The 72,089-nt window shown below is 37.4% G+C and overlaps 2 protein-coding genes across 2 annotated transcripts in view; one reads left to right on the top strand and one right to left on the bottom strand.

The window, feature by feature from the left end:
* The window catches only part of LOC103042609 (putative interleukin-17 receptor E-like), a 24,056-nt gene extending 10,827 nt beyond the window's left edge, over nt 1–13,229 (bottom strand). The window contains exons 1-12 of the mRNA XM_022671324.2: nt 12,939–13,229; nt 11,229–11,256; nt 10,728–10,871; nt 9,968–10,074; nt 8,004–8,118; nt 7,225–7,269; nt 5,700–5,839; nt 4,284–4,355; nt 2,309–2,363; nt 2,047–2,210; nt 1,505–1,549; nt 1,296–1,353 (exon numbers count right to left, since the gene is read on the bottom strand). Coding sequence (XP_022527045.1) covers nt 1,296–1,353; nt 1,505–1,549; nt 2,047–2,210; nt 2,309–2,363; nt 4,284–4,355; nt 5,700–5,839; nt 7,225–7,269; nt 8,004–8,118; nt 9,968–10,074; nt 10,728–10,871; nt 11,229–11,256; nt 12,939–13,040 — 1,075 coding nt within the window. The 5' untranslated portion in view covers nt 13,041–13,229. The remainder of the gene's footprint in view (nt 1–1,295; nt 1,354–1,504; nt 1,550–2,046; nt 2,211–2,308; nt 2,364–4,283; nt 4,356–5,699; nt 5,840–7,224; nt 7,270–8,003; nt 8,119–9,967; nt 10,075–10,727; nt 10,872–11,228; nt 11,257–12,938) is intronic.
* Nucleotides 13,230–26,024: 12,795 nt separating this feature from the next.
* On the top strand, nt 26,025–70,519 carry LOC103042295 (protein phosphatase 1H). The gene is made up of 10 exons (XM_007232390.4): nt 26,025–26,591; nt 40,609–40,774; nt 47,217–47,567; nt 53,997–54,109; nt 56,649–56,733; nt 57,546–57,664; nt 60,328–60,391; nt 61,283–61,390; nt 64,814–64,965; nt 69,660–70,519. Exons 1-10 carry the CDS (start codon nt 26,359–26,361, stop codon nt 69,805–69,807), a joined length of 1,539 nt encoding a protein of 512 aa, XP_007232452.3. The 5' UTR covers nt 26,025–26,358; the 3' UTR covers nt 69,808–70,519.
* The last annotated feature ends 1,570 nt before the right edge of the window (nt 70,520–72,089 follow it).

Genomic DNA, 72,089 nt, shown 5'->3' with positions numbered 1-72,089 from the left:
AACCACAGACGTCAGGAGATCAAAGCAAGAGACCTCACAGACAAAACACAGCGTTTAGCTTTGACATTTAATGCCTCCCTCCATAACCAAATAAGCAGAAGAGATAAGGATGACCCCAGGTGGAACCAACTGACAGCAGGGGAAATCTGTGATCTGGAGCTTCAAGATAAATTATGAGGGTTGGATTGCAGTCAGTAAGTAAATAGCATGGACTTTCATGCAGTAAAATTATCATTACATTTTCTTCTGATCAGACCCAGTAACTGCCAACATTTCAGCAACCACTTAAATGAGCAACATATGAGTGACCAACAGCTATACCACTGCAACACTTTAACAACTAACGAGCAACATCTTAGCAACCAACAGCTATACTATAGCAACACTTTAGGAACCACCTAGCACCTTAATAGCCACCTAGGAACACCATAGCACCCACCTAGCAACACCATAGCAACCACATAGCCACACCTTAGCAAGCACCTGGGATACCTCAGTGACCAATCCTCCAGGAAATGCACTATTCTTTTTATTAATCAATTAATTATATATTATTTTATGATCTTACATTTTAATCTTCCTCTTTTTACTTGTTTCAGTTTTATTTATTTACTCTTTATATTATTATTATATTACTCTTAATATTATATAGTTAGTTTTATATCAATTAAGTTTTATTTTATTTATCTGCCTTACAGACTCAAAGTTTTAAATGTATTTATGTGTATTATATTTTCTATTAATTGTATGCTCTTCTTTTTTTATTTTCCTGCAATTTGTCTGAATGTTACATTGTAAATAAGGGCCCCCTCAAGGTATTTCAAGTTTAAATAAAGGTTGATTGATTGATTGATTAATTGATTGGTTGATTGATTGATTTGATTATTTGATTCATAACCCATATAACATCATATAGCATACATGTCGGGCCTGTATGTGTAGCCCAGTTGAGTTCCAAAAATGTTTTCTATATTTTGACATACATATACTGTATATCTGATTCTGTGGGACCAGGAGGGGATAAACATGGGCTCTAACGTGGGCTGTAATGATCCAGTAATTATCCATCACATGTACAACACACTTATAGCTCATGCCCACCTGGAACCCACCTAGAACACGTTTTATCTATGTAAGCCCCACATAAGCAGGGCATAAACTGGTTAGGTGGAAATCTGTCAAAATTAACAAGAGTGTCTATGTTTAGTAGTAGCTCTAGTAGTTTAATCAACAATGTCAGAAGGACCACCCAATCACTGCGGTTTGGACAAGTTAATACATTCAGACACAATTACCTGGGAAATTCCCTTCGGAAAACGGGCACTTAACCCACGCTCCTGCCTTTGTGATGAACTGCAAAATCAACGAATCAAAGCAAACACTGTCAGAATAATGAGTGGGTGGATCATTTTCCAACAGAGCGATTCAATTAAAGATGACATTAACATTGTCTTTAGTGGTACGGAAAAGATCAAACCCATCAAGATGTACAGATAATATTTACCTTCATGCAAAGCCGGTGATGAGGATCCACTGACGAATAGGTCACCTGTGGAGAGTTGTGTGGTTAAATTTTGGGTGGAGTTCTTTATTAATATAATTTATCACTGTCACTCAAAAACTTTTTGACATTGACACTACATATCACACAACTGCACACATACACACACAGTGAGTCTAGTATCTGTATAAGGAGTAATATTTCCAAGAGAAGAGAACTCTCTGAAGCAGATTAACATGAACCCATTGACATTGTGCTTATTAATGCCATGCCTGGACTAGTAGAGAGGTATAAAAAAGCTCCCCAGCATTCAGCTGTAGAGCAAATTAACTTTGTCCTCTGATTGGTTTGTTTGTCTTGTTGCAATGGGCCCTCTGCAAGATTTAAACATCCTATTTCAGTCCCTAGTTGGCTCACTTTTATTCACTAGTTCTCAGTAATGCTCACAAATTGCTTGGAATTTAAAAATGATTAAGTTTGTCCCTTCTCCTGTATATTTCTCTGTATAATTCGTAAATATACTTATACCAACAAATGTGTCTTACTTTTCTTTTGACGATCGTCTGAGAGGAACTGGCCAGTTCTTGGCATACGCCCCCCTCCTGCAGCTCACACAGGTTAACAGTGGCATCAACCTGGCACGCTGCTTCCCATGATAGCGTCTCCTCCACTGGATCAAAGGTTATCCCAGACCACAGCTCCTCCACACCTAAAGGCAGGGGGATGAGAGGGGGTGGTCTATTAGCCCACAGATATTCAGCCAAGCTGAACCTTATTCATCAGGTGCAGTCATGCACAGATACTTACGGTCTTTAAAGGGGCAGACTTGAACTCGTGGAGCATCCATCATTACTGACCAGCCCTATGATAAGACAGCACAACATCATCACAGTGCTAATGATTTTACTACATAGAATTAGCAATGCTGAAGTTACTAATGCTAATAAACAGGATGTTGATGGTGCTGCTAAGTTGATGTTTGATGTACAGTACCAGTCAAAATGATTTTTATGATGTTATTTTATAAACATTTATTTTAAAAACGTTTGGTTAACACGTTAAAATAAGGCTACCTTTATAAAGGCTTTATGAATGGTCATAAATGAGTTTATTAATGGTTATTATTTAAGTTGCAAATACTTTAAAACCCATTAATAAGCAGGTAAACATATATCTATAACAACACATACATATAGAAATGACAACAGTGAGATACAAATTTTAAAATGTGGTTTCACGCTTATTTATACTGTCAAATTTCAGATCTTTCTAAATACTTAAATTAAATTACTTAGTTGATTTAGATGAATAAGCAAACAATGAATCACTGTTGCCTTTTCAATTGATGTGTTGTAACTGCTTATCAATGGTTTTTACAATCATTTACAAGCATTTTTTTTACAAGCATTTACAATCTAACCAATGATAATTAACTCAATAAACTAATTTATAAACCCTGTATAAGGGTCACCTGGAACAGTTTTCTCAGCATCTTGAAGGAGTTCCTGGAGGTGCTGAACAATTATTGCTGCTCTCTTTTCTCTTTATTCTCTTTATGCTGAAAAGTCAGCTTACATTGGCTAGTTTGCAGCACATTTAGCACAAATTTAACACTGTAATAAAAAGATTGCAATTAATGTGATAACATTAGTTGGTCACATTATTGTTCATCTTAAGTTTTATTCTTTTTTATTATTCCACTCGTTTTTTTGTTTAGTTAACTCATAATCATATAGATATCAATACCTTGGTACTGTGTCCTATTCGTGTGTCTTATTGAGGACACATGGGCTTGTATATAGCTTTGGGATAAGTGCATTGGGATAGTACTCATACAATAAATATTCAAACAAAATTATTATGGCCAAAACAATCCACTTAGAATGCATGTGTAAAATAAGAACTAAAAATGTTAACATTTCTTAAGCTACAAAAAAAATGCTTTATGCTGTGTGGACTAAACGTATAAAAGGAATGAATTCTGGAACATTTGGGCAAAAGTTTTGGCATCCCACAATTTTATCAGACGTTTGTAGACACATTTGAATTAGACTGCTAACAAGCTCTTAGAAACCCCCTGTCAACACCTTAGCAACTGCCTCAGAACAGCTTAGCAACCCTCCTAACAACAGTAGCTCTACCATAGCAACATCTTTGCAACATCCTAGCAACCAACAGCTATACCATAGCAACACCATAGCAACCCCCTAGCAACACCTAAGAAACCAACACCTATATTATAATAACACCTTTTCAACAACCATGGCAGTACTGTTTCAGTGTTTAGAGAGATGGATAATCAATTCAAAGGCTGTAAGTTCAATGCCCATGTTTGCTAAGTTACCACATTGTTAGTTACCACCTATATAATGCAGCTGATTTTCAGATGGGATATGCAAAACATATAAATAGGGGAAGTGATGCCTCAGTGGTTGGAGTTCCAGGTTACTGATTAGACTGTTGTTTGTTCCTTGTATCATAAAACAAACTATCAACCACAGTGGACAGGTGGTAATGATGGTGTCCAGCAGTGTTTGGCTAGAATTGTCCGTGCAAACAGACAAACAACTCTTGCAGAAATCAGTCACATCCACATTCAGTGCAAAAGCCCTCAGTGCAGTGACCTTTAGCTTTCTATGGGTCATGGCAAAAGTCATGGGACAGAAACTAGTAGCATTTAGACATATCAGTGCACAGTCTATCCTTCTAGGGCACCTTTGAAAGCAATAAATCTGTGAAATATATAAGATTATTTCCCTGTCGCTGGATATTCTTTGCCTACCTCAATGCACAGACAGGGCACGGGTTTGGAATACTTCAGGGTGACTTTCTTCTTTGGATTCTCCTTTTCCACCTGCAACAGGAAACAGAAATGATGGGCTGATTTTATTGGAAGTCATGTGACGTGATGTGAGTTTCTGTCCTACTTTAGCTTCCCGACAGAAATCATAAAATCAAATGAATTTGATTGCCTGCATTTGCAGCATGTTTACAAGACACAGCTCATAACTACCCAATTAACTCCACGTCTTCAGGTTGGCATGGTGCAGCAGAACTCAGGTCAAGACAAGTGTGTCAGAAGGAAATTAGTTTTTATATACTGTATTTTATAGCGTTCCCTGCAGGCTTGGGAACATTCAGAAATGCAGCACAATGCCAACATTTAATCACTGTTTAAATGGACTGATAGCAGCAGGCTTTAAAGTCTTCTATAGTCTAGATATCAAATTCAGGTTACATGAGTACATTCATATGTTCCTACATTATTTTTATTTAGGCTGTTCACACTATATTTTTAATCTGACAAATATCCGCCATTCGTATAAAAAGTTCACACTTCTAAACTGACACACATCCACAAAAGTGTAGCGCTTCACGTAAAGTTTTGGTTTCATCTTTTCCACCATCATATGATCTATCAAAAAGTTCCAGTGACTGACAGCTGAGAATGACCTTGATCTCACTGTAAAAAGGGCATATTATTCGATGCGAATAGCGCTGAAGTTTAGAAATATATCTGCATCACCAATGGCAATGGTACACACCCATAATTAATCAAGAAAATGAATACATGCCTTTTGCAAATGAGTGCTGGATGTTAATCTACACAGATCTCTCTCCTAAAAATTGTTTATGTGGGTGAGTAAGTCGCTCCAGTTTATATACAGTAAGCTTAGATTTCCACTAAGGCTGGGTGCAGCAGCATTAACATTAGCATTAGCGGTTAATGGCTAGCGCTAGTAAATGCCACCTGACAGCACTACACTGAGGAACCCTGAGTGTCCCGGGCCCAGGTAGCTTGTCTGATATACTCACCACTGACTAGCTAGAGCTAGCTCTTAGCGGCTAATGCTAATGCTGCTTCAGCAGTGCTAGTCGGGGTTACCAGCAGTCTACAGGCCGATAATACTCACCTCTGAACTGCGAAAGAGCTAGCTCTTAACACCGTGTATGCTAATACATACATAAGTGCACCAGATGATAAGTAATGAATTTTGGGAAAATTCAAGTAAGCCTTATAGTGCAACTAAAATTTAATGAAAAAATTGTTTACAAAACATAAAATACAGAATTAAATCTGTAAATCAGTGTTTCTCTGCTCCAGCATCTGTCTGAAACCCAGTTAAACCTGATGATTAGGGTTATATATTCACTATCATGCCCCGGTGTTTCTGTGTGAGCCTGAAGAATGACTCACCACTGCCTGAGCTCCCGTACCCGTGCAGATGTAGCCCTTGTGGCAGAGTCTCAGCTGGTAATCTTTATCCTCCAGCATGTCTGAAACACTCACAGAGAGCTCCTTCTTCTCCACGTCCACGTCATACTGAATCCTCCCCGCTGAGATCATGAGGAGAAACAGTAACAGTGATGCATTCTTTACAGTAATCATCAACTTTTGGTAGACATGTGCTCCACACATTAAGCTTTATCTGTTTTTGAGTTTGAGTCTGAATTTTAAAAGTGTAAATTATTTTATGTCCTTCACAGAAGACACACTTCTGCGCATTCTATTGTTTATTTGCTTCAAAATAAAATGTAGTGTATGCAAATGTTATAGTGAATTAAATACATGTAAAATTAAAATAGTTCTAAATCACATATTATAGGGCTGTCACATTAACACGTTCATTTTGATTAATAAGTGTGAGATTAAGTAATGCATAAAAAAAAGTACGCTGATTAATCAAGACTAATTTAACCAGACCAGAGCCATTGTTCGGTTATCAAAAATAAATTAATGTATTAATTCAGCTCAAAATAAAGCTAGCATTGCCAGTTTTTCGCCATTATTGCTGATCCACCTTCTTTGGTTTCATAATAAAAGCCCCAGGGCAAATAATATAAATCAAAAGATGTATACTAAAATCACTGACTGTATTGAATAATATAATGCAGTTTTTTATTGTTTATTTTATTTGAAATGTACTAAGTAAATTTTTCAGAATATGGTAAAATATATAAATTCTCTTAATATACACATCTCATTTTTAAGCATTTTAAGCAGGATTTACAGAGAGCTTTTTAGTCTATGCCAGCTATTCATTCATTCATTTGGTCCTCAGCAAATATTGTAAAGATTAAAATACTCTGATGATGAGTTTGATTGAATATGATTCATGTAGATTAATTAATCACAGAGCATATACTTAATTTGATTTTTTAATCTATAAAAGTAGGATTAAAATTAAATTAAAATTAAAAAAAAACTTCCTGAGACCTGAATTTGTGTGCATTTTAATTTTTTCCTATATATTTGTGATTAATAGGACTAAACCTAAACCTAATAAAAACTAAACCTTGTTATTGTAAACCGTTCTTTGTAAAATCTCCTTATATGAGGACAGTAGTTTATTTTTATATTTAATAATTACCCTCGCCATTTGGGATCAGAAGGTTCCAATTAGTCCAAAAACTAAATGTTAGTTTTCTACAGTCAGTAAATTAACAAGTGTTAAACATAAAATTGGAACATGTTTCTGTCTGGACTGGCTGTAAAAAAAACTGTTGACTGGGATTCCCACCATGTTGTTTTTAATCAGTACTGCTGTGTGTAATGTTGTCATGAGACCATAAGATGATACAGGCATTGTCTTTATATTATGCCAAAGGGTCAACATAAAAAAAAAGGATAATGTCTCAATACTTTAAAGATTAGCAATATTGTCCTCGCCCACCCATCTTTTTACCAACACGATTATTTTAAGAACCACTGATCGACTCACTGATGCATCCAGGAACACTCCTCTGTATGTCAGAGTTTCTGCAGCCTGACAGAGGAAATAAAGAACAGACACAGAACAGCATTAGTGTCAAATATCTCTTAGCCTTACCTAAGAAGAGGCTCAATGTACAGGGAAAACTTCCACACTAACTCTAAGGTGTGGGAAAGTGGAAAACAGTTCTCTAGCACTATTACTACTGCTATTAAAACAATATTAATATTGTAACCACCGGTCTACCTTAGGCAATATATCAAACCAATATTTTTTACACTGCTTGGCCAAAGAAAAAAAGTCACCATCTGGATTTAACTAAATAAATGATGTGGGGTTAAAGCTGCAGTTGGTCAGGTTTAGGTTCAGCAACAGTATGTGCTGAAACAATGAGGTCAGCTGACTACCTGAATATACTGAATATAGACCAGGTTATTCTATCAATGGGGCTGGAATTGTGAAAGATTGCTTCAGGGAGCATGAGATTTTCACACATGGATTGTTCACCACAGAGTCCAGACCCTAACCCCATTGAGAATCTTTGGGATGTGCTGGAGAAGGCTTTGAGCAGTGGTCAGACTCTACCATCATCAATGCTGCTGCAAGATCTTAATAAAAAATTTACGCAACACTGGATTAAAAACATCTTGTGACGTTGCAGAAGCTTATCGAAACAATGCCACAGTGAATGTGTGCTGCAATCATCTTTTTATCAGAGTGAATTTTTAATAGTAATATATAATACTAAATCATTATTAATACTGTTAAAACTTCCTTCCTCCTCCTACCTGGAACTTTGTAGGATCTGTAAACAGCCACATTACAGATGTGCGGCCAGGTTTTGAGAGTTACATGCACATCCTCTCCTGAGCGCACCTCCAGGCAGTCATCCTTAACGTTTACCTTCCACGGAAAACACAGAAACAAATACAATCTCTATTTGGATCCAGTTTCAAGTTCCAAGAACAACATCCTTAGATATTTCAAATGATTACAGGGAGTTGCCTGCTGCCAATTCTGTCTTTCCCTCCAGGCACACAATGAGCAGAGTGAAAAGACGTGTATTAGCAGGTGAGTTTGTTTTAAATTCACCACTAGTCACATGTGATGAAAGAAAGCTTCCCATGAAGAGATTTGTTAACCACAGCAAACGTGAACAGATCAGAACTCACAGCAAAGCTTAAATAACAATAGAATTTCAGAGAAATTCAAAAGATAATGGGCCCTATTTTAGCTATCTATAAGTGAGCCGTCAACCGCGCATTGCACAGCTGAATTTAGGGCGTGTCGATGTGCCTTTGCTATAAAAGCAATGTACTAAATCTCTTAATTAATCATGTGTGTTTTGGGCGTACCAGGAAATAAACCAATCTGCTTGTCACTTGTCATTCCCTTTAAGAGCCAGCCTGCGTGTTCACACTGTAAAGGTATGCTAGCAGGTAATTTAAGGGAACAGTGTTGTTAATTCATACATTATTCTTTTTATTGTTCATGTAAAAGCTGGATTTGCACACTGCAGCGCTTCCATGTGTGTGGGTGTGTAAGGAATGGAGGTTTTAAGGTGCACCTGTGTAGCTAAGACAGGTATGGGAGAGTGATTACTGACTATTGTCAGGGTTTAAATCGGACAGTGTCACACCTGTGTTTTCCGCCGCCAAGATAGCAATATGCCAGAAATTTACCTCACTACAACACACCTCACTTCCAGACCACCCCACCCATCAGTGTAGATTTATTACTAAACTCTGACACTATTTTAACGGCACAGGAGCAAGGCGTGAAAATAGACTGTTAAAGGAGTGTAAGATATCAAGGAGAAATGACACATGCCCACTGTGTTCCGTTTTTGAGTAATGGGGTAGATATGTATCTTCCCATCCAGCCTGCGCCTGCCATTAGGCATGGTGCCAATAGGTTCATCAGGTTTATTTGTACAAGACAGACCTATTTTTTGGCAGTACTTCTTCACCAGGACTAGACAAGCTGTGTATGTGCATTTACATATCTGTATCTGTGTCAACAATGGGTAGAACTTTTAGTAGAATATTTAGTAAGTATTTGACACACAAAATCTGTGTCTACCACCTTGTATCTCAATGTTGTATCTTTTTGTGTCAGATTTGTTCACATTTTATCAGAATTTAATGAATAAGATGAATAAACCAATAGAATTGTTCTTTTTGCTTCTCCTGGTCAGTCCAAGGAAGTCATGAGAATAGAGCTGGGCAATATGGTCTATATGAAATATACGATTTTAATCATTTTTCCTCTACTAAAAATAAAACTACAGATGACAAAGAACTAGATTTAGAAACAACAGCAAACACTTGTTTGGTCTGCATCATATCACTACTAAGGGGAACCCGACTGTTGCATGGAATCGCTCCCTTGATAATCACACCAGCAGATAATCACAAGTGTGTAGCAGTTCAGGTTTCTTGTTCACACACAACTTCAACCTAAGGCAACAGTGTCTGGCTAATGGATGGCCTAGATGGCAGGCAATTTGTCAAAATGACTATTCTGCTTCTTTCTAAAAGTCTGTCCCAATCTAAAAGTCTGTCAACTGGGCTAAACCACACAGATCAGAGAGCACAGATTATTATTTTTTTTACATATTTGCCTGTGACACATCACCATACTAAGATTAGCAGCAATTTGGGTGCATTGTTTTGGATCAGTGAGTGTATCAAATGTATATCTACATGCTGTACTTGTGTGGGTGTTTGCAAATAAAACCATTGAGCAATACCTGTTCATTTAATAGTCTCCCTCTGGATGCACGTGAAAAGTTCACAATTCTGCAGCGCTCCATCATCCCTGTGGTGACCATGCACACGTAGATGCCGCGGATGTGCCCTGAAAGAGAGAGATATTCATATACAGTCACCCAGTGAAACACACTTCCAGTTGATCTACCACCATCTGACCCACATGAAGAGAATCAGGGTTTATACGGGCTGGGAAACGATTATAGGGGCTTCTGAGAAATTTCTCTGGTCTAGAAAGAACATGAAGGAAATCCCATTCAGAATCGGTATCAGTACTAATATCTTCTATTAAAGTTCACTACAAATTTGAATCAAAAGGCTTAGTGATAAAATAAAACTGTGAGTGTCAAATTAGAATATTCAGTGTTTATTTGATGCTGTTGGTGTTTATGTAAGGTAGCAAATTTGCTGCATGAGATCAACAAACACATAGCATGTGGTTGTCTTTACTATCTTTAAAGGGTGATGAAAGAGCGTTGTGTCGTAAGCCTTCCAAGAAAACATAACCCGTTTCTTATTAACTCATGGGGCCCTATTTTAGCAATCTATAGACGAGCCGTTAACTGATTTAAGGTGTGTTAGTGGATGTGTAGCATTGTATAAATAAACCAATCTGCAACACTCTCGCAATCTGCCAGAAAGCTCCAGATCCCCAGATCTGATACACCAGCTAATAAGGGCATTGCAGTAAATGCAATGCCCTTGCAAACAGGTGTAATTACTGCATGAAAAGCTACTTACTATTGATCTGCAGATCAGTGCTGACTCTGAGATGAAGGGAGCACCGCTGTTTTCCAGAGCACTTCATCACTGTGGAAATGCTGGTGTTGCTAAACACATCTGAGGTCACACCACCTGACAGGTTCTTGCACTGCTGAAGAGATACTGCAAAGCACAATGTGACAAAGTCCATCAGACACTGCTGCATGGTGTTTTTTAAGCAATGTTTTTCAGAGAAAGCAAATACACACATTTTCAGCTTGAGTCCAACAGCAATCAATTAGCTGAGCAATGTTTGGTCTTTAGGTAACTAGCATCTTGATTGTATCCTAAATAAATTGGTTCAATACCCATGGATACTAAGATACCACTCTTGGGACTTTGTGCAAAGCTTTTACCACTATTTCCTGCATGCATGCAATGTTTAATTCTTTAACACTTTAAACACTATGTATTTTATTCTTCACTTAGACCACCCAGCCCTGAAGCAACATAACAAAAAAAATACATAACATTACTCACTTTGATAGCTGCCGTCGCAAGGAAGTCCCTGCAAAAGAAAGATGCCAGAAAGTCCAGTTTAGCATCATACTTGTTGATCTGTTCTTTTGTGAAACATGCAGTAAAATCACATGACACATGCATGACTCCAGAAAACCAGTGATGCCATTCTGATGTCCCAATAAGGGTTGCATGGCTAACAACCTTGGCACAAGGAAGCTGACACAAGTAGGGGTTTGCCCAGCACGCTTTGCACAGGGCAACATCCTGGTTCCATTCACACATAAACTGCAATTGTGGCTCGTTCATGCATTCTTATCAATAAAGCCCTCAGCTGGACCTTTGTTCATCTAACGTGGCAGCAGTTCTGCTCAGAAAGCGAGGCTGGGTGTCTGGGTGTTTATGAAGAATAGCTGTAGCATTCCTCACACACTCCACCTGCTGCTGTCAATCATAATATGATCGTAATCTGGAGCATGTTCAATAAAATCTGAACGCTGCTGAGAAACTAGGAACGGACAACAGAAACAGGAAAAGGAAACATGCAAAGCCCCACTTTCTCTTTACTGTTTTCTTTCCTAGTGCCTGGATCCTGTCAGGGAATTTATACATCAAAGTGGAGGCACTCTGTTTACAGGCTAACCCTGCCCGGAACATGCCCCCCTCCCTCCACCTGTCAAACCTGAGGCAACGCTTCATTCATCCACTGACTGACAGCTGATAAGTTATTGTTGTAGCTTTTCTGTGGAAAGACAGTACTTACCACATTCAATTTAATGTGTATTTACTGAAAATAGACTCATAAGGAAAGGGATTCCAGGCTGACAGTCTCAACTACTTGTCAATGTCAACAGGGGGGAGTGAGGAATAGGAATGCAGGACAATGCCAGGTGGTGTATGACGTAGGTATATGTATGTGTTTGTGTGTGTTTGTGTGTGTTTGTGTCATTTTCCATGAAAGTCATAATATCAAGGTCTTTACTATTTTGATTTGAAACCTATCAGAGTTAATTATCTAAGGTGAAGCTCAAATTAGAAATGTGTGCACAAAGTGAGCAGATCATTACAACAGCAATTACATCACTTCTTATAAATCAGTGATTACACACCTACACACACACACACACATAAAACACTGTACAATAGTTACACATTAATTAACATACTAACAACAGAATGTCTCAATTTATTCTAAATCAACATTAATTAAGACATTATTAATCATTATTATTTACATTTTAATATTATGAATATGAATACAATTTTGTAATGTTAGCACACATTTATATATATATATATATAGATATAGATATATATATATATATATATATATATATAGATAGATAGATAGATAGATAGATAGATAGATAGATAGATAGATAGATAGATAGATAGATAGATAGATAGATAGATAGATACTACAGATCATGTATATATCTATATGCATTACTAATAATGTACTGATAATGTATAATATGTGTTTTTTATATAGTGATATGTGTGTTAGATGTGTGTGTAATAATATATACATCATACATCAAACAGATGATAATCTATACCCTAAGGTTACAGTTAATTATCAGTACATTACAGCAGAATATGCACATGATCAATATAGTGCTCCACACTGTCTCACACTTGTCCATAACTCTCTGCCACAAACAGCAGAAGTGACTACACATTTGCACATGATAAATAGCAGAAGTAGTAAAAGCTCTTCCAGGGAAATACCTGAGAACAGCGGACCCCACATTCCTCAATCCTCTCTATCTGCTCCCCTCGAGCTCTGTAGCTGGAGAACACCAGCAGCAACAGGACCACACTCCTCATCATCACCAGTCACTGGATCCCAGTCTGTCCCAGTCTGAGAGCTGAAGTCTTGAGTTATAGTGAAGGATTGAGACTTGATGAATATTTATACTGTCTAATATAATCTGTAATTGAATGTAATTTTGTAATATTGCAATGTATGTAATATTGTTATAGAATATATCAGAAGTTACTACACAATCTTTGTAGCTTAAATCTAAAGTGAAGAGCTTAATATATCTGTTGTGAGGGAGAAGGGGCGGTCCTCTCTCTCTCTCTCTCTCTCTCTCTTTACTCTCTCTCTCTTGCTCTGTAGTCTCTTTCTCTCACACTCTATATTCTCCCTCACACTCTATACTCTCTATCTCAGTCTGTACTCTTTCTCTCTCTATCTTTCTCTGGATACATGGAGACTCCAATCTGAAGATTTAGAGCCAATAACAATACATTTTTATAGATAAACTGACACTTATTTGCAAATACATAAAAAAACATACAATATGAGAAACATGGTCCATAGATGGACACACTGTGGTGAACTGTGGTTGCTACTTTATTATCCTCCTTTTTTCTTGTTCTTCAATGGTCAGGACCCACAACACCATCACAGAGCAGATATTGTTTGGGTTGTGGGTCATTCTCAGCATGGTAGTGACTGTACTGGCATAGTGGTGGTGTATGAGGTGTTAGCATGTGTTGTGCTGGTACGAGTGGTGGATCACTCTAAAAAACAGAGGTACGATATGAGTACTTTTTTGTACTCAAAGGTAGACTCTTCATAATTGTACCCTCAAAGGTACAATATTGGTCTTTACAGGGTCAGATTTGTTCCCTCTGAAGTACAAAGTAATTTCTAACAGCAATAAGTACAAATTTGTACCATTTAACCAGCCAAAGGGTACATTCAGTATTCTGTATCACTGTACTAATAAACAATATCTATTTAAATTGGACATTTTTTATTTGAAAGCCACACAATTTTGGATCATCAAGTTTTTGAGCCATATTTAGTCGATGATAATGTTTATAATCTTTATAATCTTTACTGGCACAAAAACCCTGGGTACAAAAAAGGACTTTCACTGAAAGGTACTTTTTTGTACCTCAATATAAGGTACAGCCCCAGCGACAAGCTTTGTACTCTTTTAAGTACAAATCTGTACTTACTTTTCTTAGTGTGGGTACAGCAGTGCTGTTGGAGTTTTTAAACATTGTGTCAACTCCCTGTCCTCCAGGTTTTCCTACAATTTTTAAATTATCTAGTTTTTTGTTTCGGCCTTTCACAAACTGCATTTTAAGAAAAAAAATGAAAAGGTAAATCTTCTCTCGATTTTCAGATTTGTCTATTTGTATAAAGAAAAGATTCATTTTTTTATTTTTCTGATTGTGGGTGGAGATATTAAAAAAATAAAATTGGAAAAAATGGATGAAAATGTATTTCTTGTACACTGCACTATATTTGAAAAAAAAAAAGAAATAATGAGTTTTTACATCTAATTTATTTTTACATCCAATTTATAGCCTATTTCAGATTTTTTATAATTTTTTTTATAAATGTTACACTGAATATAAGATACATGTTAGAGGCTCTATAAAGCCTACATAAATACACTGGAGACTCCTATAAAAAAATACATGATTTGTAAACGTCAGAAACAGACACACCATGGTGATCGTGCAGAAAATCAGCCATGAGTGCCGCCAATTAAGCTTAGCTGAGCAGAGTGATGCTGACTCAACAGATTTTTAATACAGAATAAAGTTACCATGTTGCCACATCAGTTTCTAGTGTTTGGAATGTCAGAATGAGGTGATCTGTGACAATTCACACGTCAATACTTGTGGTTTTAGATTGTCTAAGCTGGTCTTTGATAGTAAAGCAGTTCATCCAGGGAAAACATGCTTGTGAAGAGCTTGAGCTGACCAGGTTGTTTTTTATAGGTTAATTTTCGTAAAATTAACACACCCAGCCTTACAAAATATTTTAAAGTCTAAGCTACAGTGCTGCTGAAATAACACACTGGTTTATCTGATCAACAACTATGTTCAACCATGTTCGACCAAGCTAAAAAAGTATTGTGAGAAGCTGGACTAAGCTAATTGACTGGTGTGAAGGCCAATTTGGACCCGAATTTAAACCATAGAAAATCTAATAGCACACTTTGTAACACAATTTTAACATTGTCTAAATTTCAAAATGTCTATATGGCACCCCCTACTGTGCTATTTTAGCACTTTTTAAATCAATCAATTAACCTTTATTTTCACTTCATAACACATTGAGGGTAAACCTCATGCCGCCAAGCATTTTCAACTTAAAAAGACTAAAAAATACAATAAAATTAAAATCTAAAAAAACTTAAAATGAGGGACTTCATAAACAAAAAAATAAAAATCAAATGTCAAAAGCATTAAAAAAACAACAAAAAAAACAATTTAAGATTTAGTTAGAAAGAAATGTTATAATTCAGAATAAAAGGATAAATGAACAGGCTAAAATGTAAAGCATTCAAATAAAGAGGTAAATAATTAGAATAATAAAAAATGAATAACAAACACCAATACAATTAATAGAGGACTAAAACATTATGTAGCTAAAACAGCAAGATTATAAAGAAAGAAAATGTTAAAAAAATAAATAAAAAGGTGAAACAGAGGAACAGAATGAATAAAAGGACAGAATAAATTTAATAAAAAACGTAAAAGACCAAATGGTAAAGCAGAAAAAAAAAATTATGAAATAAAATGAATAAAAAGGTAAAAGAAAAAACTTAAAACAGTTACAGGCTCAAATAAAGCCTTTAAATGAAGTACATTAAAATACCTATTAAAGGGCAACCAATATATATTAATTTATTAGCAATAATTCATTAGCAAATCGGTTCAGTTGGCTATGAACAATAACAGCTAGCTAGCTAACTAAATAACCTGCTAAAATTAGCTATGCTAGGTTAACTAACTATTCAACTTTACAGTATCTTTATCTTTAATGTTTAATGTCTACTTCAAAGAACTAAGAAACAAAAAAAGAAGATATATACATACATATATATTGCCTTTTTGGTTCCTTAGCAGTTTAGTAGAGTGTTAGCTAGCAGCTAACCTCGATAGTTTATATTAAATGGTTTTTGGGCATATAGTATAGTATATGCAGTAGTATAGTATAGTTATAGTAAATGCAGTCTGAAGTAGTCACTGTACTGGATACTAATCTTAAAGTAGCTAACTATGCTAACCCAACAGGTTATTTAACCTTATTTACAGCTATTAACTGTACAGCATTGCTAACAAATAAGTTAACAACCAGTTAACTTATTTTCCTTTTTTTCTAGAGAGAAGGAGCTGCATGTTTTTGAAGGAGCTGAATTTGAAACATCCACCTAAACGTACATTTGTCTGCTCCTACCATTCTGTTGAGGAAAACTTGGTTCCAAATCTTCGTTGAAGCCGAGGGGATAGGTGCTGAAAGTCTGTGGGAGAAGCGTCAGCTTTAGAACCGGGCCATTTTTCTGGGTTAGGATGTTCTGATGTTGTTTTTTTTCCTCTATAAAAAAGGAAAAGTATGGGTGTTTGGCTGAAGGTGTAAAATTTAGCCTCTTCTGTGGAAGGTGGTGTATATAAGTTAACTGGAGCTCCTCAAGACTCCCAGCACCTCATGTACCACATGTGATGCGAATGACAATAAAATCTCCTTGAATCCTTGAATCCTTGAAAATTCTCCTCTTCTTTTAATTACTGTGACACAATATAACTGAGTATATTATATTACTTTTTTTTTAGTTTATTATCACAGTACAGTCTCCAGTACAGTTAAACATTGCTTAAATGAGTAGATGAAGACTGATTTTGCTGTTCTATATCTCCATGTTTGCAGTAGCTCTTGCATCAGAAACATTAGCAGCACTGTGTTGCTTAGGTTACAAGTAAACGCTGTTATAGTCAGAAAAGGTCCCAGGATCTACCAGACACCTCTGTTTTTAAAATAAATATATTTGGCTTGCAGGAATGGTAGCAGAAGCACAACAAGGCAATTTATTGTAACATAAAGGCAGAAAACAGGTCGGAAACAAAGGCTATAAACAAAGCAAATGCGTTGTAGACAAGCTAGTTAACTACATTTAATACTCGGTGACAGACACAGAAAACAGGGAGGGATATTTATACAAAACAGACCAGGTGCAAACAATCAGTAATTGGGAGAGCATGAACACCATAGCATTCAGAGAAGGCAGATTGACGTTGCTGCTTGGTGATTTAATTTCTAGTTGCGGATACAATTATTTTTCTTATAATGTTAGTATTTGTATTTGTTGTGATGCAAACCATTTTTATGTCACACATTTTCCGAACATTCCTGGAACGGTATTTCTTTGGTAATAAATGTATTCTCTTAATAAAACCACAGACCTGCTTTAAACTTCATCTGTAAACTGATTTTCAATAAAACAATGTGACAATGTGACAACTTCTATTTTGTAAAATAATAGAGAGATGGGGATGTGATCATGAAGCACCTGCAGGTCAGAGATTCATTCAGGGTAAAATAGTGTGCTGAGTGGCCCATGGTTTACACCTGTGGTTTTAACCTATTTAAATACTATATGTCCAAATGTTTTGGGCACCCATTGTAATAAATGCCACATTCAGCTACTTTAAGCTGCACCCATAGCTGACAGAGATGTGTAACTGTACCACAAAGAGGGTTTGAAGCACTCGAAGGAACAGTGCTAGTTCTTTTTTCAGTACGTTTGGAATGGATAAGGTGGGTTGGTGATCATTAAAAACCCTGACCTCACTAACCTTATCCTCACAGCAATTTTCCAACACATAGTAGAAAGACATTTCGGTATATTAGAGACAGTTAATCCAACAAAAGCAAGATAAACTCTTTTTAAAAGCCTTAATTTGGTAAGTGTCCCAATACATTTGCCCTTATAGGGTAAAGTAAAGTCTGGAGACTGGACAGTCACCATGAAATGAGTCATATGTTACTAAACAGCTAAAAAAATATTATTAAAAATATTAAACAGTGTTTTTTCACAGCGGTACAGAAAGCTGGGAGTGCAAGTCCCTTTCATCACTATAGATTCTTCCATGGAAGCACTCAGCCATCCCACACTGACCTACTCCTCCACACACAGCTATGTGAGGTTGTAAGGTTCCCCCACAGCGGTTTCAACCAGTGTTTTGATTCACTTGTTCCAAGTAATCTTCTTCCTCTTTTTTTTCTGTCTGTCTGTTGTAAATTTATCCTAAAGTCACAGTGCTAGACTTTGTTAACTCTGTAGTAACTATGATAGTAGCAACAATATAACTAGAATCATACTAACTCAGTGATACTGAATAATTTTTTGAGCTTTCCCTAGTACATTTTACAGTATCTTCCCTGTGAACATTTAAGCAATGACACAAATAAATCAGTTCTGTTTTCATGAAGAATCACTTTTGTAGAAGAGACATTTAACACACACATATATTGAAATTGTTTCAATAACTTACTAAAAATTCCATAATAATAATAATAATAATAATAATAATAATAATAATAATAATGAGTATATTTTATATTTTGATGATAATATAAAAGAAAAACACTGGATTCCAGCATAAAAACCCTGATCCTATTTGTGAAACATGGTGGTGGTAGTATCATGGTTGAGGCCTGTTTTGCTGTGGGCCAGGAAGGCTTATTTTCTAAATTATACCAGCAAATTTAGAAAGAAAATATCAGGATGTCATGGTGTGCACAGAATTGCAGACACGTGCAGATACTGATAAAAATATATGTTTATTATAAAATAAACAGATGTAAACGTAGTCGATACAGAAACAGTGGGTAATCACCAGTAAACAGAGCAATGAAGGCAAAACCATACCATAAACGTGAAACAGTCCAGAGTTCATACACGAGAGATCGAATGTCAGAGGTAATCCAAGAGGCAGTAGTGAAAACACAGTCCAGGTAATACACAAACAATCCAGTATCAGAGGCAAAGGCAATAATCGGCGTCGAGAAAACAAAAGCAAGGTCATACACAAGATAAACTGAAGACAAGAGATAAAGAACGCTTTGTAATGAGGAGAACCTACAATACGCGGCGTGGGTGTTTGTGTGGCGTGCACCTATATAGTGCCAGTAATCAGTATTCGGGACTTCCTGGAGGAAGCAGGTGAGGTGTCACGTGATCAGGTGAGTGCGTGATGTCAGCGGGTGGTGCATTCTGGGTAGTGTAGTTGTTGGCCTGAGAACCTCCGTTAGAGCTTGGTGTGGAAGGGACAGAGGAGCTAACAGCACCAGACGTGACACAGGACCTCTGTCCGTGAGGTGATAATAGAACATGGGTCATGCAGCAAGACAATGACCCTAATCACGCTAGCCATCATCAGTTTAGATGAAAATACTTTTAAATTGAAGCATAAAGTTTGCATTTTAAGGTTTTAAACAAAACACAATTTCAACAATATAGTTTTGTAGATATTCCTTTTATCTGTGTAACGTCTTTTCTGTTTATTCCACATCAGGTTTATGGTGGGTTCAGATTGTAACTGCAATTACAGGGCTTAAGGCAGGAATATCCTCTTTGTAGCAGGGTGGTATAGCAAAACAATAACTTTGATCATATTAAAATACTTGAATGTAATACGCAATATCTAAATCTTGGTTTTCACCAGAGACAGTAAAGTAATTCAGGTCAGTCTTGCTCCGTAATGTTTAGATTCTATATTTAATACCAGTAGTGCATCACATTGCCGCCCCCGCATTCTGACGTGTACAGTATCAGCAGTGAGTCAGCAGTGATGTAAACCAGACTGAAACCTATCAGTGAAAGCGTGTGTTTCATGGTAATTTGAGGCTTAATATGGGAAGAAATAACTAAACAAAGGCTCTGCAGTAAGTGAGTTCACATAAAGTACAAAGGTTGGTGCCAAACTGGGAACTGTTAGAATGGAAACAGGAAATACGGAGCTGTTCGTTTCTTTTGATCGTTGTTTTTTTCTTTTTTAATCAAAGGTCACAGTGACTCAGGCTTATGATCAGCACTCAAAGCAACATAATCTGATTACCTGTAACATTATTATTAGTCATTAAATTACAAGTAGAAGCACGCAAAATATAACGCTAGATTTTTTTAAGGTTTGCTTCCGAAGGCAAGAATAAATTATAGATTTTTTAACAGCTTGAATTTCTATAAGAAATTCTTATATATACATATTTCAAATATATGGAATCTATTAAAATATATATATGTAATATATATATATATATATATATATATATATGAGAATATATTATATTATATTATTGTCAATATATGTATATGTCACAAAATAAAATGAATGCGAAATAAATGCGAAAATACAAAATTCTCCTATATCCAACATATATTTGCCACATACTGAAATATATCTAACATATATGCTAACTTATTTAAAATTGTCCATTTTCAAATATTGGACATATATTTCAGTCATCTTTTAACATATGTAAAAATCATTATTAATATTTCACAACATATGTGTCTCTAGACGTCAAAGAAGTGTATAAATATTAGGTGTCTATCATACACATATTACATACATATGTGTACTACATATCTGTTCAATAACATATGTACTTACCAATCAAAGATATACAGCTCTGGAAAAGAAATAAAGAGAACCCTTAAAATCATAAGTGGAAGAGAAAACTGGATGATCACAAGCCATCAAACCAAGCTGAACTGCTTGAATTTTTGCACCAGGAGTGGCGTAAAGTTATCCAAAAGCAATGTGTAAGATTGGTGGAGGCGAACATGCCAAGCAAGATGCATGAAAACCAGAGTTATTCCACCAAATATTGATTTCTGAACTCTTAAAACTTTGTGAATATGAACTTGTTTTCTTTGCATTATTTAAGGTCTGAAAGCTCTGCATCTTTTTCTGTTTTCAGTTATTTCTAATTTTCTGCAAATAAATGCTCTAAATTACAATATTTTGTTTGGCATTTGGGAGAAATGTTATCCCTAGTTTATAGAATAAAACAACAATGTTCATCTTAATCAAACATGTACCTAGAAATAGCAAAATCAGAGAAAGTGATTCAGAAACTGAAGGGGTCTCTATTTTTTCCAGAGCTGTATGTGTGCTCCATATATTATGAGTGTGTCCAGTTCACACCTTATCATTGTGCCTTTCAGACAAAAACCTTTATTGTTTACTTTTTGTCATAACATGAATCTGACAGTTGTCATTTTTGTTGTTTAATAATGAATGGGCCGATAGAAATACTCTAACTGTGAATCTGGTACATATTCTTCCAAAATTCTTAAACTTTCATGAATAATAGAACAATAATAAAGCTTTGAAATGATCTGAAATAAAATATTTTACATTGACTTCCAATAAAAATATTTTTGTTTTCTTTTCCAGTAAAGTAACCATTATATTATTTTTTTGGGGATGTCAAGATTGTACGATTTTTATCCAACAGTGACAATACAGTACATCCAGACAATACACTGTATACATTTGTAACATATACTACACATAATCCGGGAGTACAAAACTGTACAGGAATTCATCCCTTCAGAACGGGAATTGCCCGTCCCCATCCAAATAATTTCTGATGAATGTGCACATAGAGCCAACTATCATATTTGTGTATGGGTGAGGCCTTATATATGTTCTGTAGTAACTTCCAGATAAGACGGATATAAATTCCTCCACACTTACTTTGTCATCTTGAGTAAGCTGAATGATTCATTTACCTGTGACTGTGAGGAAGGGTATTCCCCCCTGTTAATGTAATGTACTGTACCTGCTGGTTCCACATGCATGGTTCGATTCACATTGATGAGGCGTGCTGCCAGGCCTGGAGTCTGATTAACTCTGTGACTCAGTTTAACTCACTAAAGGTCGACTCTTAAACATTTACTACCTGTAACCAGGAAAAGGCAGCAGATATGTAACAGTTTTGGACTGGTTTGTGTAAGAAAATGAGGTGGAGCTGCTTACTCAACCAGTGGGTCTGGTGATCAATGATGCCAGTGTGCTGAGAGAACTGCATTCATGCATGTCCTTTATTTACTTTATGCTTGTTATCTGTGTTATCTGCTCTGACACATTTCATTACTGCTATTTACAGAATATAAAAATAATTTAACCCTTTTTTGTTGCACAACAATTTTTACAGTTTAAAGTTGATTTATTATTTTATGTTATTTTATTTATTTATTTATTTATTTATTTATTTATTTATGCTGTTTATGGATAAATGCCTCCACCTACTGGAGGTTGCTTGCAATGTAACTCACTTTTTTTCCAAAATGTTTTGTTGGTACATCATAAGCTCTGGAAGTCTAGAACCATCACTGATATGGGTTTAAGTGCTGCTCTGTTTAGTAAAACCTGCACAAGATATTCAAAAGTATTAATTTTTAAGCATTCCTTCTTATTGTTAAATTCCCATGTGGGGCCTGTATGTATAACTGTGAAGCACCATTTCCATGTTGGCCCCACATAGATAATGTTGCTTGACATGATTGGTTTTTATATATGTATATTTCTGAATAAAAAAACACTTCAGCAGATATTCACAAAAAGTGGAGTTATGAATATAACTTAATTTGGGGAAATTGATCCACGCCCTTACTCCTCCCCCCTCTCCACCGTATATATAAACCCTCACTTCCTCTCTACCTGCATGTTGAACAACCTTGCACCCACCTCCTCACCACATTCCTCCTTCTTTCGTTCTCCCTCTTCTCTTCCCATATCTCTTCTTGTGGGGGGGAGGGGGGGGGGGGGTTCAGTCTCACGCTTTCCAGCGAAGCTCCCTCGAACACCTGACCAAATCCTCTGAGTTCGCTCCACCTCCCTTTTTCATTCCAGTCCAAGGGCATGGGAAATACTAGCAAAGTCATAAGTAGATAAGAAGAACCAAATACAATGAACGATAATACATCTTTTTGCTTTACACGAAAAGCCTTACATTTAGAAAAAAAACTTGCATTCCAGAATTTAAAAAAAAAAACATGTCACACGACATTGCATTCAGTAGCTCCTCCATTTCCACTCGCTGTAGAAATATGCGCACGGAAAGTGTAATTATAGTCCATGGCAGTGAAAAAATAGTTACAAAAAATAGAGACAAAACTCAGACATGATACAGTTTAGCGAAAAACAGTGGGTACTTCTGCCTGTAACTTTCTCAAAGGACATCTGAAAAAAACACGCACATAGGACCCCCCATAAAAGAGAAAATTACCCCAGGGCCCCCTGAGAAACTAATCCTGTCCAGGGCTATAGTGTATGCAGCAAATAGGTTCTTATTGTGTGTAATTCTCATATATCTCAGTAGATGGCATCATCCACACACTCCAGTTACTGTCTGAACTTTGTCCTGAAAACCCACACACTGCAAAAGCATTTCTGTGTCATGTGAAAGCTCAGCAGGAAATACACAGTACTTCTATATTTATTGTGTTAGCCTGCAGAAACAAACTTCACCAGTCTTATCCCTGACACCACCAACCCCACCACTAGATGAGCCGTCAAATCAGAACGCTTCCTCAGGGACAGAGAGAAAAACTTGACTTTCTGTGAGAGAAAGATTCCAAAAAATAGTCAATTACTCCATAAACATTCACACAAATGACTTTATCCAAAGGCTTAAACTGGATTTACAAACCTAATCCATAGACTTTGGCCAGTCTCACAAGTTTATTGTAGTTTTTTACAAGAAAACAAACACTACAGCCCTGAAAGTCTGTATTATAAATGTTAACAAGGACATAATCAGAACACCTACATGCAGTACATGCACCTTTCTAATACTGTATTTTCATTCCTTTGCAATACAGACAGTTAGTAGCACACACACACACAGACACACACTCAAGGAGAAACCTAGTCTTTAAGATTAACTCCCAGGTTAGTGTTGTGATTAGACAGATTATATTTCTTCTTTTTTTCTGTATGTAAGATGTAAGAAAACGGATTGGAGAAGTGATCTAAAATTTCTGCCCAAAGAATGGCATGCAGAAAGAGGTTGGCTGGCATGGATATTTTAACTTGGCCTATTCCTATACTCTAATCGCAAACCCCCCAATACAACAAAAACAAACATATTATTGCAACCAGCACTATAAACTATAAGTTAAGCTACATTCACATTACCAGGCTGAAGTGACTCAAATCCATTTTTTTTTTTGCTCTTTTCTTGGCTGTGTGAACATGCCAAATCATATTTTTTTCAAATCAGATTTGAGTCACTTTAATATTGGGTCCTAAATCGAATACATATCCGATCTATGGACATTTGACATGAATGTAAACAGTTGAATCAGAATTCATGCATCGTTTTGCTTTTATGCATGTGCTACGTGTTTCTCTTTCGTACCCACACATCTCTTGCTGCCGTTGTGCAGCTAAAGTTGCAAAAAAAAAACAGCAAAAGCAAACCAACTGACCTTTTTTCACCTCCTCGACCTGAGCATGTACATCAGATGAGCTGTTTGCTCTCCACTCTAGAAAAAGATGCTGCTAATGCATTCATTTTCTTTATAAAGCTATGAGTCTTCTCTCAGATATGACGGGGTTTTTTTTGTTGGTGAAGATGGCGACATTTAAACAGGTATCAATGTGAGCATGTGATGCATTTCAGGGACAGATTCGTTTACATTACACACAGATACAGGTCGTGGTGTGAGTACAGAGGGTGGGCAAGGAGCCCAAGCAATTCATACTGAATGAATATGAACTATAAGACACAGCAGCAGCTATGCTATGTCAAAGTTGCTATTAAAAATACAGAATATGCAGTAGAATAGTATATGGCAAAAGATAATTAGTGTTTTGATTTGTTTAGGGTAATAGACTTCAAAGCATTATGATCAAATATACAGTACCTTCTCATTCAATGTTTTTTTTATTCCTTAATTTAATTTAAGTCCTGCATTTTAGATTAACATTACAGACATCAAAACAATTAAGGAACAATCCCCTGACCTAAAATAGCTTAGAAACCTATTCCAGGTGACCAAATCTCTCATCAAATGTGGCCACTTAGAAGAATCTAAGGTATAAAACATATTTTTGTTTGTTTAACACTTTTTGTTTGTGAAATAATTCTGCATGAATTTTTGTAAACTAATAATGTCTTTAATATTAAATTTACAATGTAAAAAATCCTAAAAAAGAAAAGACTTCGAATGAGATGAGGCCAAACTTTTGACTGATACTGTTTACCAAAATATACTAAACATACTAAAGATACAAACAGCCTTGAGGACCAGGATTAGACTACACTAAATCAGACTTTAGATTAGTATATGGCCTTTTTGGTCTATGCACAGTATTAGATTTTAAAACCACTATTTCTATGATTTTAAGTTATTTTACAGTTTTTTTCAGTAAACACACTTTTAGCTTTACACACATTTAGCAATTCAAAGCGGCACTTTTTAAACACTGAACATGATCCTCTGCATAACACCAACAATCTGACATGAATTCACATTTCCATATCATAACACTGCCATTCAAAATTACACAACATGAGCTAATTGGCCAATATATGTCCCACCTGGCCAAACATCTTAAAAGTTTAATTGTTACCACTTAAAACAGGAATTAAGCTCTGTAAAAATATTTTTTTTTGCTTCTGTATTTTTGTGCATATGTTGCACTGACTTGGTTGGTGGAAAAAAAAAGTTTAATTTTGATAATGCTATATGTAGTTTTGGTTACAGTAATTATTTGTGCAGGATATATAAGGTATTTTGCAGTTTGGATGTGTGGTTTTGTGAATTGTTTTTTTAAGTATTTAAAATAATTAAACCAGCCTAGTTTATAAAATGTGTGATTTAGCAATTGGATTTTTTTTTTAGGATTTTTAGCTTTTTAAAAGCTACTATACTTGCTTTAATAATAAACATAACAGGTGGTGAGAGAGTGGAAGTGGGCGTGTCTTACTGGCTTTACGGGTCTCTTGACAGTGCCCCGCCCCCTTTCCCGGGTCACCTGACTGCTCCTCGCGAGAGTGCTGCAGGTTCTCGGTGGTGGAGGGAATGCAGCTTTAGAGTGGAGACGGGCAGAGAGTGTTTGTGCAGGTCTGAGTGAATGAGAGAGTGAGAGTGAGAGGTAGAAGTGTGTAAGAGTGAAAGGCAGAGAGTGAGAGAGTGTGTGAATGTGTTGAATGCAGTCTGCGGTTGCCCCTGCTTCCTCCGCGGCTCTGTGACTGTTCCACGCCGGCGCGCTGGGGGGGAGCTCGGGCAAAGGGAGCCGCGCAGTTCACCGCTCGGACCCGCGGCGCAGCGCCGGCAGAAGCAGCACCGGCACCGTCAGCAGCAGCAGCAGCAGCATGCTCACCCGGGTCAAGTCCGCCGTGGCCAGCTTCGTGGGCGGCATCATGGCCGGCTCCTCGGACGGAGAGCAGCCGAGCGGCGCCGAGCTGCCCCACAAATTCCCCTACATGAGGCCGGCCTTCCTCGGACTGTCGCCGGACGAGATCGAGTGCTCGGCGGATCACATCGCGCGGCCCATCCTCATCCTCAAAGAGACGAAGAGATTACCGTGGGCTACCGGCTACGCAGAGTGAGTCCCCGTCCATCTTTAATCTACAGCATGTCAACATCACCTCACTGCCTGACAGGAGCACTCATCCAAACTGCATACCAAATGATGATTAAACTGGTTGACAGTTTGGATTAATGTTTTTATGGACAGGCATGTTGTGATGGTCGTGCTTGCTACTCCAACATCCTTGTCATTCATTGACTGGTTGACAGGCTGGTTAGGGTCAACCCAAGACCAGCTTCTATCATCCAAACTGCATAACATATAGTGAATAAACTGCTTGACAGTTTGGATGCATGTTTTTTTTTTTTTGACCAGGCTTGTTGTGATGGTCATGCTTGCTGCTCAAACATCCTAGTCATTCATACTGGCTGACTGGTTGACAGGCTGGTTAGGGTCAGTCCAAGACCAGCTTCTGCTAGGAATTGGTTTCAGAGTCATGATGGTTAAAATGGGCATGTTGTGATACTCATGCTACACAACATCTTGGTCATTCAAACTGGTTGACAGGCTGGTTAGGGCCAGTCCAAGTCCAGCTTTTGCTGGGAACTGGTTTCAGAGGGTCATGGTGTTTAAAACACTGGACATCCAGGCAAAAAACAACAGATATACTGGTTGACAGGCTGGTTAAGGTCAGTCCAACATGCATCCAACAGCCCAAACTGCATAACCTAAAGTGATTTAACTGGTTTACAGTTGGGATGCATGTTTTTATGACCAGGCTTGTTGTGATGGTCATGCTTGCTGCACAAACATCTGTCAATCATACTGGTTGATTGATTGACTAGCTTGTTCAGATGGGTCGAGCTGGTATGGTCAATGGGCATGTTAACAGCTTGGTTGACAATTTGGATGTTGAGCACCAATCATGTTTTTATTGGTGCTTGATGGATTCGCTGGTCTATCAGCAGGACCAACCTGACCAAGCTGGCTGACCAGCATGACCATAACACACCAGTTTAGACCACATGAAACCAACAACCCAGCAAAAGCTGGTCTTGAGCTGACAACCAGGATGTGTATCATGACCATGCTGGTTAACTTCTTTGGTCTTATTGGTCCGCTTGCTTGGTCAGGCTGGTCAAGCTGCTATGCTAGCACAATTAGGGGACTTTTTGACCGGCTGTTTAGCCAACTCAAGGCTAAAAAAAACTGTTCATCCAGTTAAAAAAACATACCCCTACACTGCGGTTGACCGACATGTACTATGTTTACATTTGATCTTGGTGGACTAACTCGTCTTTTATTATGGCCAGCATAACCAAGTTTGTTGTAATGGGCATGCTGTTAAACCAAGTAAACCTTCTAACTCATACAAAAACATACCATATGCTGAAAAGACAGCTGGTTTAACCGGACTGGTTTTCTAGTTTAGAAGTTGACCAGCATAGATTATGTTTATATTTGATTATGACCGACTTGCTAGTCTGTCAGCAAGACTATCTTTCCTAAGCTGGTTGTCCAGAATGACCAATCATGCTGGTCAAACAGCTTAGTCACCATTTAAGGAGTTTTCATTTGAGTAGAAGGTCTGACAGCATGACCAGGTTGGTTGCGATTGTCATGCCTAGGGCAGTGTTATTATAATGGCCACGCTGATCATCCTCTTTGGTGTAACTGGTTGATTAACTTGTTAAACAGCTAAACCATCAGGCTTATACAAAACCATACCGTATGCCAGTCTAGAGCAGAGCTGGCCAACCAGTTTGACCAGTTTTACCAGCTTGAGTGTGCCAGGCTCTTCAAGCAGGCATGTTTCTGAAACTGTAGCCATTCGTCATGCATCATCAATCACAGACCAAATATATATATATAATAACGAGCATATTATACACTACATATACACATCCAAATTAGTTTTATGAGTGTATAATTTAAGTTCTATTAGATGTCCAAATGGTTGTGAACTAACCTTCTACTTCAAGTTTCACCCATTGCTGACACAAATGTGGTGGTCCCTGTAGAGAAGAATATAAGAAATATAACAGAACACTCTAAAGCAGATAAATATGAACCCTTTGGCAGGCATGGGCTAAATGGGTATAAAGCCCAACAGGAGTGAGCTATCCTAGTAATTCTGCTGCTTTTTCCTTGTATACAAAGAGCTTTTGAGCAGTCATTCATTAACCTGCAAGAAATGCACTGTAGGCCAGCAGAGTACAGTAAAGTACAGCAAGTCTGCTGTATTGTGTCCAGGCTGCAGACTGTGCTGATATAAAAGCGTAGTTATTGTAACAGATTGTGCGTCGTATGTGCAGTGGGATCTCATGGGAGGAGAATGCAGAGATTTGTGTATCCCAGCTGTATGTCACGTTTCCAGTCCAAAGCCCTGTGGTTCTCTCTGACCTGTAAGCCAGTTTTGTAGTTTATACAGAACATGTGTAATCTGTGTGACTGAAAAGGCCTTGCTCTTTTTTGTTATTATCGTATACTATGACTTAAGCATTATTTTCTATCTGTATTAAAAATATACAATAGAAGCTAAAGAACACTAACTGACCTGTGGGATATATACATGTGGGGCTTTCTGTATTGAATAAGTATATAAAATATGATACAGCATAACACAATATTGATATGTTGTCCTACCCTTAATTACCACCCACTGTACTGTGCACTGTTGGTGGTAATGCCTTCTATGATGCATTCCCAGTACACGTCACACTCTGAATTAAGAATATTAAATATCTAAAAATTTGAAACTGTCAAGCCTCAGATAATTTGTGTCACCTTGCCATGAGCACGCTGGCCAATGTTCAACTGCACTCACAAGATATCTCCTCACAACTTACACAGCTGTGGGTGTTCCCAAACGTCTGCTGAAGTAGCACTTAATGATCAGTTTATATACTGCTGTCCCATGACGTTTGGCCATGCTAGTGTATGCAGCTCTGGAAAAAAAATATTTTGCTATTTATATGTTTGAGAAAAAAAAATTAACATTGTTTTTTATTCTATACAGTACAAACATTTCTCCCAAAGTCCAAATAAAAATATTGTCATTCAGAGCATTTATTTGCAAAAAATGAGAAATGGCTGAAATAACAAAAAAGATGCAGAGCTTTTAGACCTTAAATAATGCAAATAAAAAATTATAAAATTTTAGGAGTTCAGAAATCAATATTTGCTCTGATAATCCTGTTTTTAAATCACAGTTTTCATGCATATTGGCATGTTCTTCCCCACCAGTCTTACACACTGCTTTTGGATAACTTTATGCCTTCACTCCTGGTGCAAAAATTCAAGCAGTTTAGTTTGTTTTGATGGCTTGTGATCATCCATCTTCCTCTTGATTATACTTAGAGGTTTTCAATTTGGTGAAATCAATGAAAAAAAATTAAGTGGTCTCTTTTTTTTCAGAACTGTATGTATGTATATGGGAAATCTTTATTTGCTTGGTTGCTTGTTTGTTTGCTTGCTTGCTTTTTAAATCACTTCACTGGTATCAGCAGCATCAACAGGCCAAATCAGATGTGCCTTCTCTGCCCAGCATTCAGCATGCGTCAGTGGTCACTTCTCAAACTGGGTATGAACAGAGGTCTATTTTTGGAACGAGCATCGACTGACCAAGTAAAACAGCTTGCTTCTTGTTTCCGGATCCTTTTTGCTTGATGTGTGCACAACAAAATTGCATTAATGAAATTCCATGCATTCACTCAAATTCAGCACATTTTCAAAATATGCAGATTATGATTTAAGAGAAGGGATGCATAAGTACAGATGCATGAATACAGGTTCTGATCCCAACATCTGATACCGTGCACTATTGAACAGCTCGGTCAGAAATTCAGTCCAAATTATGTATTTTCAGTTCTGAATTATTTGGAAGGCGTGTCCACAAACACTTGAACATGTAGTGTTTATGGATTTTCATTCGAGTTTTCACTTCTACAAGCATTTTACACATTAGGACTTTGAACCCAACAACATTGCACTAAATAAATGAGCCTCACTATAAAACATCTAGCTTTAGATCTGTAAGGAATGTTTCACTGCTTTTATGAGATCAGACAACCGCAATGTATGTGTTATTATTGCTTACACTTGTGATTTGGGTCAGGTTTTATAGTGGGGGCAGATTAGATTGATTCTTGTTGTGGGGTTGAAAGTCCCAGAGGAGGAAATGCTTGCCAAGGCTATTCATCCTCCAGGACTTTCAATTTCGCTGAATGTTCAGTTGACATTTTTACTTGAGCAACAATAGCAGAACTTGAAAATAATGTGGCAGAAAATGGTTTCAAATGTGTCATAACACTAGAACCAAAGATATTGTGTTAAGTTGTCATGTAACACTGTAATGTAGTAGTAGTTCCACACTGCAGTTTAACTAACTGTTCTGTTATCTTATGAGAGGCTCCTCAATATGCTGCACAATAATGCGTTTTCCATGAATTATCTATCGGAGGCAGATTTATATTTACTTACTTTTTACTAAGGATGCACAGATACAGCTCTGAAAAAAAGAAACCACTTAAAAATGATGAGATTCTTAGATTTTTTTAATTGAAAACATCTGGAATATAATCAAGAGGAAGGTGGATGATCACTAGTCATCAAACCAAGCTGAACTGCTTGAATTTTTGCACCAGGAGTGGCATTAAGTTATCCAAAAGCAGTGTGTAAGACTGGTGGAGAACATGCCTGGATGCACGAAAACTGTAATTAAAAACCAGGGTTATTCCACCAAATATTGATTTCTGAAGTGTTAAAACTTTATGAATATGAACTTGTTTTCCTTGCATTATTTGAGGTCTGAAAGCTCTGCGTCTGTTAGCTGATGTATCAGAGCTGGGGGCCTACTGTTGGGAGCATTGCAAGTGATACGACAGTTCTAGTTGGTGAGTGGGTGGGTTAATTTGTGGAAATTAGTAAAAACAAAAAAGAAAAATTCAGACCATTTCTGAAATTCCTTTAGCTACAATCATATCAAATCAGGCCTATATAGGGCAGAATTTGTACAGTGTAAGTATGTGATTACATTTTGTCAGGGAAGGCCCGCTGTCTATTGAGGCTAAAGTCGTTCTTCTCTTGTGAATCAGTGCTGTTTTCAGCAGCAGTGTATTAGGGGTGTATTATGCAGTGACCTCTATGTTAAATAACCCAAATATGACTCTTCCAGAATAATGCAGCATATCAAACTGTTATACAACACAAATAAACTGCATGCTAATCAGCTGGCCTGCTAACAAGTTCTATTTGTAGGTCTGAGCCACAGGCTGCATCTATGAAGAGTATCTTGATTTTTGCTTGATTGTAGAAGGCCAAAAGGGAGTCGATGGGGGGTGTGCTATATCGTGTCGTACGCAATAATATCATCAATATGAACGATATTATACCCTGAAATATCGTGCCATACCTACCCCTAATTATCACATCAGGGTACTATTTTTTGCTTTTGCTGTTTTTAGCAAAAGAAAAATTGACACTTTTTTATTTCCCATTATATATATATATATATATATATATATATATATATATATATATATATATATATATATATATATATACTAAAGACAGATTATATATGTTCAGTTTCATTTATTTTATTTTAGTTCTGGATATATGGAAATATTTGGAGTACATTATTAGTATCATGACATTCTGGATCATTGACTTCAGTTACAAATCTGATAAAAAGATTGTATTTTTAATTTTTCAGTTAGGGGTGTGTCCTATTATATCGTATGCAATAATTCTTGAAATATTTTTTTCCAATTCAGTGTTTTGTCATATCGCCAAGAGTATTATCACAACAAATACCATGAAATATTACAATGCTATTTTAGGACCGTATCGCCCACCCCTAGAGTAGACAGTAAGAAAACCTTCTAAATGGTCGCAGACAGAAGCTATGAGGAATGTGCCATGTCAGAGTAATGAAGTTATATTATTTACAAAGTTTCATTCAGACTGGAACTCTTCAAATAATCCTCAGTTTTTTCTTAGCAGAGTGTGGCAGTAAATGAAAGCTAGACAACTACACTGACCTGTGGGATACGTGTGTGATGTCTCCTGCATTGAAATCCACTTTGCTTCTATCCAGCAGAGTTACAGTAAAATCCGTTAAATGGGTTTGTAAATCATTAATGGCACATGCAAAAGAGTGGAGTATTGCTACACGTGCGTTTAAAGGGAGTCCGATTTTGGCAGAGAGGCACCTGAAAAGCTCATACTTTTCGAACCAACAACTTTCTACAAACAAATTAATGTAAAAAAAATAAATAAAAATAGAGTGATGCAACACATGTAGATGATGATGACAAAATGTAGCAGAGTTCTTCAGTGCTCTCAGTCACTAAACTGCAACGTGAACTAGGGGTGTGCCATATCAGATCGTATCATAACATTTTCGAATATAGTGAACGATATTATACCCTGAAATATCATGCCATAACTCACCCCTAATTATCTCATCAGGGTAGGACTTTTTTGCTGTTTTAAGCAAAAGAAAAATTCACACATTTCTCATTTCCTATTAAATATCTACTAGAGACAGATTATATTTGTCCAGTATCACTTATTTTACTTCAATCCTGGATATATGGAGATATTTGGAGTGCATTATTAGTATCATGACATTTGGGATTATTGATTCTGTTACAAATCTGCAAAAAAAAAAAAAAAAAAAATTAATATCTCAGTTAGGGGTGTGCGGTATCATATCGTATCCAATAATAAAATGTAAGTTTTGTTTTGTTGCAGTAGTGTGTTTTTTATTTTTTTGTCAAATCGCCAAGAGTACCTTTATTGCGATAATACCATGAAATATTGTGATATTATTTTAGGGCCATATCGCCCACCCCTAGCGTGACCCTTCTAGAGTTTTAGGTGTGAAAACGCATGACCTCAGAAACCCAAGACAGAACTCTTTAGCACTGATTCCACTTATGCCCACTGGCCTCTTTTTAATGCAGAATGCAGATCAGCGTTCCTGAGGAAAACTGTGACTTCCTCATTCCTGCTCTGCTCCTGCTGAGGGGAAGATAGATGAAGGGGGTGGGTTTGCGTCTTATTCACAGTGTGATGGGATTGGAGCCCACGCTGACTGTTTAAATCAGCATGAGCTTCAGTCCAATCTAAAGAATTCTATGGCAGATATCTGGAGACTCATATGTAAGAATAGCATTTTTTTTTCTCTCTTCCACAGTCTTTCCATTTCTCTCTCTCTCTTTCTCTCTCTCACACATACTCACTCTCTATCTCTCATGCTCTCATACCTCTCTTTCTGTCAACCTCTCTCTCACTGTTGCATTCTTCAGTCTCTCTGTTCACTTCCTCCTCCCCCTTTTTCACTGTTTCACTCTCTCTCTTCTCTTTCTCTCTCCTCCCTTTCTCTACCCTTCTTGCTCCCCCTGTCATCCTGTTGCTTTCTCTGTCTTACTCTCTCACACTCTCTCCCTGCTTCTCTCACACTCTCTCTCCCTCTCTCTCTCTCTCTCTCTCTCTCTCTCCCCTGTTGCCTGCCATGCACTCTCTCTCTGACTCATATGTTGGCATTTTCAGGGTAAAAATATGAATATCTTTAAATATGAAGTTTGACTGTTTCTATAAATGCAACAGTGGCATCATCCCCCCACACACAGGATAAGTCTGAACACTAGTGAAAATATCTGAATTGCTTATGCACTATGTATTATATTATTTGGAGGAAAAAAGAGATTTAATATGAGTTTAATAGAGATAAACTCTACAAATGAGCTGATTATCACTGTAGTGAAAGTGAATTGCATACACTTAGTCAGAGATTTGAGGCAATATATTAATAATCTGGTTCTGGGTGCACATACTTTTTGATTAGTGAAGTGTGTTTGCTTAATAAATAAACTATAATTACTACTATTATTATACAAATAATATTCATGGATTAATCTACACTGCCTGGCCAAAAAAAAAAGTCGCCACCAGGATTTAACAAAGTAAATGATGTGGGGTTAAAGCTGCAGTTGGTCAGGTCTAGGTTCAGCAACAGTATGTGCTGAAAGAATGAGGTCAGCTGACTACCTGAATATACTGAAAATAGACCAGGTTATTCCATCAATGGATTTTTTTATTTCCTGATGGCACGGCCATATTCCAAGATGACAATACCAGGATTCATGGGTCTGGAACGGTGAAAGAGTGATTCAGAGAGCATGAGATCATCATTTTTACACATGGATTGAGAGAGTTCACCACAGAGTCCAGACCTTAACCCCATTGAGAATCTTTGGGATGTACTGGAGAAGGCTTTGTGCAGCGGTCAGACTCCACCATCATCAACGCAAGATCTATTTTACTGTACCTATATTAACCTGCATTTGTTCCAATGCAGTATGGAACAGTAAAACTCTTTAAGCTACATTCTTGTAAATAAGTTGTTTTTTTCTTTAATACTTTATATTAATGGTGAATTTCCTATAAATGTAATGTAGTAAACTCTTATTCCACACTGTCTCATGACTGATCTATTTTAATTCTATGCACTGGCCTGGACTTCTGCTCGACTGCTTCCCTCAGCAGGTCATGTGCTCACTTTGTAAGATCAGCATTAGACAGTGTGAGTGTACTCTTTATGCGGTCAGGCTGAAATCTTCAGCTTCTCTTCCCTCTGATCATGTGACTAAACCATGTGCATTTCCTGAATAAAAGGAACAAGAGAGGCTATTTTTTTATAGGTCAGTTTCATACTAACTGCATTTATTCACTATTATTAATGATTCATGTTTATTTTAGGCACAGTTCATATTCAAAATATTAATTAAATGTATCTGAGCTTGTACATTATTGTCTATATTTATCCCTGATTTATACATTCAACTTGAGTTTTATATAAAATATATGACACTATTCTGTCAATAACTTCTTAAGACGCAAGTTTTTTAGTGGATATTTAATTGTGAATAAAAGAATGAATGTAAAAAAAAATGGAAAATGCAATTATATTTATATTAGTGCTGTTAATTAAAATGCTAGTATATACTTGTTTGAGGGGAGATAAAGCCAAAGTGGGGCGCAGGAATAAAGAATGCATGACAAACTGGATAAAGGAAAAGTTGAAAGGATTTCTGAATTAGAACTTACACAGTTCCACCAATAAACCAATAAACCACATGTCAGGGCTGTCTTCTGGTGCGGGAACAAGAAAGCAAACATAGGTTCCTTAAATATAAGTAAATAATATCAGATGTATGTAGCATGTATATCTGTGCAGTGTGAAGCTGCTTTCACACAGAACACTGAATATTTGCCATTTCGCTTTCAAACACAGTGTTTTTAATGTGCTCAGTGTGTAAACAGCATGGAGCAGCAGAGACAGTGTTTGTTCATAGCAGTATATTATTTGACTAGTATATCAGATTAAACTCTGCCTTATCAGCAGTTTAGCTCAATTAAAAATAAATGGTCAGATTGGAACTGAATCATGTTCACACCACAAGCAAACCACTCCAGCCAAGCTACGTTTTTATTCTGTTGTCCCATTAACAGACTTAATAAAATATTTGTAGAATTGTGAAGGATGCATGTTTGTAGAATCTCATTAGCACTTCCATAGAGTTCTGTTTTCAGTTCATCTTCCAAAATGAACTTCGGTCCAGTTCTCATCACACACTTCCTCTTCTGTAGTTGTGTTATTACAGGTTATGACAGAATTAAATGAAATGCATGTAGAACTGAGTGGAGGAACAAGGTGTGCAGGTTTTCAGGTGTACTGCTTGATAATATCATGGAATGCAGCAAATTCAGCTGCTTTTAATAGGAACTGTGACTAAAGTACGGTGGCCGAGAAAGCCCAACGCAGTGCAAATTGAAAAGCGCTGCAAAAGCACAAAACACATCCATCAAAATTACAACACAGGCGCAGCAAATAGAAAAAAGCGCTGCAAATAGAAAAACGCGCTGCAAATAGAACCACAACACAACGGAAGTGAGTCACAACACAACGGAATTTTCCCGGGGGACCTTAAAAGATACTGTACCAGCTAAGCTGCGTCTTCAGTAACGTCTCGGACTTCACTATGTGTACAAAGGACAATAAGTGGCAAACAAGGCGTTTTGTGAAGCAGAACTTTTAATAATATGCACACAACCGTGGTAATCACAGGTAATAAACATAACTTACTTTTCAGAAGCTTGCCACTTACTGTCCTTTGTATACAGCTGGTACAGCATCTTTTAAGGTCCCCCGGGAAAATTCCGTTGTGTTGTGACTCACTTCCGTTGTGTTGTGGTTCTATTTGCAGCGCGTTTTTCTTTTTGCAGCGCGTTTTTCTGTTTGCTGCGCCTGTGTTGTAATTTTGATGGATGTGTTTTGTGCTTTTGCAGCGCTTTTCAATTTGCACTGCGCTGGGCTTTCTCGGCCACCGTACTAAAGTGATGCCTGCACTTAAGTATGTGGGAAATACAGTAGTAAACAGGGCTGTTATTCTGAAATGCTTATGCTTTATATGTGTGATATGTGGGGAATATGCAACAGAATATTATAATGATAATAGAGACCATGTTTGTCATGATATAGGTGTCATTATTCAATTTATTGGAAGATATTTCTATATTGTAAGCCAATAGACTTATGCAGAGGTCATGTACGTTTGGTCGAAGGACATATCTTTTATCCTAGACATTATTTAGCAAATCAGCAGAAGTAATTAGGAACTGTCAGCTGAGTCACATCTTCAAGCCTGACTCTGACTCTTCAAACTTTCTGCTGACAGCAACCGTGGGCAGATATCTAAAAAATCTGAGAGCCAATCGATGCCCACAAGACAGAGGAAGGCTCAGATTTTTTCAGCTTGCAGTTTCTACAGTGCATACTACAAAAAAGTTGCAGTTCAGGGGAACTGTGGAGGTCCAGTCCACAAAATGTAAGCAACATGGAGGAGAACTCAAACATTGAGCCAAATGAGCAATTTAGGCAGCGCATACCAAAAAAAAAAAGAGGAACAAACCAGAAGCTACAGTAGGTTCTGGCATATTGTAATCATTTTATGCTCATCCCATTATAACTATGGTCCAGATGCAACACTGAACCATAATCTAATTAGAGTAGATTGCAATAATCTAGATCCAATTACAGATCATGCTATAAACTGCAATTTCCACAATCGGTTTCCACATACTAATCTTTTACAGAATCAACAGAATACAGCACAGCTATTTAGTGGCTTTTCTAAACTGTAATTATTTACCAGAGCTCTCAGACAGACACTGTGTATTCTTCAGGCAGTTTGTGGTAGTTTTAAAAGTAAAGGTGTTACATACAGTAGATCTGGACTGATCATTGTTTTTAGAGGTATTTCACAAAAAATCTTTCATCATAATCTTCATCTTTTTTTTTTTTTTACTCATTTCTATTCATGACTTGCAAACATCTTACTTCTGATTGGCTAACAACACTGTGAAGCTCCCTCCCCGGCTCTGCAGTGGGCATTCCCAAGGCCATGAATCCTAATTTTAGGTTACTTACTTAAAAATCACTGAAAAAACTGGGTGTGTTTTAAAACTTTTAAAATGCAATTATATACATAAAAAACAAAAATCAGCCACTGCCTCTTTTCCAACTGCTGCTGATGCAGTATTGCTGAGTAGCATCACAGCATGCTCGGAGGAAAGCTCAGCGACTCGGTTCTGATACATCAGCTCACAGACGCCTTGTACTGATCGACATCACCCTAGAAGTAATGAGGGGAAAGAGTGCCTATCCACCCAGAGAGAGCAAGGCCAATTGTGCTCTCTCAGGGCTCCGGCAGCCGATGGCAAGCTACATGACCGGGATTCGAACCAGTGATCTCCTTTTCATAGTGGCAATGCTTAGCCCGCTGGACCACTCAGAGCCCAAAAATATATATTTTTTTAGATACACTTTTTAGATATAATGTAATGAATTGTCATGCAAGACTTCTGCAAAGTTTTTCAACAAGACACGTACTTTGTAGAGATGGGACCGATCCAAAACAATATTGGTATCTGGGTCAATATTGACTTAATTAGCGTAACAGATATTAGGCGAGCGTGACCGATCCACTTACGTAACATTAACATGAAATGCATCACTGACCCGGATTCCAGTTCTACAGTTTACCCTAAACCTCAAGCAATTTCAATCTGCGGCTGAGTAAACTTTAGCTGTTTGTCTAGGAAAAAAAAGTCAACTGTCTGGAGAGTTTTCACTTTGGAAACACTGAACAGCAGAACGGCTACATGTAATATTTGTAAAATCAGCATCTGAGGTGTGAACAGATTAACACCAGCAGTCTGTTAGCCTAGCTAGCTCAAAACCGACAGCTGCATTTCAGTGTTGTAAAGATATTAACTACAGACTGGAGTAAACTATAGTCATAATCCACATATCCTATAAAACCACAGAGACTACAAACACTAACCAGCACAAACACACCCATCTTTTGTTAAAAACAGCAATTTATTTAGTTCAGAAATACAGTTAGCATCGCCAGTTAGCTGTTAGCCATCTCTATTAACATCTGCAGTCTGTAAGCCTAGTTAGCGTTGAGCCGACAGCCTAAATCTGGTGTTGTGAAGGTAATAAGTAACTAATTTAAGTGAACTACAGCCATAATCCACAATGAATATCAAACCACGGATCCTGCTCACTTCAACCAGCATTAAGAAAACCATCTGTTATTAAAAAACAGTTATTTCTTTAGCTCAGAAATACAGTTAGCGTCACTGGTTATCCGTTAGCCGTTGCAGCTAATTCACTAAGCTACATGTAAAAAAAATAGTCTCCTGCACATCCAGTGCAAAAAAATTGTCTAGAGCTCTGTATTTAATATTGAACATATTTAATTAGTAACTTTTTTTAAATATTTTATAAAAAAAAAAATATTTAACCCTTGTGTGGTGTTTGGGTCTGTGGGACCCGTTTTCATTTTTCATCAAATGATACTAAAAAAATATTTTTCCTAACTCAAACTCATTGGCATTGGCTCATTTTTTGTGAAAAACATATATCAAAACACATTTTTGATAAACACACACTGTAAACCAGTGTGTTTATATATAACTTTACAGTTATATTACATGCAGTATGTTTGGCCAAGGGCTAATAAACATTGCTTCATCTGTAAATTTGAAACTAAACAAATGTTCTACTCATATCTTGAGTTAAATTAATTTTTCTTTTACATTTTATTAAAAAAACGAATAAAAAAAGAGTAGCACTTTTTGAAAAAAAATGTAACATAAGAAAGGTAAAGGGCAAATATTAACCATATAAGCTAATATTAAAGCTGTTTATAGTGCTTGCAATTTAGGTGAAGCAAGCATGTGTAAAGCATTTTAATGTAAAATTGCTTAGTTTTGCTAAATTTTAAATACAAGTAACAAAGTAAACGAGTAACAAAAATATGAACACCACACAAGGGTTGAAAATAAAACTATTGTGTGTTTGTATATAAAGTGTGTCAAATAAATGACTTTGGAATGCATTTACATTATGTAACCTTAATCATAGTACTAATAATAAACTAACAGAGCCCTTTTACCGGTATTTTTATTTGTATCAGCAGTTTTATATGGGAATAGAATCAGAGTTAAAAAAAGTGAATCGTGCCATCACCAGTACTTTGCACTTTCTAATTTAATGTTATGTCTTATTATCTCATTGTTTTATAAAATCAGGCAGTTATCATAACATTTCACTGCTAGTTGTCTAGTCAACATTGAGTCTACTGTGTATCAGTGCAAGTAGCATGTGACATTGTGTGCGTCTCTCTGAAATTTGATTACCAGGACAGTAAGTGAAGGCGGCAAATGCAAAAATGTGCAGGCGGGAATATGACACTCTCTTCACAGCTACGTTTCTGTAACTAAATTTCCATGCAGAGACCTAACCTGGCCTTTAATAAGATAAGAGTCTAGACAGCCTGCAACCTGAAAATAAAAGGTGATCTGAAAGGAACAGGTCTGTAAGTCCACAGGCTTAATTTCTTTAATTGGAGGATTAGTTTAGGAGTGTTAAATGAAGGTCTGTGCCAATTACAAGTACCGGTAATCAAACCATGCCTCAAAGTTCATGACTGCTTATTTGATTTTCCAGGGTGATCAATGCAGGGAAGAGTGCTCTAAATGAGGACCAGGCCTGCTGTGAGGTCATCATGGTGAAGAAGAAGCCCGGAGCACCGTCCACACCCAGCAAAACTCCCACAGCCAAAAGGAGGTCATCACTGCCCAACGGAGAGGGCCTGGGGCTCAGAGAGAGTTCAGTGAGTTCAATTCTTCAATGTTAAACTTATCTAAGTACAGTTTTTACTGTATTATGCAGGATACATCAACATTTTAAACAGTGAAACCCAAAATGTATCTGTATATAAACACAGTCCTAATTAACTTAACTAATTAACTGTTTTCACCACTACTTAGTAAATTAAATAGTCTCTCCCTATATAGCACACTGGTAATGAGGGGGTAGAGAGTCATTTTGGTCACAGCCCTTGTGTTGGTGTGAACAGGAGACCAGAGCCCAGCAGGGGAAAGGTGTCCTCCTGTTGTTCCCCTGGTAACAGTTTAGTGTTACTAAATTAAAACAGAGTAGATGATGATGCATTTTTTTATTTATTTATTTTCTGGGGGTGTTTTTGAGTGTTGAGTGCAGTTTAAGTACCTTAGTTGCTCATCATGCCAAGCTTATACCCTGAATATAGTGAAGTATACACTTCAGTTTCTGAATCAGGTTCTCTGATTTTGCTATTTATGGGTACATGTTTGAGTAAAATGAACATTGTTGTTTTATTCTATAACCTACGGGCAACATTTCTCCAAAATTCCAAATAAAAATATTGTAATTTAGAGCATTTATTTGCAGAACATGAGAAATGGCTGAAAAAGATTTTGAGCTTTCAGAGCTCAAATAATGCAAAGAAAACAAGTTGAAATTCATAAAGTTTTAAGAGTTCAGAAATCAGTACTTGGTGGAATAACCCTGTTTTTATTCACAGTTTTCATCTTCGCATGTTTTCCTCCACCAGTCTTACACACTGCTTTTGGATAACTTCATGCCACTTCTAGTGCAAAAATTCAGGCAGTTCAGACTCAGTTTTTATATCTTACAGAGAGACTAGAAACACCAGTGTAACTTTAGAAATAAAAGTAACATTTATTGCATTACATTTTAGCTTTAAACCAACTGCATGCAAACAATAAAATTAAAGTTTTCCCCTGAGAAACCTGTTTTTACATACTTGAACATGACATAGACTGGAAGCAATTAACGACTAATACTGATATAACTGATTTCTGATTTAGGTTTTACCTTGCTGCATGCTGTAATTGATATGCATTGGAAAATGTTTAAGAATTTCAATTGTTTAGTTAATATTAATAAGACCAATTTTAAAATCTATCAGATTACCTGAATACTTTGGTTTTATAAAAAAAAAAAACTTATGGAAATGCTCTCCTGATACTGTTAATAGTGTTAAGAAATAAATTGTACATTCTTTGCTATTAACTTTCCTAAGGCCAAGATGACAACAATATATCTATCCCTTTTCTCAAGATTGTTTTTCTCACCCACATCACCACCTACCATCTCTCTGTGCTGTATCTTTTTTTTCATTTCCTTGCCAATCTACCCCCACCCCTCCAACTTCCGTTAATGTGAATTTACCAGCGTCACTCTCAATCTATAAGCACATCTCAGCTTCTTTCTCTGTTCTTCCCACATCTATATAACTTCCTGCCTCCCGCTCCTGCCTCCTGTCAGTTTTTATCAGTCCTGTTCTCTCGGTTCAGCCCGTGCAGTCCCATCACCCTCTCAGCTCTCTGATTGGTTTGATCCCTTTAGTGTGCACACTTGCTATTCGCCCACACGAGTCAGGATGTGTCGTCCCCCCCACACACACACCAAGCGGGCCAAACAGACCACCAAGATAGCTGATAGCTTTAGTCCTAGGAATTATAAAATACATAGATATTTGTTGCATATTTTTCGGGCTATAAGGCGCACCAGATTATAAGCCTTGCTATCAATAAACGTCTATTTTCTGAGCTTTTTGTACATAAAGTGCACTGAATTATAAAGGCGCATTATGTGACACTAGTAAGGAACAGGGGTGTCGACCATGTTTTACTTCTAATTCAGCAGATCTCGCTGATGAGTGGTGGTGGGGGAGTAACTCGGTTAAGTAAAGTTAAGCTAAGTAAACAAAACTGTAAGATGAAAAAAAAAAACATATTCTTTTAAAGTATAACGAGTGCTGGATGTTAATCCACACAGATTTCTCTCTTGAAAACTGTTTTTTTTTTTTATTATTAGTATAAGTAAAATGCTTTTTTTCCCCTCTCTCTCTCTGTCTCTCTCTCCAGATTTCTAGATTTTCACTAAGGCTGGGTGTAGCAGCATTAGCACTAGTGGCCAACCGCTAGTGCTAGCCGCGGTTAGCGTTTATTAAACACTGCCCGATAGCACTACACTGAGGAAGCCTGAGGGGTATAGTAGGCCAGGGCGATATTAGGTAGTGGTTCGTCCCAGGTAGTTGTTTTAACATGGTAAATGCACACGCTTCAGTCTTATATACTCGTCTCTGGATGGCGAAAGAGCTACTGCTTAGCACAGTTAGCGGCTAATGCTAACGCTGCGCCAGCAGTGCTAGCCGGGGGTTAGCAGCAAGCCACAGGCTGATTATACTCACCTCTGAACAGCAAAAGAGCTAACAATTAGCACGGTTAGCAGCTAATGCTAATACTGGTACAGTCTCGGTGCTGTAGAAACTAAACTGAACTGGATTAGAAGGCGCACTTTTGGGAAAATTAAATATTTTAAACAGTGCTGTGAAATTGGTGGGATTTGGATCCCAAACTCCGTATGAAGTTGATGCAGTGCAATTTTTTTTGTGCTGTTCAAACATTTTTTTGGCATTTTAATCTGGTAGTTGTTTCAGTGATTATTTGACCAGTAGTAATGCTCCAAAATGACTTGGCATTTTGACTTTATATGTGACTTTGTATAGACAGGTTTCAGAATGCTTTAGAGCATTGTACATAGTATATAAGTACAGTATTTCAGTGTGTTCTTATGGGCAGATAGTATGAGACTTGACTTTTTGCACTTTTATGATCACATCGCGTTTAACATTGTAGTTTTACAGGTTCACTCTTTTCTAAATCACTGTCTATAGAGGCAATATTTACTTGTAAATAATTAAATAACAAATGGGTCAACATAAAGTTCTGTATTTTAAACACAATTGTACATAAAAAAAGCCGACTTAGTAAAAAAATTGTTTGTGCCTCTTACTTAATGTAAACTGGCTAGTCCTCTCCATTAAAGATTTACAGAGACAGTAGCCTGGCTATTGTCCACACTCTTAAAGGCAGTACTAATATCCTTCATACTGATACCCTTTTAATTGTCCTTGACCCTTTGTGACCGTCTCATAACCTCCCCCACGGCCCGTGCCTCTTATCCCTCAAGTGTGTGTGTGTGTATAGTGTGTGTTTGTTTGTTTGAGTGTGTTTGTGTTTTCTCAGCTGTTTAAAAAGGCTTAAATTTTGGGTTGGATGAATAAAACCCACAGAATATCTGATTTGGTTGTAACTCAGTACTGAAGAACATCTTTTATAACATGTTCATTCATGCCTCACTCAGAGGGTCAGAACACAGTGATATTTATAGACACACTCGCGTGAAGTAATGCCTGTTCAATAGAGTCGCGTGTATGTGTCTGTATGTGTGTGTGTGTGTAGGCAGGCTAATCCTCTTAGGGATGCCTCTCTAGGGACAAACAGATGCTTTGTTGGAAGGCATGGCTTTAAGCCAGAGCACCAGCCCACTGTTTCAGATGTTCTCATAGTTATGAAAGTAGTTAAGCAGTTATGATTTCAATTAAAGCTTGTTTAAAGCCAGTAGCTGGGTTTACATTCTAGTACTAAAGCTGGAAACTACTTAATCAGATTATAGCACATACTAGTACTGTAATAATTAAATAAAATAATAGAGCGACACCCAGAAACAGAATAAAAGTGTGCACTTTCTAAAAAAAAAGTAGGAAAATAAGCATTTTAACATGCAGAGATGTAGTGATATTGTGTGCACTGTCAAAAATATAATAAAATCTCATTAAATAAAACAATTCAATATATACTATAATGGAAAAGTAATAGAATTCTGCAAAATTTAGGAATTTTACCATTATAGTACAATTATTAGTAATTATTTCATATTACATTGTTGTTATTGTTATGTTTTTTGTAAAATGCTAGATTTAGCAGAATTTGAGATTTTTACTTTATTGTAATTTTACATTATTATTTTACAATATTATTAGTTTGATATTTAGTTGGTATGTATAAAAATCCTTATCAGAATGTGCATATGTACAATTGTGGTCAAAAGTTTACATACACTTGTAAAAAAACATAATGTTATGGCTGTCTTGAGTTTTCAATAAGTTCTACAACTCTTATTTTTCTGTGATAGAGTGATCGGAACACATACATGTTTGTCACAAAAAACAGTCATAAAATTTGGTTCTTTCATAAATTTATTATGGGTCTGCTGAAAATGTCACCAAATCTGCTGGGTCAAAAATATACATACAGCAACAAAATTTGTCAATTTTGGTGATGTAGCGAGTTGTGTCAATCAAATTAGCTTCATGTCATGGCCTCTTCACTTCTTGTAAGTGATTCTGATTGACTACAGCTGTTGACTTCTCATGAGCCCATTTAAATAGGGCTCATTTGACCCAGTGATTAGACTCAGCTACAAAAGCTACAATGGGAAAGTCAAAGGAACTCAGTGTGGATCTGAAAAAGCGAATTATTGACTTGAACAAGTCAGGGAAGTCACTTGGAGCCATTTCAAAGCAGCTACAGGTCCCAAGAGCAACTGTGCAGACAATTATACGCAAGTATAAAGTGCATGGAACAGTTGTGTCACTGCCACGATCAGGAAGAAAACGCAAGCTATCACATGCTGCCGAGAGGAGATTGGTCAGGATGGTCAAGAGTCAACCAAGAATCACCAAGAAGCAGGTCTGCAAGGATTTGGAAGCTGATGGAACACAGGTGTCAGTCTCCACAGTCAAGCGTGTTTTACATCGCCATGGACTGAGAGGCTGCCGTGCAAGAAAGAAGCCCTTGCTCCAGAAAAGGCACCTTAAGACTCGGCTGAAGTTTGCTGCTGATCACATGGACAAAGATAAAACCTTCTGGAGGAAAGTTCTCTGGTCAGACGAAACAAAAATTGAGCTGTTTGGCCACAACACCCAGCAATATGTTTGGAGGAGAAAAGGTGAGGCCTTTAATCCCAGGAACACCATGCCTACTGTCAAGCATGGTGGTGGTAGTATTATGCTCTGGGGATGTTTTGCTGCCAGTGGAACTGGTTCTTTGCAGAAAGTAAATGGGATAATGAAGAAGGAGGATTACCTCCAAATTCTGCAGGAAAACTTAAAACCATCAGCCCGAAGGTTGGGTCTTGGGCGCAGTTGGGTGTTCCAACAAGACAATGACCCAAAACACACATCAAAAGTGGTAAAGGAATGGCTAAACCAGGCTAGAATTAAGGTTTTAGAATGGCCTTCCCAAAGTCCTGACTTAAACCCCATTGAGAACATGTGGACAGTGCTAAAGAAACGGGTTCATGCAAGAAAACCATCACATTTAGCTGAACTGCACCAATTCTGTCAAGAAGAGTGGTCAAACATTCGACCTGAAGCTTGCCAGGAGCTTGTGGATGGCTACCAAAAGCGCCTAGTTGCCGTGAAAATGGCCAAGGGACATGTAACCAAATACTAATGTTGCTGTATGTATATTTTTGACCCAGCAGATTTGGTGACATTTTCAGCAGACCCATAATAAATTTATGAAAGAACCAAATTTTATGACTGTTTTTTGTGACAAACATGTATGTGTTCCGATCACTCTATCACAGAAAAATAAGAGTTGTAGAACTTATTGAAAACTCAAGACAGCCATAACATTATGTTTTTTTACAAGTGTATGTAAACTTTTGACCACAACTGTATGTGATTTTGGAATTTTTAACAATAGCCAATATTAATAAAAGCCTTGTTTAATGGTTTGGACACAAGAATGGTACATAATGATAATGACTTTTAAAATAAAAAAAACATCTATGAAATGATCAACTGATATATCAGTAATACTTTATATATTGGTACATTTTTGATCCCTTAATATAAGAGACATTTGTTTTGACTTGTCCAATTCAATCATTTCTAATTGAAAATGAGTCACTTTTCAATATTGTCCAAGATCAGATCATGTGATCGTAAATTAGGGCGATCACAATTTTCAAAGGATCAGGGTTGGGTGGAAAAGATCCAGATCGTAGATTGATTACACAAATGAATGCACTCGGGCACACACACACACGCACTCAGGAACACACACACACACCTCTTTCCAAGGTAAAGTTGTCAAAAAAAAAAAAAAAAAAGCGATATATTGACCTATACTAGCAGTTATTTCCTTCATTAAAGCTCTCAGTTAAACTCAGTAACTCATTTTAAAAGCATCAAATCTTCCCTGAGATAATATAATCTAAAACAAAAATTCAAAAATTCTGCAGCGCTAGATGCTTAAAATTCAATGACTCAGACTTGGAAGCAAACAAATTATAATAATGATATTAAACTGCCTTTAATGATGTCAGTTAATGTTATTGTATGTCTTTGGCAGGAGTCTGATGGGTTACTCATTCATTACTGGGCTCTGTTTGATGGACACGCTGGATCGGGCGCAGCAGTCATGGCCTCCAAACTGCTCCAGCAGCACATCATAGAGCAGCTGCAGGACGTCCTGGACATCCTGCGTAACCTGGGCTCGCTCCCCCCCACCGTACTGGGAGAGGAGCCCAACAACTCGGGAACCCCCGGCACCAATCGCACCCTGACCCGAGCCGCCTCCCTCCGCGGTGCTGCAGGAGCTCCCGGCTCACCCAGCACCCCCCCGCCCCGGTTCTTCACTGAGAAGAAGATCCAGCACGAGAGCCTGGTGATCGGAGCTCTGGAGAACGCTTTCAAAGACATGGTGAGTTTCAGATTTGGCTGTGTATGTGCTTTGTTTGAGAGCAAAACATTGCTGGGAATAATTGCTAGTTTGTATTTTCTGCTCTATCCTCTGCGGTGCTGAAATGAGCATGCATGCTATATTTGGGTAAAGGCACAAAAGACTTGAATAGAAATGTCAGTACCACTTTAAAATAAAGCTCCTTTATAAAGGGTTCAAAAATAGATTGTAAAAAGTTTAATAATAGTTATTAGGTTGTAAATATAAAAAAAAAACATATATTTAAGATGCATTTATGGCTAAAACCCATAATAGTGACCTAATTGTGACCTGTCATTAGCAGATAGTGATTACACATTCAATTATACTGTAAGACATTTTCCATCAGTCAGCATTAACATATCTTAAAATAAAATAAAATAAAATAATAATAAATAGTAAGTTCAGTTTATTCATTTGATGTGTTGGTATACACCACATTATGATTACTGGATACTTAATTAATCTGGGCAGTTAAACAAATAATGTTATCAACAGATATGTCATTGATACAATTTTTTTGTTGTTGAATAAACATTTAAAAAAAAAATGTAGAAGTTGCATGCCAAGAAATTGCACACTTACTTACTGCTTACACATACAGGTCTGGAAAAAAAATAAGAAACGACTTAATTATGGTTTTCCTTGATTTTTCCCAAATTGAAAACCTCTGGAATATAATCAAGAGGAAGATGGATGATCACAACCATCAAATCAAGCAGAACTGCTTACATTTTTGCACCAGGAGCGGCATAATGTTATTCAAAAGCAGTGTGTAAGACTGGTGGAGGAGAACATGCCAAGATGCATGAAAACTGTGATTAAACTTTTCTTTGCATTATGTGAGGTCTGAAAGCTCTGCATCATTTTTTGTTATTTCAGCCATTCCCCATTTTCTGCAAATAAATGCTCTAAATTACAACATTTTTATTCAGAATTTTGGAGAAATGTTGTCCGTAGTTTTTTTCTTTTTTTATTGTCCGTAGTTCATTTTACTTAAACATATTCCTATAAAAATATCAAAATCAGAGAAACTGATTCAGAAACTGAATTGGTCTCTTAATTTTTTCCAGAGCTGTATATTACTAGACAAAAGTTTGGACACACATTGTTTTTCTTACATAGTGCAGTGGACAGTGCAGTAGGTGGTAATAAATGTGACTGGTGGCATCTGGCCCACACACACATATCCCACAGGTCAGTGCGGGTTCTTTAGCTTCTGCTGGACATGACAGAAGCCATATTAAATGTAGTATGTCAGTGTATCTACAGAACTATTACTTTAAATCAGCTTCTAATGGAAGATTCTGGTAGCAGTGCTTGTAAGAGTTCATTGACCTGCACTCTCTTCTATTAGTTATCTCTCTCTGGCCTAATGATCCCTGTCCCACCCTCCCATTGCAGATGACCTTGTGTCCACAGTCCAGCGTTGTCAATGTTCTCTCAAATTGAAAAAAAAACCCTCTGTTTTATATCTTTATTATTTACCCACAGTCTTAAGATCATAAAATCATTTTAGGAGATACTGGTGTTGTAAAAGCTCCCTGCTTTATATTAAATATGAAATATGATATTGTACCACTAGATGGTAGCATTAGACAGTGTCTCGGTTGGTTGGTCAGCAGTGGATTTCTCTCTTTTGCTTTTTTTGTGTGTAATTCTCTGTTTGGTTTTTTCTGATGACACTTTGTGGTAATACTTAATTATTTGCTTTTATCGTATCACACCCAGACACAAATGTCCCACAGGCTTCAGATGTTCCAGGACTGTCCTGAAATATTGTGTCTTCTCTCCCAAAACTGATTAAACAAAAAAAAAAACATATAGGTTTCCGTTTCTTAATTTTACTAAGGAACCCTGCACTGCCTTGTGGGATATGTGTGTGTGGCATAGGGTTGGCAATATGGCCCTAAAATAATATCATGATATTGCATTGTATTTTTGCAAAAACTATACTCTTGGCGATATGACAAAACATATAAAACATTGAAAAATGTATTTCAAGAATACACTACTGCAACAAAATGAAAATTTAGTTTATTATTGCATACAATATGATATGGCACACCCATAACTGAAAATTGTATCTGATTTGTAACAGAAGTCAATGATCCAGAATCTCATGATACTAAAAAAAAGTCAAATTAATGATTCTGGACAGATATAATCTGTCTCTAGTACATATATAATGGGGAAATAAGAAAAGTATGATTTTATCTTTTGCTAAAACCAGCACAAAAGTTGTACCCTGATGTGATAATTAGGGTGGGTCATATGGCACTATATTTCAGGGTAAATTATCTTTTAAAATCATGAAAAATGGCGATACTATTGCATATGATATGGCACAAATCATACTGTGGGGTTTCCTGCACTGAAAGTGGATTTGATTGATTTCTGCTAGAGCATCTTGTCTGTTTAATATAGAAACTGTAGGCCAATATTTTATATATTTTATATATACCTTATGTAACTGTCTACACTGATCCAATATATATAACTGAACTAGAATCACCTGAAAATATTTTAAAAAGTCATATAAATAAAATGCATTCTATCCTAATATTGGTTAAATATTGGTTTGGTGCTGATTTTGATTTATAATTATTTATTTTATACTGATACCCTCAATACGATCTCAATTAACTATACATTTTGAAAACTGAATTTATGGACCACAATTACTCACACAATCCAGCAGCTGATAAAAATGCAAACAAGCTGAAGAGACTAAAAAAGTAGCCGGTGATCCATCAGTCAGTCCGTGAAGGAGGGCTGTGTGTGGGGGAGTGTGTGTGGGTGGATGTAGGATGGTAAAGAGTGCTGCATTTCTGTTCGATCAGTTTACATACTTCCAGATGGATAAACAGAAAGCTATATTCTGAAAATGAGAACTGCGTATTGTTTAAGTGTCAGCAGAGAGTCATCTCATTAATGCAGCAGACAGACACACACACAGCCTGTCTACTCCACCCACCTCAGGAATGATCTCACCTGTTAGTCAGTGCCAGATCCCACCTATAGCTTAAATCCCCCTGTATTTCTACAGTTTCTAACTACAGGTCTTTAAGATTACACTGCAGCTCCAGGAATTTACAAGACAGCACTATCTATCCAGTTCTGTGATTTAAATGCATCATTAGAGTCCCAGTATGAATATTTTTGGCTGAAACTGAACAAAAGGAAATATTTGTCCAAAAACAGAATACTAAACATTAGGGCTGCAACAACTAATGGATTAAAATGATTAAATAGGCAACTAATTAAAAAATATATTATTTTAGTCCACGGTGAGTAACCAACATAAACATAAACCTATTCCATTTATCCAATTAATGATGTTTAATTTAAAAAAAAAAGTTAGTTGCAGCCCTACTCATTGGAAGGTTTGGTAAATAAAATTGGATTTATACTTAAGTCATGACTTGAAATTATACTGACTATCATTTGCATTGACCATTTAGGAAAATCTGAGAAAAATATCACTTGCCTAATAATTTGAAACAGTGTACTGGACCTTGGCGTGACCAGTCAAGGTTGTCTTGTTCAGTGGTGTAACAAAGCACAGTTCCAATGTTTGACAATGTGCATCATAGGTATATATGATTCTGTGTTCTTTTTCAAATGTTATGCCGCTGCATTGTCTAAAACACTAGAGTTCGCAAGAACCAGTGGGCGTAAGCAAAGGGCAGAGGAAATGACGCCAATCACACAAGCACTTTTTTTTCTGCTGTGTAGGGGGCTTACAAGTGCACAAGTTTTGCCTCTCCAGGCTTTGACTCTCGTGGGCTGTGTGAGACGACTAATCCTCTACCCAACCCTGACAAGTCAAAAAGAACGACAGATCTCCAATAATGTAGTGGAGTAAAAACTAAGATGTTAAAAGCCACCGAAAAATAGAAATACTTTAGTAAAAAGACAAAAAAACATTTCCTTTATTACTGTCTTCTTAGACAATGACAATTTCACTCTAGCTTGCCTAAATAAATAAGTGATTAATTGGGAAATAAAACAGCACATTAGTTTGTATTATGCTTAGAACAGTCCAGGGAGCTTTTATACCAGATGGATTTTTCATTGTCTATACAGATAAAAAATACAAAGAAGAAAAGGTCTTATTTTTTGTTATGCAAAATTTGTTCCAAATATTGTGTAAAAATCAATTTATAAAATCATATTGTAAGCAGAGTGCATTGTTATACCCCTAACAGTTAATGTACCCATTAGCTATTTACCTGCGGGATGCACTGGATTCAGGTCAGATGCACAAGAGGGGATATCCCCATGAACCCTATGAATGTTCATTATTCAGATTAAACTATAAAATAAAAACTACATTAACCTATATTATCTCAATAGTAATGCTATGGATGACTTGTTAGTCTCTCTTTTTCTATTTTAAGATCTCTAAAACTATATTTAAATATATTTAATATTTATTTGTATAGTTTCAGTATTGTAATTTTGAGAGTAAAGAAATAAACCGTGATTCAGTGTCAGTGGTTTTATATGGTTAAAAGATCTGATTCTATAATGTTTGTGCCAGATGCCACAGGACACCAGGTCTTGTAGAGTGAGGTGTTTTGGTGACTCACAGACATGCAGCAGGTGGTCTTAATCTCTTGGCTCATTCTTTTATATACCAGTTATTAGAGGTTGGTGATATTGTAATCTATCCTGATTATGATGGCTTTATCATAAATTGCCCCAAAATCATATTTTTGGAACATATTTTAGAGCTCAATGGTACCTTATAGCTTGTTTTAGTAAAATGAGATTTATTGAGGATGTTGTGTGTAAATCTTGGTGATGCACGATGATGCAAGTATAATCTATCCTGAACAAATTGATTTATGATGTTCAGCAAAAATATTTTAATTATATAGATGTTTTTTTAATGTTAATTACACTTAAAACTCAAATTAATTTAAATGCCATCATATCGTTTAAAACTTATTTTAAAAAAAAATCCAACATTACTCTTCTAAAAGTTCTCCTAAACAGATATATTTTCATTCTATACCATCCTATATTTCGCATTATGGAGATGCCGATGGTCGTGAGCTTTAAGCACTAATACACTCATCAGATGGTTCATTAGGATGCACAGGGGGGAGCTGGACTCTACTTCCTCCCCCCTGCCCTCAGACCTTCTGCCCACTCTGCTGCCTCCTGTCCTCTCCTCCCACCCACTCCACTCTCAGCTGACCCACTGATACTCTGAGCTCTGAGCTTTCCTCAGTCCTGACCAAACCAAACTAATATGTCATTTATGATAAAAACCTACTTGAACCTACTACTTTTCTTAGAGTGATGCCATATAAGAACACAGCTGGACGATATTTGTGTGCAAAATTTGTATTACAATAATATTTCTGTCAGTTGTTATCAAATAATTGTGATATCAGTTTGCGCAATATTAATAGTTGAAATAGAGCTATTCCTTGTATACCAACTCCACTTCTTCACAACTTTACAACTGATGCTCCCAAACAAGAAATTCAAGAAATTCACACAAGAAATTCAAGTAATTAACTCTTCAGCACAGCTGTTAACTGAAAGCATCATTCCAGGTGACTCTACTTCATAAAACTGACCGAGAAAATCCAGCCAAGATGTGCAAAACTGTCATCTAATCCAGAGGTGCCAGCTTTGAAAAATCAACTATACAGCTCTGGGGAAAAAAAAAATTAAGAGACCACTTAAAAAGGGACTAGTATCAAACTAGGTCCCTTTCAGATCATTCAAAACCGCATTGCATTGTAATGGCTCCATTTGTATAATAAATAACATGTCATTTAGCCATCTCTTAAAACATGGCACCACAAGGGATTTCCATGATAACAGTATGACATTTTAGCTGCATCTATACCCGTCAGTAGAGCTTGCTGTTGTGCAAATGAAAAAGAAACAGAGCTGTCAGAAAAGCAAAAGATAGCAAGTTTAGTGGGGCAAATCTGGGGCAGTGTCCACACTCAATGCTTCTGAGAACCAATGGAAGATCACACAAAGGAGAGACACAGGTGTAAATTTTGTATCTGTACTTGTGTCTGTATGAATCTATACCTACAGTTCATTGAGCAACGATTTCATCACATTTCATCAGAAATTGTAGCACCAAACTCTTTGGCCCACCCTACCTCTTTAGGAAGGTAGTGTTGGGTGATAGGGATAATGCAGAAACAAAGTTGGACACCAAGTGTTTAGTATCAGGGGGAGAAAGTATCTAGTATCAGGTCATAGGAAAAGAAGAAAAAACACAATTTAACTTGTGTTCAAACTTTTGACTGGTACTTTATTTGATATGGAACATTGTGCTCAAATCTGCTAAAGAATCATAAAGTTTAGGCATTATGACTGTACCCAGCTGTAACCACATCCTTCTCTTCCGTGTCTGTGTGTGTGTATCAGGATAGTCAGATCGAGAGGGAGAAAGCTGTGTATAATATATCTGGTGGATGCACTGCGCTGGTGGTGGCCTTCGTTCTGGGAAAGCTGTACGTGGCCAACGCTGGGGACAGCAGGTGAGTCTCACTGCCTGGAGGTCATTATGCAGAACACAGTATGTGCAGCTTTAAGACCTGAAACACATGCTGGGCCCTTTATTAGCGCTCGATACGGCTGGGGATGCTAATTAGACCAGCAGCACAACAATATACATTCCAGCCTTTGGTGAACTGAGAGGAGCCTTAATGTTTTTGGAAAGGTTGTATATAGAAACTCTTCTATAGAATGTTCCACCAATTCAAAGAAAGCGTGCAAAGAACTAGATGTCCTAATTACAATAAAAATATATATATAAACTTTGTTTGTGAAAGTCTTATATTGTGCTAGTCTGCACTTTGAAAATTATAATAATTGCTTACTAAATATGTCGATGGAAACTGGGGGTGGGTGATATGGCCATAAAAAAGAATGATAACAATATTTATTGTATTTTCACAATAATGATACTCTTGGCGACAAAACACTGAACTAAAAAAATATTTCAAGCATACACTACTGCAACAAAATGAAAATTAAATTCTATAATTGCATACGAAAAGATATGGCACACCCCTAACTGAGATATTAAAATATACAAAGATTTTATCAGATATGTAACAGAAGTTAATGATCCAGAGTATCTTCATACTAATCATGCACTCCAAATATCTCCATATATCCAGGACTGAAGCAAAATAAATGGTACTGGACAGATATAATCTGTCTCTAATAGATATATAAAGGGAAATGACAACAGTGTGAATTTCTCTTTAGCTAAAAACAGTTAAAAAAATGTAAAAAAAAAATGCATTTCAGTATAAGAAACTTATTTCATCTGTGAAAAACGGTGATGGTAGTATCATAGTTTTGGCCTGTTTTGCTGCATCTGAGCCAGGAAGCGTTATATCGGAGGAAAATGTCATGACATCTATCTATGAACTGAATCTAAAGAGAAGGTGCGTCATGCAGCAAGACAATGACCCTAAACACACAAGTCGTTCTACCGAGGAATGGTTTAACATGAATAAAGTTAATGTTTTGGAATAGCCAAGGCAAAGTCCTGACCTTAATCCAATCAAAATATTGCGGAAGGACCTGAAGTGAGTTGTTAATATGAGGAAACGCACCAAAACTTCAGAGAATTCCTCCAAGCTGGTGTGCAGGACTGAAGAACAGTTGAAGGAAATGCAGGAGTATAGAAAAGGGTTCACAAACTTTTAAGCCCCACTGTGGTCACTCTGGGATAAAATGATTACCTACAGCCAAACAGCAGTATTAAAAAAACATCACTGCAAGGCAGGTTAATCAAACCTTAGTGTTCTGATCAGCTCATCTCAACCCCTTGAGAGTCCTGCTCTCCAAAGACAAACCACAAACCAAATAACCTGCCCTGCTTATTAAGGGGAAGCACAACAGATTTAGGTCCCAAACAGACACTAATTTGAAGTGTGTATTAAACACACACACACACACACACACACTCACTGTTTGATGTCTTGTTTTGTGGTGGATCTCTCAAGGGTGGTTTCAGCAAAAAGTCAGTAGGGCTCTGATATTTTTAGGACACTAATGACCTGCTCTACATAACCACTCATTAACAGCTACTATCCACCACAGACGCGAACAGAACACACACTGCACCTTTACAGCACTGGAGACGCTCTCTAAGAACTTTATTACTATTGTAATGAGCTCTAAAATATGTCTCACAGACCCAGAGTGAGTTCTTCTTTCTTTTGTGTAACTTAGAGTTTCACCATTGGACCATTTTTGACAATAACATTAATTTAATATCAGCAGAACCTCTTTTAACCTAAACTTTTCCCCACCTAAACTTTTTGATGGTATTAAGGGCAGTTTTTCTAAACAATTATCCTGCCTCTCTCAGTCAAATGATGTACCCCTCTCAAAGTCTGTCAACTGGGCCAAATGTCTTTAAGTGCTTCATAGAGGCAATGATCTCTCACCAAGAGATACACTACCCGAAGGAGCTTCTGAGAGCTGTTTTATAGGGCAACAGGGGAAGCAATTGTACAGCTCCTTAAGACCCAGTGTCTAAACAAACCACAACATCTTGCAGCAATCCAAGGTGTGCATTTTTGTCAGTGCGTGTATAAGTCCTTCTGTGTACTGTACATCATAGGGGTCAATTACTTATAGAAAACTGTGGAACTGAAATGATCATACAGAAGACTGTAATTTGTCTTTTCTGGTACAGTCTAGAATTCATTTTTCTATCAATAATGTCTAGACTAGTTCTGGATCCAAGGCAGCAAAGCAGCCCTAAATCATGATACTGCCACCCCCATGCTTAACAGATTGGAGTGAGTTTTTTTTACTGTGTAAAGCAATGTTCATCTATCAATATGGCTCCTAGCTTATTCATGTGGTTCTTAGCTAATTTTTAATGGGCAGAAGTTTTATTTTTCAGAGATGGAAGGAAGGTGGCTTCCTACCTTCTGTAGTGCCATGCAAACATGTCTTGCTTGTATATTGTAGGTCATGAAAATGTCATTAAATGTCGACATAAGGTAATATTTGTACCTTTTTACATGTGTGTTTCTGTTGCCCCCTCAGAGCCATCATAATCAGGAATGGGGAGATCATTCCAGTGTCTGCAGAGTTCACTCCTGAATCAGAGCGGCAGAGGCTGCAGTTCCTGGTTAGTCTGAAATTTTCTTTTTTAAATACCGTATTTTACAGCTTATAAGGAGCACTATGAATAAACATCTGTTCTGTTTCTATACATAAGGTGCACTGGATTATAAGGCACATTTTAAGTGACAATAGTAAGGAATAGGGGTGTCACCAAGTTAGCAGGTTACCTAAGTAAGCAAAGCTGTAATTCTTAAAAAGTGAGTAAAGCACTTCCGTTTATTTACAGTAAGCTTAAAGTTCCAATATTTTAGCGAGGTTAGCAGTAGTGCTAGCCACGGTTAGCAGCAGCGATAGCCATGGTTAGTAGCAGCGCTAGCTACGGTTAGGAGCAGGGCTAGCCATGGTAAGCAACTCTAGTAAACGCCACCTGACAGAGCTACACTGAGGGATCCTAAGTGTTCCGATAAGCCAGAGCACTATCAGCTAGCAGCTCATCCCATGTAGCTTGTTTTACCACAGTAAACACGCAGGCTACAGTCCAGTATACTCACCTTTAAAGAGCAAAAGAGCTAGCGCTGTGGTTAGCAGCTAATGCTAATACTGCTCCAGCCTCAGTGCTTCACTGAAACCACTTCATAATGCTGCACTTTAATGGAGTGGCTTTACTGCTCCTTACAACCCTTACTGGTAAAATTCATACATAAGATGCACTGTCGATTTTGGGGAAAATTAAAGGATTTTAAGTGCACCTTATAGTGCGAAAAATGCGGTATTACAATCATTTATAAACACATTTTTAATGAACTGTAGATCTCAGCCTGCTTTGAATGTTTAGAAAGAGATCTTCTCTCTCTTACACTCTTTATCTGTCTGTAGGGTTTCATGCAGCCCCATTTATTAGGAGGAGAGTTCACACACCTGGAGTTCCCGAGGAGAGTACAGAGGAAGGAAGTGGGGAAGAAGATGCTGTATCGGGACTTCACCATGACCGGCTGGTAAGGGCACTACATACAAATATATTGTGTCCAAATTGGACCCATATGGACTTCAAGATCCATTACTATCTAACATGAAACACAGCACTGCAGTAATGTCTGTAAAACAGAACGTTGCAGTAGTATCCTAAATTGTTACTGGGGTATCAAAAACAATGGCATTGGTGTTGTCAAGTAGATCTTGTACCCAATATATTTCATTTAATGTATCTTTATGACACAACAAAACTTTGTCATGTCATGAAGATCATGAAGATACATACAGTGCCTTGCAAAAGCATCAGCCCCCTTAAACTTTTCAACTTTTTGCCTCATTTCAGGTTTCAAACATAAAGATATAAAATTGTATTTTTTGTGAAGAATCAACAACAAGTGGGACACAATCTTGAAGTGGAACGTAATTTATTGGATTTAAAACTTTTTTAAAAGAAAAACCTCGAGCTGGGTTGCAAGGAAGAATGGGCAAAAATTTTAGTCTCTTGATGTGCAAAACTGATAGAGACTTACCCCAAGTGACTTGATGCTGTAATCGCAGCAAAAGGTGGCGCTACAAAGTATTAACGCAAGGGGGCCGAATAATTTTGCATGTCCCACTTTTCAGTTTTTTTATTTCTAAAAAAAGTTTAAAATATCCAATAAATTTTGTCCGCTTAACGATTGTGCCCCACTTGTTGATTCTTCACAAAAAAATAGTTTGAAGCCTGAAATGTGGCAAAATGTGGTTGAAAAGTTCAAGAAGGCTGAATACTTTTGCAAGGTACTGTACATAAAAAAAGATACATTAAAATAATAATTCAGCAAACATTTATTGCTACATGTGTCCAATCAAAGTAATCCTTAAAAGTAAGAATAATTAAAGAAAAAGAATTATTAGCATCTAACAGAGAACAACACTCTGTAGAAATGTATATAAATTAGTTGGTATTTAGGGATGAATCAGTCCAAAGGTGGTGATTCAGCTTCATTGATTTCAGAATGTGAAATCGATTAGAATTCATTATAATAATAATCAGTGGTGAACCGTGACTCTTATATAAATGTCAAAAATCAGTAAAAACTCATCACTCATCTCTTCAGCTTTGTAATTGTATTGCATCCCATCCCTTGCAACTCTTAATTAATATTGGTATCAGGATTAATTTGGTATTTTACCTTGATTATGATTACTAAGGAATTACATTAATAAACAGCAGACAATTTTTTTTGGTAGAATCTGCTTGATTTGTTCAGTTGGCTCAGTGTTACCCTGCGTTCACACTGGAAAGCGACAGGCGACCATTCATTTCCTATGGCAGGGCGCGATTTGTCGCCTCGACACGCGAGAGGCGACAAAGCGACAGAGCGACAAGCGACACGGAGATGAATTTTTCTCAACTCTATGCAAATGAGTTATGACGCGGTGAAGCGACATTCTAACCCGATTGGCTCCTAGCTTTTTTTTGGACCAATCACAAACAAGGCGGTTCGACGTCCTTTGAATTTCTAGTTTCTTTCCCGGTTCTTTCTGTTGAACGGGGTGGACCCACATCAGTCTGTGGGAACGGCTGCGTTTCCAGCGCAGTTAAATCACAGAAACGCACAAGAGTCCAGCAAGTTTGGGAGTTATAGCTGGAGAATAAAGTGGCCAAGTGATTCCTTTTTTGTGCCTTTTTTCTTGTCGGAGGCTGGACCATGATAAACGCGGGCGTTGAGCTTGACACGCCCACAAGCGACAAACGCTGGGCGACACAAGCGACTTGTCGCGTTCCAGTGTGAACGCAGGGTTAGAGTTTTCCATGTTGTTGCCATGTGTCAGATTGAATGGGGTGGATTCACATGACTGCAAACATGTTAGTATGTTTTTTTAAGGGGACAGTACATGAGTGCACACACAGTGGGTAAGTGTTAAGTTGCTAGGGTGTCTCAGGTGGGGTTTTTTTTAAAGATGTTGTTAGGTGGCTGGTGTGGCATCCCAGGTTATTTCACTGTTGTTGCAAAGTGATGGGTATGATTGGTATCACGATTGGTACGATGATAATGATGATAAATGGAGAATCCTTTGTTACCTTTAAGAAATTCCTGAAGACAGAGATCTTCAAAGAGCATCTACTCTCCTAACACCCCTAACAAACTAACTACTTCTAGTCTCGTATCCTTTCTTCCCCTTCTTTCCCTTGGCCTCCCTTATGCCCTGTCAAATGTTTTTGCCTAGAACTGCTATGTCCTCTATTGCTAATGTACATCATTATTTGTACTAAGCTGCTTTAGATAAAAGTGTCAATGCCAAATATAATGTAATGTAACAATATATGTTACATATATACAAATGGTGGCAAGAGTCACATGACTAAAAAAAGAAAAGAAAAGAAAAAGGAGTAATTAAAGATAAAAAGAATAATTCACATCCATAAAAATAGAGTATTAGGAAAGTGGATCATTATATGGATGATTTCATGATCCATTTCATTGGTTCCTAAATAATTTATTTCTATATATGAAACAAAACAGTTTTATCATATACTTGTGTGTGTGTGTGTGGTTGTGTGTGTGGTACAACAAAAAGTAGTAGACCGTGTTCGTCTGATGTCTGGAAAAAATAGAGTATTCAACTTCTTTTAATAAACGTAAGTGTAAGAGATGAAAAATTGACTGCGCCTCTGTTCTCTGCTGTTTACTGTCTGCAGGGCGTACAAAACCATCGAGGATGAAGACCTCAGATTCCCCTTAATATACGGCGAGGGGAAGAAGGTAAGAGAGAGGGGAGGAGCGGCTGGGGGGATTCAGGGGGAGAAATGGGAGGTGGAATGAGGGGAGATGGAAATGAAACAGCGAGAGAGAAATGCAGAGTGCTTCATTAAGTTCAGATTGAGCTGTGGAGAGCAGTAGGGAGGTGAGAGGAAACAGAGATAAAGGAGGAGTGCTGTAGAGAGGATACTGAAAGGTATGAAGGCTATAGTTAAGTGTGCCTTCCTTTCTTGTGGGCAGTAAGCATCTTTTACAGTTTCATTATCAGTTTACAGTCATTTTTCTCCTGTTATCGGCCTTAATAGTTTATCAGAACTGTGATCAATTTCTTTTATTCCATTATTTGTAAGAGTACATATGTACACTATATTGCCAAAGGTTTTCACTCCATATAATTGAATTCAGGTGTTTCAATCACTATTCCATGGTCACAGACTGCTTCTACAAACTACAAATTAGTGAAAGAATGGGTCTCTCTCAGAAGCTCAGTAAATTTCAGTGTGGTACCATGATGGGATGTAGCACCTGTACAGTAAGTCCAGTCGTGAAATTTCCACACTACTAAATATTCAGTGTCAGTGTAAAATAACAGATCAAGGTTAGCGGATGCTGAGGCCCATGGTGCACAGAGAGTCAGTCCATCACTGCATCTCTACAAATTTCACGTGGTCGTCAGATTAACTCAGAAACAGTAGAGTGTAAAGAGCTTCATTGAATTGCTTTCCATGACCGAGCAGCTCCATCCAAGACTTACATCACCAAATGCACTGCAATACTTTTGGCAATATAGTGTAAAATATTTCAAAAGTCACACATATAAGCATGATTTTCCACTTGTGTCTGCAGCTGTACATGTTTTATACTATGTGAATGAACGACTGAATTTTTCTGCAGGCTCGAGTGATGGCCACAATAGGAGTGACCCGTGGTCTAGGAGACCATGACCTCAAAGTCCATGACTCCAACATCTACATTAAACCGTTTCTGTCCTGCTGTCCAGAGGTGAGTTAACTCACTGTACTGAGATATGGGTTCTTCTACAGTAAAGATTTTGATTGGGTGCACTTGTGTCAGGATGGAGGATAGTTTTGTGATTTCACTCTTTTAACCCACCTTGACACAAGTCTGGTCAAATAGCGTCAAATCGCTTTTGTTGTCATTCCATCCGAGTATTGCATTCTTCCATCCCTACATGTAACCCTTTACTTTCTTCTGTAGTAATTTTTTTATACCAAGAAATCATTATTTAATGTCTGACCACAGGACTGCTCATTTTTTATATAATAGACCAGAGTGGATCCAGCATGATTTCCCTGCTTAGACAGATCTTCTAAAACTGGCAGTATATGTTTGACACTTGTTTGAGTATATTTTTATGGATGTCGGTGTCTTAATACATGTCAATATTGTGCATCAACCCATGGGCTGCGGTTTCACATTACCTGTACACCCACTGTAGACAATATATGGCCAGTGAGCGTATATTAAAGCTCATATTGTGAGTGGGACAAAAGATCAGTATTGCAATGTATCTTATTGTTTTCAGTTGATGTCAATATTTTTATTGGAAAATAAGAGCTCTTATCTTCCTAAGTCGCGTCTCCCAATTTGACTTTGAGACGAATAAAGATATAATTCCTGATTTTTTGATTATTAAAAAAAAAAAAAATGTTAAACAAACTAACTTTGAACATCTTGGCTGGATTTTCTCTGTCAGCTTTATGAGGTAGAGTCACCTTGAACGGCATTCAGTTAACAGCTGTGCATTAAAGTGTTTGAGAGCATCAGGTGTAAAATTGTGAGAGGTATAGTTGGTATACAGTGAATATCCCTATTTGAGTAATGATATAATCCATATCATGGCAAGAACTACTCAACTAAGTAAAGAAAAAAAAATACTTTAAGAAATAAAGGTCAGTCAATCTGAAAAATTTCAAAAATTTAAAAAGTATCCTCAACCACAGTCACAAAGACCATCAAAAACGTTATGATGAAACTGGCTCTCATCAGGACCGCGCCTGGAAAGGAAGATCAAGATTTACAAGCCTCAGAAACTGAAAGTTAACCGCACCCCAATATTTTATCCTCTTCAGTAACACAGACTTTGAGAAGTATTGTAATATAATGGAATTCTGTGCGATGCATCGTGATATTGTGTTGTTAGATGTGATTTCCCACCCCTAACTCAGATAAATGGAAATCCTCCTGTATCTGGTGTAGAGTGAGATGTCCGTGTGTCCTAATGTTCCGGAGATGACTGCAATGTTTTTTGGAACCTGACTGCAGGCAGAGCTTCTGAGATCTCAAGCAGAAACCTCTCCCTGTTACTTTATTCATCGACTCGCTGTTAGCGAGCAGCTTCTGCCGTCTTCAAAGCCCCGCCATCTCCCGCCTCACTGCAGACCGTCTGATGTCTCTCGTCTCCTCACGCTCAGACACTGCGTTTGATTTTTAATTCATTACAGCAGGAGTTCAGTGCGAGTTCAGTCGGGAGGTCCGCTATTTACCTCCCGGATTGTCCTAAATCTGAGAGTAGCTGTTCTACTTTCCATCCCTCAGCTTCTTTCATCAATCAGCCAGCAGCCCTGTCTCTCCTGAGGAGCTGGAGGAGTGTTAACACACTGTCGCTCTGTCTCTTTGTCGTCTGACTGTCTGTCTGATACAGCAGTGCCACGATGTTAGTTTTTTTTTTATGGGTCATGTATTCTGAATGTAACTATGTAACTGAGTCCTCAGTTCTGTATAACAGTGTGGGTATGGATGGTCTGGGTACAGTTGTTGCAATAGCAGTCATTTTTTTGGTATAGAGCCAAGAAGTGCCTATTAATTATATTGTAAATTTGGTAATTAGTTTTTGTGGTCAGTCGAGTAATTATTTCAATTGTCACACATAGCTTTAAAAAAATAATAATAACCTGTATGTAGCAAAAATGAAAAGTCTCAATAATGACTAGAAAAAATCCATCTCAACTTCTTTCAACTCCACTGCCAGATTAACATCTGTTTTTTTTTGTTTGTTTGTTTGTTTGTTGTTTTTACATTTCTTTTTTTTTCTTTCTTAATTTTTTGAGGTTTTCACCTCAATTCTGCAAATCTGTCAAGGGTCTCCACATCACAGAATTCATAGGGCCCTAATCATACTAACTAGCAAACTATAGATTTTAATATCCTGTTTTATATACTTTAATGGAATGATAAGCACAGTTGGACCAATGCTAAACTCCTCTATAGCAGACTAAAGTGTGTGTATAGGGTTGAAAAAAGTATGCAGTTTATCAGAACAATGTACCCTAAAAAAGGAGCCTAAAAAGTTAAATATAGCCGGTTTGATGCTTCATAAGTTTAGCTAGGCTCCTAGGCCCCGTCAACACGAATCCGACATTTAAAAAAAATATCTTTGTCCACATGAGCAGTGTTTTAAAACAAATATCTACATCCACACAAAAACACCCTACCACTCAAAAATGCTAAAAACAAAGGGATTCTCTAGAAATTCTGAAGTTTTCTCGCCACTCCTCAGCAACAGAAACATATTTGGAGCTGTATGTTGCACTGACATTATATTGATATTTCTGGAAAAGCTTGCTAAAAATGAAAGTGCTTTTTTTATTATGGAAACATTGTGTAATTCATTAGATATAAATCTGGTCATATAAATAAAGTGTGTGCTTTTTGGTGCAAAGGTTAGGTTTTGATAATACTATAGCCCTATTCAGACAGGATTTCTCAAGTTTCTCAGGGGGACGTCTGTGAAAAATATTCCACACTTCTACTCAGTGATAAAACTTTTGAATCCAGACTGTAAATGAAAACACAGGTGAGTTTTTTCTGTTTCTCGGTCACATGACATCGCGTTCAGTAGCTCCTCCATTTCCACTTGCTGTTGCGTGTAAGTGGACCTCCATTTAAAATGCACACGCCCAAAGTGTAATTATGGTGAGTGGCAGTGGATAAATAGCTATTTTGTTAAACACAAAAATAGCTATTAAAGCTATAAAATAGCTATTACCCCAGGACCCCCTGAGAAACTAATTCCGTCCGGATAGGGCTTATGTGTAGTTTTGGTTACTGTGCTTCATTTTGCAGGATATATGTGGTAGTTTGCAGTTTGGATGTGTGGTTTTTGTATTGTGTTAAGTATTTTAATAAAAAACAGCCTAGTTTACAAAATTGTGTATTAGCAATTGGAAAATAAAAACTGTAAACGCAAATTAATCAACCATAACTTGAGCAGTAGTAGTAGTAATGATTTATAAGGGATAGGATGTTTGGCTGTCACATATTTGGTTGATTTGATATTAATGTAAATTTTCTGCAACAGTGTTTTTAATAAAGTGCTTTGTGAGTGTATGTGGCATATACTCATGATTTTATCTATATTTGTCCGCGTCATTCAGCTCTAACCTGTGTGTGTGTGATGCGCAGGTGAGGGTGTATAACCTGACGCAGTATGAGCACGGAGCTGATGATGTGCTGGTGATGGGCACGGATGGCCTGTGGGACGTCCTCTCTAATGAAGAAGTGTCAGAGTCTGTCACCTCCTTCCTCGCCAACTGTGACCCAGATGACCTGCACAGGTACAGTGTTCCTGCACACTGTCCTCTGGATACTGCAAGTGTCTGTGCACATTTACTGAGAATATAATAAGGAATAAACCTTTCCTTCTTGTTCTTTGTAACAGAGTAAAAGGTTTGGATACACCAGATTCATTTTTTTTTTCATTATTTTAACATGTTCTGCATTGTAGATTAATACTAAAGTCATCCAAACTATGAACAAAAAATGTGTTAAACAAATCAGAATATGTTTTATATTTAGGGTTCGTGTGGTCATGAAAACCTGGAAAAGTCATGGAATTTAAAAATATAAATTTTCAGGCCTGGATAAGTTAAAAATAATATAAAAATACCCTGACAGTTTTGGTACAGTCATGGAAATTTGCAATTCACAAATGTGTGTTTCCATTTATCGACTGAGAAAAGCTATTTAGAGCTTACAAATGCATCAGCTCAGAGTTAGTTCAGTAATATAGCCCTACACAATGGAGCTCTCTGGATCTGACACACATTTTATTATTAAAGATTGTCAACATTGCTTAAAAATGTGTTGCCTTGAAGGCATGGGAAAGTCTTGAAAAATCATGGAAATGTATGTTAAAAAAAGTTTCTTAGTCGGCTTTTTGAAGTAGAGTCACCTTGAATTCAGGCTTTTAGTTAAATTAATTACTTGAATTTCTTGCCTCTTAGTGTGTGTGAGATCATTAGTTGTAAAGTTGTGAAGAAGTACAGTTGATATACAGCGAATAGCTCTTTTTGAGTAATGCTCTAATCCATATTATGACAAGAACTATTCAACTAAGTAAAGCAAAAAATTCAAGAACTTTGAAAATATTCTTAAGTGCAGTCGCAAAGACCATCAAAATCATTATGATGAAACTAGCTCTCATCAAGTCTGCCCCAGAAAATAAAGACCAAAAGTTACCTCTGTTGCACAGGATACGTTTATAATAGTTAGCAGCCTCAGAAACCACAAGATAACAGAACCCCAGATAAGAGCACCTTAATATTTTGGGTTAACATTTTTAAATTACAACATGATTCCTTATGTGTTCCTTCATAGTTTGAATGACTTCAGTATTAATCTACAATATAGGAAAAATAATAACTAAAAACACTGAATAAGAAGGTGTGTCCAAACTTTTGACTGGAACTGTATGTATTTATTTATCTTGATCTTTATCTTGATCTTGATAAAGTAGCATATGCTTTAGTACAGTCACTGATTTCATTAAGCTCACACAGGAAATTATCATTTTAATGCTAACTATAAGCAGCTGTTCAACACATCTGCCTGGACTGTTTTAATTGGCTTATGCCAGTTTGCTTCATCTATATGCAGCATATAAATGACAGCTTTCAAAAAAGATGAATAATATTATTTAAGTTTGGTGAAAATCAAATGTACACTTTTTTCCCCTTGACATTAGATGCTGTTATGTCAGCCAGCCAAGACATGTTCAGTGTCTGAATTTTGTTCTTTACATTAGAGTTTAGTATATTATAAAAACGTGGAATTATTTGAATGGGGAATTTGCATTGGTCTACAATGTACATAATGAAGCTGTCAGAATTAAAATAGGTCAAAAATGGCATAAATTGGAATGTATTAAATTGATCATAAAGTAGTACCTCAGGGATGACTTGGCAACCCACACCTGTATAAGCTGTGAGATGTTCGCAGCAGGCCTACAACGCTACAAATAGGGGCATACCGTTACCCATGCAAAGAAAATAGTCCGAATGGTTTAAAAAAAAAATAGTGATTTCTTTGCATGGGGAATGCTATCTCTAGCATTGTTAGGAGTAATGTTGTAGTCAAGACCGCTAGAGCCTAGTCCGAGTCAAGACCAAGACTGGGACGTGTCTTCTCTATTTATCAAACTTTTAAAACTTAATCAGAAGTTACCACATGAATTCAACAAATCCATTCATTCATACACTGCTCAAAAAAATAAAGGGAACACTCAAATAACACATCCTAGATCTGAATGAATGAAATATTCTCATTGAATACTTTGTTCTGTACAAAGTTGAATGTGCTGACAACAAAATCACACAAAAATCATCAATGGAAATCAAATTTATTAACCAATGGAGGCCTGGATTTGGAGCCACACACAAAATTAAAGTGAAAAAACACACTACAGGCTGATCCAACTTTAATGTAATGTCCTTAAAACAAGTCAAAATGAGGCTCAGTATTGTGTGTGGCCTACACATGCCTGTATGACCTCCCTACAACGCCTGGGCATGCTCCTGATGAGGTGGCGGATGGTCTCCTGAGGGATCTCCTCCCAGACCTGGACTAAAGCATCCGCCAACTCCTGGACAGTCTGTGGTGCAACGTGACGTTGGTGGATGGAGCGAGACATGATGTCCCAGATGTGCTCAATCGGATTCAGGTCTGGGGAACGGGCGGGCCAGTCCATAGCTTCAATGCCTTCATCTTGCAGGAACTGCTGACACACTCCAGCCACATGAGGTCTAGCATTGTCCTGCATTAGGAGGAACCCAGGGCCAACCACACCAGCATATGGTCTTACAAGGGGTCTGAGGATCTCATCTCGGTACCTAATGGCAGTCAGGCTACCTCTGGTGAGCACATGGAGGGCTGTGCGGCCCTCCAAAGAAATGCCACCCCACACCATTACTGACCCACTGCCAAACCGGTCATGCTGAAGGATGTTACAGGCAGCAGACCGCTCTCCACGGCGTCTCCAGACTCTGTCACGTCTGTCATGTGCTCAGTGTGAACCTGCTTTCATCTGTGAAGAGCACAAGGCGCCAGTGGCGAATTTGCCAATCCTGGTGTTCTCTGGCAAATGCCAAGCGTCCTGCACGGTGTTGGGCTGTGAGCACAACCCCCATCTGTGGACGTCGGGCCCTCATACCATCCTCATGGAGTCGGTTTCTAACCGTTTGTGCAGACACATGCACATTTGTGGCCTGCTGGAGGTCATTTTGCAGGGCTCTGGCAGTGTTCCTTCTGTTCCTTCTTGCACAAAGGCGGAGGTAGCGGTCCTGCTGCTGGGTTGTTGCCCTCCTACGGCCTCCTCCACGTCTCCTGGTGTACTGGCCTGTCTCCTGGTAGCGCCTCCAGCCTCTGGACACTACGCTGACAGACACAGCAAACCTTCTTGCCACAGCTCGCATTGATGTGCCATCCTGGATGAGCTGCACTACCTGAGCCACTTGTGTGGGTTGTAGAGTCCGTCTCATGCTACCACGAGTGTGAAAGCACCACCAACATTCAAAACTGACCAAAACATCAGCCAGACAGCATAGGTTCTGAGAAGTGGTCTGTGGTCCCCACCTGCAGAACCACTCCTTTATTGAGTGTGTCTTGCTAATTGCCAACAATTTCCACCTGTTGTCTATTCCATTTGCACAACAGCAGGTGAAATTGATTGTCAATCAGTGTTGCTTCCTAAGTGGACAGTTTAATTTCACAGAAGTTTGATTTACTTGGAGTTATATTGTGTTATTTGAGTGTTCCCTTTATTTTTTTGAGCAGTGTATAATACATTTTATTGTAAAATGTGAAAACAATCACAATTTGACCTCAAACAAAAACGATATGCCCATTAAGCAAATACTGCATAGAAAAAGAACAAATAACAAAAACAAGTAAACAAATAAATACAGAGGCAGCAGCAATTTTGCATAATTGTCTCACTCAGAGACTGTAAAAAAAGATGGACACCGTGTCTCCGTTCCCATTCATTCAATAAAAATGAAGCCAAAATCTTCCTCCATGTTGGCGATCCTGACACCCGATTCTGTGCAGTAGAGTCCAGAGGAGGGAGAAAGACTGTGGATAGCAACCACATTTGAATAACCCCGCCCCTGAGGGCTGCCTCGCGGTCACAGACTGCAGAGCGGGGCGGAGCGGAGCTGATGGTCTGTTATTGGTCCCGCCCATAACCAGCCCTTTTACAATAACCACACCTTTTTGAATAGAGCTGAATAACGTTTTAAAAAACTAATTCTGTGGGGATATAAAATTTGACAATATAAGCAGAGGTTACACTAGCTGTTGCATTTAAATAATGGAGGTAGAATTACAGTATATTAGAAAAAAACGTGATTGAAAGTTGTTCTGTTTTGCTATTAAAACCTATGGGGATGGCTAGAGTTACACAGCTTTCTGCAGCCGAACAGCAGGGGGCGCCCGACCTGTGGTGGCTTCACTTTTGAGAGACGATGCTCTGTCCAGCTATATACAGTCTATGGTCTCACTATATAACACACAGTTTAAGGTATAACATAAAAGATAATAATAATGGCAGATAAAACAGACAAATATCTTGAACGCTGTGTTACCATTAAGCAGCAATAATAATATAATAATAATACCAAAAACAATAATAATGATAATTGCATGTATGTGTGTGACATTTTGCATCAGTCTACTCTCACTTGAAAAAACACACACCTTGAGGCATAAAATATATAACATTTCTGACAAGTACATTTCAATTTCAAAACGAAGAGTGTTCATTGATTGGATACTGAATGAAACCTGACTCTGACTACAACACTAGTTGGGAGCATCGGCTAAAAGTGTTGTGTTTTTCGGAATGCAAGGGGCAAACTTTTATCAATAGGCTATTTGATAAAAGTTTGTACTCGTTATCATGTTTGACTACACACTACACAAGTCTACTCGTTTAACATGTGAACTTGCTCTTGATTTTATTATTTTTCCTCAGGTACACCATGGCAGCCCAGGACCTGGTGATGCGTGCCAGGGGTGTTCTCAGGGACCGAGGCTGGCGTATAACCAACGACCGGCTGGGCTCTGGAGACGACATTTCCGTCTACATCATCCCCCTCATGTATGGTAACCGTCAACCATAGAGCAGATGCTTCTGCAGTGACCCCTGCTATCTCACTTTCACACTCCTATACACACACACACACACACACACACACTCACTCATGCACTCTTGCACGCACACAGACTGAGAACCTCTACTTGTCCTGCTGTGTTCCTCTCAGTGCAGTGCAGTGCAGTAAGGGATTAACTGAATTGTTCAGCAACTCACTGCAGTGTACAGTGTACAGTGTTGTTTATACTGGCATGAGAGGATAAAATACAAAGCATTTGTATGCCACTTAATTATGTAACGTATATAGAGATCCTAGTTAGACTGATTCCTGACACTTTCTACATTGCCACTGCATGATATGTAATGTAATGTTTTTATTATGGATCATTTGACTGAAGTACACTGATTTCTTCTGTTTATTTTTTATGCCGATTGAAGGCAGAGCTCTTGCTACCCCAGTTTAGTACTGTTCACATGTTATAATGCAGTAGGTGATAATAGAGTAGGATGAATGAGCAAAGTGCAATCATTTCCACATGATTTTCTGTAATTCTTTTCTAATCGTTGTTCGTTTTTATGTCCAGAGCTGATCACTACTCTTAGTGTACTATACGTCTTTGAGGATGCTGTAAAGTTGAACTGATTGTATGTTGTAGAAATAGTAGATCATTATTAGGTCAATGTTGAAGATTCAATATGTACTGTAGGATATATATATATATATATATATATATATATATATATATATATATATATATATATATATATATATATATTTATTTTCAGCTTTTTATGGGAACATTTTCTCCCATACTTCCTGGCCCATACACACACATACTTAGATTGCTTAAACAATCCCATTTAACACCTTGGCACAAATTTCAGAGATATTATACGAATTATCTGAATTATCTTAGCTGCTTCTCAGCCGACACTGAAGAAAATGAAGGTGATTAGAGGGTAATGACTCTAAGAAACATCTGTAGCACTTTCATTTTAAAGACTGTTTTGTGCATCAAAATTCCTCAGCTACGAAATCATTTAAAAACAAGTCAAATTTACACAGTTGTAGTGAATCAATCAAGACCTGAAGTTTGGTGTCTGGAATGAGCTTCTTTTATGTTTCAAAGTTGTGTCCTGATTTTTTTCTGTTCTGCTACCAGATTTCTGTAAAGCTGCTTTGTGACTACATAATTTGTAAAAAGCGCTGTATAATTATCAACTTCAGCCCTATCCGGACGGGATTAGTTTCTCAGAGTGACGTCTGTGAAAAATTATTTCAAACTTAAACTCTCCTGACTGCAACTGAAAAAACAAAAGGACCAGTGAGTTTTTTTCGGCTTTTTCAATCACATGACATCGTGTTCATCATGTTCAGTAGCTCCTCCATTTCCACTCACTGTTGTGTTTACGTGGAAACGTGCGCCCAAAGTATAATTACGCTGCGTGGCAGTGGACAAATAGCTATTTTATTAAACGCGAGGAGAAAAAAACTTCGAGATGTGCGTCCAGACTGGACTACAGTTAACAGAGGACCACGGTGTTCAGCAAAAAACAGTAGGTAATTCAGCCTGTAATTTTCTCAGAGGACATCTGAGAAAAAAAACATGTACATGATCGTTCTGGACAGGAATAAAATCACAAAGGACCCAGACCCCCCCCCCCATTAAAGAGAAAATTACTCCAGAATCCCCTGAGAAAATAATCCTGTCTGGGTAGGGCTTTTTTATTGGATTCCTATTGGACACTGTTGGTAGAGATCTTGTTCCATGTCTTTTTTTTTCCTTTCGGTCTGTCTTTCTGTTCTTGTTTAATCATCGTGACCAAAAAGGATATCTCAGGATGAGAGTGGACTGGTGGATATACTCCATGTATTATAAATTATGCAGACAGCTGTCACTCTCCTATGTGCCATTCTGTGCATGCTGTCACTCTGTGTTATCTTTCTAAACAACTTTGCCATTGATTGTTCAGATGGCAATGCAGTTACTTATTTAAATATTTGTAATATAGGTATATAGGAAGTTTGTTTCGCCTTTTGATGCTTTTATTAATGGAATTATGGTCAATATAGTTTTTGACAGGAATTTATATAAAAAAAACTGCCTCTCCGAGGGAGTTAAATTAATGCTGCCACCACCATGCTTCACAGTGTGGATGGTGTGTTTGGGGAATTTTTGTAACAAGATCCAGTGTCTAATAAGACCCCACCTGTAATTATTTGTTTGGAGAACCCCGAATATCGGGTCTAGTGTGATAAATAAATGAAGTTAACTGAAAGCTATGCTTTGACTAATAGTCTTCAATACT

The sequence above is a fragment of the Astyanax mexicanus genome, chromosome 2 (genome assembly GCF_023375975.1).
Source record: "Astyanax mexicanus isolate ESR-SI-001 chromosome 2, AstMex3_surface, whole genome shotgun sequence".
NCBI lineage: Eukaryota > Metazoa > Chordata > Actinopteri > Characiformes > Acestrorhamphidae > Astyanax > Astyanax mexicanus.
The sequence above is the reverse complement of the archived record's forward strand: the minus strand, read 5'-3'. Positions and strand labels throughout refer to the sequence as shown.

Bases quoted from the DNA above. Each gene is read 5' to 3' on its own strand.
- LOC103042295 (XM_007232390.4), top strand. From the start codon at position 26,359: ATGCTCACCCGGGTCAAGTCCGCCGTGGCCAGCTTCGTGGGCGGCATC. The intron at 60,392-61,282 runs GTAAGAGAGAGG...ATTTTTCTGCAG, and splicing joins TATACGGCGAGGGGAAGAAG to GCTCGAGTGATGGCCACAAT. The intron at 64,966-69,659 runs GTACAGTGTTCC...ATTTTTCCTCAG, and splicing joins GACCCAGATGACCTGCACAG to GTACACCATGGCAGCCCAGG.